This window comes from Glycine max, chromosome 19 (assembly GCF_000004515.6).
Source record: "Glycine max cultivar Williams 82 chromosome 19, Glycine_max_v4.0, whole genome shotgun sequence".
NCBI classification, from domain to species: Eukaryota; Viridiplantae; Streptophyta; class Magnoliopsida; order Fabales; family Fabaceae; genus Glycine; species Glycine max.
In genome coordinates, this window is record NC_038255.2 from 6,088,445 (window position 1) to 6,160,533 (window position 72,089).

Below are 72,089 nucleotides of genomic sequence, written 5' to 3' on the forward strand. Positions count from 1 at the left end.
ACACGACGCAAGCTATGTTATTGAGACCAGATGGTCACCCCAATAGATATGGGTATTGGCCAAATGAGAACATGACACTATATAATGATTGTGTTCATTGGTGCTTACCAGGGGCAATAGACATATGGAGTGATTTTTTACTAGAAATGTTGAAAATGGAAGGTATGAGATCTACTAGTAAAAAGATGCTTCATTTACTGAAAAATTAGTAATTATATTTATAAATGCCATTCACATGTGAACATTGTGTCTTTTTTACCAATGCATATGAGAAATAAAAATTATATTTTGGATATTATTGTTTTTCGTCAAAATAACTCAAATAACCCGTAACCTCGACAAGGATTTAAAAGCCAAGGCCAATTTCACTCTCTCCAAACTTGATATCTTTTTTCTAGATTGTCGATTTCCAATGCAAACCTTTTTGCCATGGATAAATATAGTTAAACGTCCAAATACTATTCTACAAAGTGATATATTATTGGTTGCTAATGCATTCATAATAAAAAATATGTGAATGCATTAATAAACCCTGTAAATAAATTAGGGGGCTCATGACTCCCTTAGTCCCTTCTAAGCTCTGTCTCTGGTTATAATGTGCCTCGATGTCATTGAGATAAGGAAAAATTAAAATTTATGAAAAAAAAAAAAATATATATATATATATATATATAAGAATCGTCTTACAACAATGACTACTGTTTGTTGTGATATTTAACAAAGTCCACAATTTGACCTATATAAAGTCTAGAACGTGGTTAAAGTCAAAAGGAACACTTTGAAACAAAACAATATTGTTATGCATGCTCCAAATATATCAAACCATCGTGTGCCAAATAAGATGACGAATAGGACATAACTTTTTTCATCTTAAAATAGAGTTGAACGGGATATATAGTTAGTGAGCAGAAATAATCATGTCATGCATTACAGCAAATCCAATAAGACCTCTTAAATTTTAAGAGGTGTTTTTTTTTTTTTTACTTTAAATAAAAAAAAGCCATATATTAACAAAAAAGGCTTTAATTTGTTAATATATGTGATTTTTTAATTAAATATATGTGATCAACTTTTTTACTCAAAAAATTAATGACAAATAAGTTTTTAAATACATCTAAAGCTTAAGTTTTAATTATTTTATCAATCGACATCCATAAATCAAGATTTGCCACATGCTAATAAGGTTGAAAGGAAAAGGTGATGTATATCTTCTTCAGAAGAGGAAAAAATTAAACATATCAAGATAGGTCTGAGCATCGGTCGGATTTGGTTTCAGGCCAAAAATGGCTGATCCGACCAAAATCGACCACTTTTAATTTCTATCCGTTACCGACCGTGGGAGCTTTTGGGTTTGTCGGATGCGTTGTGTCGGGTGTTCAAGCAAGGATGAAGTCAAAGAGTGCAAAAGCATGTCGCGGAGATGAAACCAGATCAACACCGAGCAACCATGACTACATGAGTTTCGAACAGAACAAAACATAAAACTACAATGCAGATGAGTAAAGAAGAAAGTCGTAATGTGCGATTCTTAAAGATTAGTGGATGGAATGGAAAGCAATATAATCAGTGCAGTGGTATGAAATTTGAACAAGACAATATGGAGTTACCCTTTCTCTTTGTGGCTTTTTGAAATGATTAAAAATTTAACACACTTCTGTGCATATTGAAATGCAGTCTACTTCATTCATCTTTAAATCATGTCACACATATAAATTATCTTTCTCATGTATTAGACTGTAGGGTTCGGGTATACACCAAAAAAAATTATTCCACCCGAACCCACCTAATGTTAATCGTTCTTACATTTTAAATTTATCGCACCCGCAACTCGATTGGGCACGGGTTTTTCTTCAAAGATGGAATGACATTTTAAATTTATCTTGCTTTCTAATGTACATTATATAGTCACCAACACATGTTTTTCTTCTTCGGATAGCACGGGTCTCGGTCGGGCTTCAATTTTTGTTCACCCCTATACCAAGGTACCCTAGGCTATTATCATCCTATAAGCTTAATAGGAAATGAAGGATGGCCTACATATAGGAGGTGAAATTTGAAACAGCTAGCTTTGTCCAAGGCACAACAAAAAAATTTTAAGGCTCAACTCCATTAACCTCATAATTGTGTACATGTTGATTTCATTTCAATTTTAGAAGGAATTACTCCGTTCAAAAATGGAAATTACTTTCTTTTGTGTTTATTTTGGTTTCCCTCACTCTATATTACCACATAAACCATCATCACTTTCTTTTTACAAAATGCCCTCGTAGACTATGACAACTTGGCTCAGGTAGGATCGGTCCAAAAATAAAAACAACTAAAACTTAAATTTTAAGCATACCAACAAAAATTGTTTGCTACTAAATTTTATAGAGCAAAAAAGTCATACATATACATACATATATATATATATATATATATATATATATATACAAAAATGTCACACATATTAAAAAAAAAACTCATCATATATTTCTTTTACTTAATGTTTAATGTCATTTTCATCTTTTATATTTTATCATCTTTATGTTAAGTTTCAAAATTTTCGTTTTGTTCTTTATATTTTTTAAAGAATTTTGTTTTGGATTTTTTTAAACAAAAATCCTCTCAATATTTATTTTTTAGGTCTCATCATTGTGCTCACCTTGAACTCCTTGAACTCAGGTAGACAAATGGTGGTCATGTATCATTTCCTATTTGTTTCACTCTCGTCAAATTGTACTTAATTTGTTCCTCTACACTTCCTTCCAAACTTTGCCAACTTCAGGTGACATTCTCCCAACCCACCATTTGGTCATTATTTGGATTTCACAGGCCTTGAAAATATTTATTTCAAATTTTTATCTGCTTTTATGCAATTATGCCGCCAATATAGGACAAAACCAGCTTTAGAATCTCAAGAATAATCCATAGGTAATATATATTTTATCTAATTAAATGGACTTCTGATGGACCTTTGCACTCAACAATGACAGACTCATCGCAAGAAACACATCCGTTATGTCATTCATTTTGAAAAGTAAAATACTGAATGACCATCTCTTTTGTAGGGCATGTTTTAACCGTGCATGTTCAAAGTGATTATTTATATATGTTCTCAATGTAGGTCAAAACTTAGCACAATTTGATTAATCATAAGAAAAAATGTCAAATCATTAAAAAAAAACTTAAACAGGTTTATAGATGTTCTTTGTATTGTTTTTCATTTAAGATTAAAGTTTCATCTAGTAATATGCTTAATCCTTAACAGCAACCTTTATTTCATGTATTACCAAAATGAAATTCTAATTCTAATTAAAGAACCAGACAATTGTATATAAGTTTTGTCCATCAAGGTAATATTTAATTAATGGTGGATGCAGCATTAATTATTTGATAGGTAAATAAGGCCAAAAGCATTTTGTTTTTGTTTGTGTTGTGACATATATAATCATTTGTGTTTTACAATTGTATGTATTCTATGAAAAAATACAGGTAAAAAAAATCATTTGAAGAACACCATATACAATATTAAACGTAGTCCTTGCTTTGAGTAGAGACTGGTTAATAAACCAGTATTAAGATACACAATACTTGAACATGAGATCTATTTGCATACAGGGAAAAACATAACATTAATATATCATTTTTTTCCTTTTCTATGGTTTAGCATATTTTATTACTCAGGTTTAGTTGTTTATGAATCAGCCGTCACCGAATCATTGACCTTGTATATACAAACTTAAAATGTGCGCAAGCAAGCACATGGACCATTCATCATTGATTATGCAAATATAGGATCGGAACAGAAGCAGATTATAACTCAATTTAGAAAAGAAGTATTTTCCCCTTTCACTAGCTACTAAACTATTGAAGATGATCATGTGTGCGAAAAAAGTTGAATGAGAATTTTGTCTTTTGCTTTGTTTCTTTTCCCTGAATTGAAGCTATGTCCGGCCACTTGAGATTTCTTTTGGTGACTTTTTTTTTTCGAATTGTACATTTGAGAATATAATATATTATGAATTGTACGTGATCCATGTTTTATCAAAGCTGGAACATATCATGAATTAATGAAGGTGATTTATCAATAACAACATGGTAAAACTTGAGAATTTTTGGTTTAAAACTCAACTTCCACTTGAATCGTTAGTCCTAACCAATATCAGATCAAAATAAAATTTACACTTAGATAAGTTGTTCACAGCTAAGGTTTTGGTTCGAATTTAGTGTGGTAAAATCATATGTCAATAAATCATGATCTAATGGTTTATATAATTAAAAAATCAAAACTTTTTTTGTTTGAATCAAGGTATTCCAAACCGAAAATCAAGAACTAATCCCCCGAGATACTAAGATTTATTTAAGGGATTGACCTCTTCCAAAAGATATTTTTCCATACACATAATTCAGGAATCGAATCCATGACTACATGTTTAAGGAATAATGTTATATATCAATCATGTCACACCATGTTGATAAATAATCAAAACCTTTGTATCTAAAGAAGCTTTCAAAAGTCTTACTAGTCCAATAGATATTTTTTCATACCCACGATTTAGGGATCAAATCCACGATCACATACTTAAAGTACAATATTATATATCAATCATGTCACACTATGTTAGTAAACAATTAAAACCTTTGTATCTTGAGAAGCTTTCGAAAGACCTACTAGGTTTATATCCAAATAGGCATGCCCCTAGCTTTCAAATTATTTTACCACACCAAATACAACACAACATTAGTTAGATTAGGTGTAGCAAGGCGCATCATTCTTCTTCTTCTTCTTTTTTTATAGGCAGGTGCATGCACTACTAAAAAATAAGTTTTAACATCGTCCTATTAACATCGTTATTTGAAAATCGATGTCGTTAAGCACTTACAATATCGGTTTTCAAATAACCAATGTTAAAACTGAATTCAGTGCGATTTTAACGTCGGTTATTTAAAAATCGATGTTGTAAGTGTTTAACGATATCGATTTTCAAGTAACCGATGTTAAAATAATTCATTTTTAATATCGGTTATTTGAAAATCGATGTTGTAAGTGCTTAACAACATCGGTTTTCAAATAACCGATGTTAAAATCACACTAACTTCAGCTTTAACATCAGTTATTTGAAAAACGATGTTGTAAGTGCTTAACGACATCGGTTTTCAAATAACCGATGTTAATATAAACTCTTTTTCTTTAATTATTTATATATTTTTAAAAAAATCATATATTGAGTTATTAATTATATTTTAATTTTAAAAATATAATAATTAATAAACAATAACAAATTCAAAATGTAAGCATTTAAAAGTTAAACTAAATTTTTAAAATAAATTCTATAATTTTAATTTTATTATTTCATGATTATCATTTAAATATAACACACATTTATATAAATTATTGCATATTAGTTCATTTGAAAATTAAAAAAATACATTTTTAATAATAGAGTTTAACTTTTATAGAATTTTTATAAAATGTTGGTAAAAACAATTATATCGTAAAAAAATTAAAATTTATTATTAATATATTTTATTTAATTATTATAAAAATAAAAATAAATTAGTTTTTTTCTTCTTAAAAAGGTCATAGTTTTCAATACTTTTAGTTTCTTTGGTTTTTCTGAGTTCTCGACTTTGGAATTGATATATAAATTTAATTTTCTTTCAAACATTTTAAATTAAATTTAATTATTTATTCCTTTTAAATTATAAATCTCAATACATTACATAAAATTAAAAATAAAAAAAATACTTTATAATTTTATTTAAATATAACAATTTGTAGAGTGCCTGGAAAATTATGCTAGTGTGACTATAATTAGTCTTAATTAAATTTGGACTAGGGGTCAGTCCTTTTTTCTCTTATTAATCTATTCCTTCTACCGTAACTTATGGAAAATAAATAAATAGGATAAAAATAAGCTATTCTTATCTAACTGATGCTATCCCTTTGCATCGCTTACTTAAATTTTGAAATATATATATATATATGAAGGTGAACAATTTAAATTATAACATGAAGTTTTTTTCATTGATAACTTCTTATAAAAAAAAATTAAAATTCAATTTAAAATATAAATTAAAAGGAATAAATGATTAAAAAGATAAAACATACAAATGAAAATAATAAAATAAACACCATTTTAGATGAGTGAGAGAAAGGTTTTTGTTATTTATAGATATAATGTATGAAATGTATATATAGAGAAAAGATCAAAAAAATACTAAAAATGTTTAATTGAGAAAATAAATAAATTGAAAACTTTATCATCCTTTTATATTATGATTATATTTTTTTATTGATATGAAACTCAACGAGTATTATAATATTTTAATTATAATATATAAATATATTAATGTTTATTAATTTATGTATACTTGTACGTTTTTAACTGAAACATAATTTGGTTTAAAAAATATAAAAAAAGAACATTTAATTCAATTGATTAAAAAATTAATAATATCAAAACCCTAAATTGTTGGCTCTATAAATTATTATATCCTTAAATTAATAAACGCAATGCAAGCGGCGAACAGTGCTTTGATAGATAATTGATGTTTATGAAGAGTGAGTAAGTGAGTGAGTGAGTGAGGCGAAGGTTGTTTCATTTCATTGTTGGCAGAACAAAAAGTTATTTGTATTATTTTGCTTGCGAGAGTGTTTGAGAGCGGAACCTTGATTGAACATGTTGCGTTTCATTTAAAAGCGGTGTCGTTTCTCTCTCTTTCTCTTCTCTTCTGTGTTGCGCCCACAAATATTCCAAAACCCCCTCCATCTCGCAAGCACCGAACAAACCCAATTCGCGTGGGCAGAATCCGGTGACGATGGCGATGGCAACGGCGGCGACTCCATCGTGGCAGCCTCAGGAGCAAGGGTTCAAGGAGATCTACAGCCTACTTGAGCAGTAGATTTCGCATTCCTCTTCCACCGATAAGGTTCATATTTGGCAACACCTTCAGCACTACTTGCATCTCCCTAACTTCAACAATTAGCTTGTCTTCATCTTCTCCCGTGCCGTGGTGGCTCTATAAGAAGCCAAATTTTCAATAAATTATTATATCCTTCATAGCATTTGTTTCTACATTTATTGACTAGTAAATCATTCTTCACTTTCCTGCTTCACTTGTCCATGCAGATATGCTTTCTTTCTAACTTTAGTTTAGGCCACCACCACATATCAAAAATTGATGCTTCTGCTTCATCTACTTTCTTCATTTTGTGTAGTTACTTAGGAACTGTAGCTTTTTCAATTGTGAATGCTTTTTTTTTTGTTCCTATCATTCAAGTATCATCAATGATATGTTCACGGGTATGTTTTCTACTTTCTTTACTCTCTTTTTTAAGTTCTTTTGACATTTTCCAATGCAATTGTTTAGTGTTTTGTTGAGAGGCCTAATTCTAAAAGCATAAGGAGAGGCAAGTTATTATCAAATAGTTTATTAGATGTTCCTTCATATTGTGGTTGTGACATAATGTGCCTTGTTTCATGGCTTACAATGATTAAGCTTTTTAAAAATTAAAATGATTGGTCTTAAATCTTAATAATTAATATTTATATGATTGCAACTAATTGAGTTCCCAATGGTCCTGCTTGTATTATATGTGAGTTCATATTTCATAATTTTTTACATTGTCTGATGCACAAGTATATGCCAGGCACAATATTGGTGGTTACTATGCCCTGATATGCCAGGCACAATATAGTTTATTTTTAGCTATAATTTTTTTTTTATTTCATGAAGAGTTTTGGATTATTTGTGAAGAAACTGTGCTTTAATACCTTATCTCTAATGTGATTAGCCAATTCTTTACTTCGTAGCATATTTGGTGCTTTTTCATGCATCAAGTTTGGCATCATTTTTTCATCCTATATTTGTTTTTTTCTATTTCTATGCCATATTTTTAAAGATGAGTGACAATGGTGAAGAAGCTGGAGAAAATTGTCAAGTTCCCCGTTTGAATGAAAGGATTCTTTCATCATTGTCAAGGAGATCAGTAACTGCCCATCCTTGGCATGGTCTAGAAATTGGTAACTTTGTTAATATTATTACTTGTTCATATAGTATAGTTAAGATTTAAATCATATTTCAAAACTACTTAATTTTCATATACAGGACCTGAGGCTCCTCAGATCTTCTGTTTTGGAAGAATAGTTGTTGCCTCATTGTGCCATCTATTACTATTTATATGTTAAAGATGAAGTTATATATTATTTTTAGCATTTATTTTACCGAGTGTCTATTTTGCAAGCAGTCATTCCACTAGTGTCATATTGTACTAGGTGCTACTGAATCTTTTTGTAACTTCAGTCTCCAATAACTTAACTTCTCGATCGTCATACAACAATTTCATGATGACACCACACCTGTATAATTCCATTCTTGATTTGCAATTAGTTTTCTGGTAAAGGGGTGTTTCTGCTTGTTCAATGGTTGTAGGTTGTGGAGATCACTAAAGGAAGCAAGGTTAAGTATGAACCTAACACAAAGACTAGATTGAATAAGGTACAAACCAATTGCCTGGTTACTGGAATGGAAGCCCCTACTGCTGTAGCTTGAAACAGATTTCCCATATGCTTTTTTTCCCCATACCCATCCATCTTTATGCTTACGATTTCCAAATAATTCACAGGTTGATCGGGTTTTGTATTCATCAGTTGTTTATCCACATAACTATGGTTTTATCCCTCACACACTGTGTGAAGACAATGATCCAATTGACATAATTCATTCTAAGACTAAAAGAATGAGCACATGGAGGTAGCAGTTAATGATTTTTTACCTGCAAGCGTTGCTATTGATGCCATTCAGTACTCAATGTAAGTAAACTCATTTTTGAGCTACTTTAATACCTTATCTCTAATGTGATTGTAAAGTTCAAATTTGTCATTCATTTTCTCTTTAAGATTACTCTTGTTTTCTGGTATTTTTTCTTTTAGGTAGAAGCAAACAAAATTGTGGAAGGTTAAAGACTGTTATGCAAAGGTTTTATTTGTGATTGAAATTTTTTGCTTTAATTGATATTTAATTTAATTGCTCTGTAATGGTGAAGTACCTATATGATTAATTCCATTTTCCCTATTATGAGAAATTGAGAAATTCATCATATATAGACTCATTGTGACTACTTATTCTATTTGTTTCTTATAGAAATTATTAGGTGGATATTATTTTTTTATTGGAGCCTTATTTTTTATTATCAACTATTTGAGTCCTATTTAACAGATTAAGCTCCAGTTTTCCTTGTAAAACAGAGGTGCAATTGGACTAATTTAACTGGACTTGTATGCATCACCATATATATAGAGAGAGAGAGAGAATTGTCTTTGGTTCTTAATTAATGATCACATTTTATATGACTATGCAATGAGATAAAATACAAGTTACCCTTAGCATTAATGTTTAATTTGAAAAGAAAAATATATATTTTTTGGATTAAATAATACTTATTTTGTTTTTCAATTTGCAATCTCTTGGGTTATATATTGAATAAATCTTCCTTGGATTAAGTAGTATTGTGAAATGTTTTAGAATTAGTATACCAGAGTTTAACTTCGTTGGCAAGATCAAATGATAGTGTGTAGTCCCAAAAAAATAATACTATTAAAAACTACGAAGGAATAAAATAAAAGCTACACCAGGTAAGATAGTTAAAAAATTAAAATTCGGCATAAAACTAAAAATCCTACCCTCCCTTTCCACAATGAGGCCAAATTTAACAAGTGCATCAGCCACCTGATTGCAATTATGTATATAAACTAAACTCTTAATTTTATCCAAAAAAAATTATTATAAATAATGAAAATGATTAAATCGATTCATTGATGAGCATGTGTGGATGCAGTTTGTGTTGACAATTAATGCGAGGGGTGTGACTATAACGTGCAGGGCTTATGCAATCGTGGGCTGCTATAGTGATGGGAATATTATCTGGGAGCATTCCATGGGTGACTATGATGATTTTGCATAAAAAGTCAACCTTGCTACAAAAGGTTAGGGTTTCTTTACTCAAGGCACACAAATTTTTCCACCCAAAATAACTTACAGTACTCATTTTATCTTTCTCTTTCATTTCACTTTCATCTTATCTTTTTTTTCATTTTTTTCCCATTTTTATCATATCATTTCTTAAATCTATTCCTACGTTTATCACTTAATTTACATGATAGAGACAATGTCTCATGCTTGCCAGAAGGACTTGAGAATATTGTGGACAATTGGCAACTTGTACAAGTTCACTCTGAGAGTTAGTTGTAATGGTGTTTGTTTCTCATTTTATTTTGTCACTGCTAGGCTAGTGTTAGTGGTCCTAGGATACTTTGGAGGCTCCTAAGAATTTTCTATTTTAACCTGGATTCTATTAAAATAGACTTGGTTTTTTTTAATTTTATTTTAATTTTTTCAATGTTTAAGAAAGTGTTGTTACATGCAGGTTGAAAGTCGTAGGAGATTTCATATCATCCGTTCCTAGGATCAAGATGGGTGAGTTGTCTCTGGATGTTTCATGAATTCTCTAGCTTTTGATCTGGCTATTTTTCTTTCATGGAAATATGACTTTATTCTTTAAATGTTTTATGCAGGTATCGTGTTGCAGAGGTTGAATGGATATAAGATATTTAGCCACCAAAAGGAACAAGTGAAAGAGAGACGATAAATTCACTAAAATTTTGTTATGAATGTGTTTGTAAGCTCATTGTTATGTTGGATAGAATGCTAGTTTATTTGACTATCTACATGCATATGCGATTTTTTTTTGGTGTATAATGGTGGTAATGGGGCTTGTACTTAAGATTCCATGCAAACTACTATAACTCCCACTGTTTGGCCGACCCTAGTGGTTTGAATAATGAGATCTTTAATTGTCGTTCAAGTTTATATTCTTTTATGCTTTAGTTTTAAATGTTAAGGCTTAACTACAAGTCTGATGACTCTTTAAATTGAATGCATTATAGTGTAGCAAACAAACATATAATGCAGCTGAAGATGCTCATTATAAATTTACATATCAACATCAGTTATTCAAAAAGCCGATGTTAACTGACACTAACAACATCGGTTATTTAAAAAACCAGTGTTAACGGACCACTAACAACATCGGTTATTTAAAAAACCGTTGTTAACTGGAACTAACAACATCGATTTTTTAAATAACCGATGTTGTTAGTGCCAGTTAACATCAATTTTTCAAATAACTGATATTGTTAGTGCCCGTTAACACCGATTTTTTAAATAACCGATGTTGTTAGTGCCAGTTAACATCGGTATTTTAAATAATCGATGTTGTTAGTGCCAGTTAACATCGGTTATTTAAATAATCGATGTTGATATATAAATTTATAACTTTCTTTTTTCAAAATTCTTATTATATAACATCGACTATTTAAATAATTGATGTTGTATTTATTAGTTAACATCGATTTTGAAAAACCGATGTTAACAATATTACTTTCAACATCGAGACTTTCAACATCGGTTAATAACCAATGTTAAAAGTCTTAAATAACCGATGTAAAAACCTTATTTTCTAGTAATGATGATTATTCATTTATATAAGTAGTGACAACCTACAAATTTTAAACTGATCGAGAGCAACACACACAATATACACATAATAAATGTAATATTAAGAAAAAATAAAATGAAATCTTTGAGGGGGAGTTTTCCCCTCAAGACAATAAGTATGTCTGTTTATATGTACTCAATAGATATTTGTTAGCGTTGGTGACATGAAGTCTTCGTGATGCAACCCAATTGATGAAAAAAATAATAATGAGAGAAAAATTGGGGGATTTGTTGTGGTAGCGGAGGTATGGACCCTTATTATCGGACTATTTTATGTTCATGGATTAGGGTTATTCGTATACATAAATATATTGTGTTTTGGTAGTTTTGCATCTGAGATGTTTTTGTAATCGCACATATTGCTTTTGCTCTCTATTTTGTTAGGTTCTTTGATATAGTAGATATATTTCACAGCTTATATGCCCGTGGTTTCTTCAATTTTGGTTTTTCACACAACTCTTGAGACATTCTTTTATTCCTTCTCATTAGCAATTATTTTCTAGCAATATTTTACGGCATTAATTACTACATGGAATCATCAATGTAGACAAGCTAAACTCATTTATCTCAGCCATGTACTCCCTCTAATTTTTAATAATTGTCGTTTTAGACTCTTCTAATTTTTTAAAAATAAAAACCGTTCAAGGCTTTCTCTATCTTCCCTATTTGTTAGAGACAACTTCCCATACTTTCTACTCATTTTCAGATCTCAGTTATCTCAAGCATTTGTTTTTCTGAGCATTTGTTTTTCTCTTTCTTTCTCCTCTTTCTTCTCCCTTTCACATTAATTAAACAATTTTACGTGATGTTTCACTCTTCCTTTACTGCTTATCTCTTCCTTTACTGCTTACTCCCTCTACTCTCTAGATACACTTTTTATTTTTCACCCTTCCTATTTCCCTTCCCTCTGTCGTTTGGGTTTTCTTTTTTCTCTCTCAAATAGTGTAAAATACAGTTTTTATTTTGCCTCCAAAGTTCTTCTTCTGAGTTTAATTTTTGGTTCCTCGTTGAATAATTAATGAGCTTTAAAATGAGAAGAAGAAGAAAGGTTTTTAGCAGCTCATGAAACAAAGTAGAGTTTTTGATGGAGAGAGAGATTTGTTTTCGTTAATTACACGTATATTAAATGAGAGAGGAGAGAGTTTTTTTTTTGTTTTCGGATTCCTCCTTCGGTAGTCGTTGCCTTGGAATTGTGCAGTGCATTTATTTTCATTATCACTCCTATAATTGGAATAATTGAATATTTTACTTATTTTAAGTCTTTAATGATTTCCTTAATTAATGTGCAAAAGTCTAAAACGACTCTTATTAATAAAAGGGAGTACAGATTAAACATTCCCAAGAATGTTAACAAATAATCTGGCATTATCTTTTGATTCCTATTAATAAAAAAAATCGTTCGCAGAAAGTGTTTTCCTCGTACCATTCATTCTGCTTAATTTCCTCTTACTCCTGTATGAGAAGCTTGCCATTTGATAATAGGCCAGAAAAACTGCATTTTCTTTTTTTCCATTGGTAGTTTTTAACATTTTTTATTAATCAGACTTAGCTTTTAATGACTAGGCCAGCTGTTAAAAAGGTCCAATATTGACTTTGTACGTACATATTTAAAGTGTTATGAAGCAATTGCTCATGGACCATTGTTTATATATGCAATTGTAGAAGCAACGGGAATGATAAAATATTATATGATATGTACCTACAATATTTAAGTTTAATGATGGCTCTATATTAAAGTAGAGATCAACCTCAAGCAAACAAAAATGGTTTAATTTATAGCCAAAAAAAAAACTATACTCAATCAGAATTCAAATCAAGTAGAAAATTTAAGAGAGGGGTTTGGTTTGAGAAGATATTTTATATTTTTATTCTCTATTTATTTACCTTTTCTTGTATAAATTTCAAAAAACAAGAAATAAAATATAAATAGAAGAACATTTTTTTTTATTTGAAACTAAAGAAAGCGTATATATGTTACTTTACACACTACATTAGCAAAGCTGCTTTCATTCCTATGCAGTATTTCCTTCCTCCTTTATTCCTTTCTCTTCTTTTTCTCTTTTTGAATCCCTTCCAAAATGAAGTTCCTACATATTTCTCTTCTATGTGGGAACAATAGCTCATAACAAACGATGTCAAAAATAACCATACTAGTATTCTTAACCTTACTTATGTTTACACTCACCACACTGTCTTGTTCTCTGTTTAGTTACAATTCACTCTTGAAAATTAATAAATATAAGCAATCATCCATTATTGCAATTGATGATTTAAGTGAGCCATAAAGCTTGCCCTCAACACCAGTGAAGAAGTGTGACATTTTCAGTGGGGAATGGGTGCCCAATCTAGAGGCACCATATTACACAAACACAACATGTTGGGAAATTCATGAGCATCAAAATTGCACGAAGTATGGGAGACCTGTGGTATGTGACTCAAAATCACCAAAGCCACAAAAGTGAAGGATTCTTTTGTTGATGACATAACTAAATTCAATTATTATAACTGAATTCAGTTGTCATAACTGAATTGGTGACTTGGCGCCAAAGGAAAATCGTTGTTCCTAGAGCTAGCAACTAATGTATATATATTCTTGATCATGTTATAGTGAAACAGAAGTTTTGCAGGACAAATTCAGAGAGTTCAAAGGAGATAGTGAGCTAGGAGATTGAAAGAGGTTTTTTTGGAAAGAAATCGAGAGAGATCAAAGCTAGATGCTGCTTGTATTGAACTTGAATTTCATGATCAATGTGATGATGATGAGCTGCTCTTTCCCGTGGATGTAGGCACATTGTTGAACCACGTAAAATCTTGTGTAGTTCTTGGTTTATTCTTTGTTGTGCTTGTTCTTGTTTTTTTTTTCTTTTTTGATCTAGTGCAGGTCTAACAAACTAAAAGAACCAACAAGTGGTGTCGTCTATGGGGACATCAAGATCAAGAAAGATGGGAACAACGAAGTACGATATTGAGAAGTTCTCAATGGAAAATGACTTCGGGTTATGGAGGATCAAGATGGAAGCAGTCTTTTTTCAACATGGCTGTGCAGAAGCTCTTAAAGGAGAAGAAAGGATGTCTAAATCTCTAAGCTCAAAGGAGAAATCAGAAATGATTGATAGAGCCAGAAGTGCAATCATTCTATGTCTTGGAGATAAAGCTTTAAGAGAAGTTGCAAGAGAAAAAACAACAGCCTCAATGTGGTTGAAACTGGAGTCCTTGTATATGACAAAGTCCCTTGCAAATCGACTATGCTTGAAGCAACAACTGTACACCTTCAAGATGACAGAATCAAGAACAATCACTGAACAATTGGCAGATTTTAACAAGATCCTTGATGTTTTGGAAAATATTGAAGTAAAGCTTGAAGAGGAAGATAAAGCTCTTTTGCTTTTGAATTCCTTACCAAAATCCTTTGAGCATTTCAAGGATGTAATCCTTTATGGCAAAGGTCAAGACATTTCCCTAGAAGAAGTTCAGACCTCAATAAGGACCAAGGAGATGCAAAAACAGCAAGATTCCAAATTTGAGGATAATGCTGAGTAAGGATGTTACCTTTGATGAGAGTAGAATGGCAATGCTGAGTAAGGATCAAAAGGACAACAAGTCAAGTAATGAGAGTACTAAATTTGAGGTGGAGCATTCAGAGGCATCAGATCATGGCAGTGAAGATACTATTGATCACACTGATCAAGCAGAAATTGGTGATAATGAAGATTTGGCTACTCAGCATGACTTGTCCAATTATCAATTAGTTAGAGATAGAGCTAAAAGGGTTATAAAGCCTACAAAGAGGTATAGCCATGCTGACATTATCTGCTATTTCTTGAATGTTGCTGAGGAGATTCAAAATTCAAAACCAAAGACCTTGAGGGAAGCAATTGAAAGTGAAGACAATCAGCTGTGGCTTCAGGCAATGAATGAAGAAATAGAATCCTTAAGAAAGAACAAGGCCTAGAAACTTGTGGATCAACCCAAGAAGCAGAAGGCTGTGGGACGTAAGTGGATTTTCAAGAAGAAAGAAGGTATTCCAGGGGTAGAAAGGCCTAGATACAAAGCAAGACTAGTAGCAAAAGGCTTTACATAGGTTGATGGAATTAATTACAATGAGATTTTTTCACCAATTGTGAAGCATTGTTCAATAAGAATCATGCTAGGTCTAGTCAATCAGTATGATTTGGAACTTGAACAGCTTGATGTTAAAATTGCTTTTCTTCATGGAAACCTGAAGGAAACCATTTATATGAACCAACCTGAAGGTTTTGAAGAAGGGGAGAACAAGGTGTGCTTGTTGAAAAAATCTTTGTATGGACTGAAGCAAAGACCTCGAATGTGGTATCAGAAGTTCGATGAGTTCTTTATTCAGGTATGGTTTCATCAGAAACAGTTATGACAGCTATGTATATATCCTGAAAAGGAAGAAAGTGTGTGTTCTCTACCTTCTCTTGTATGTGGATGACATCCTCATAGCAAGTGCTAACAAGGAAGAGATTAGACAACTCAAGGAAAGTTTGAACACAGAATTTGAGATGAAAGATCTAGGATCAGCTAGAAAGATACTCGGGATTGATATTCATAGGGATAGAGCAAAGGGTGAACTATTCTTGTCTCAAAGCAATTACCTCAAGAAAGTGGTGGAAAGGTTTAGGATGCATCAAAGCAAATCTGTCAGCACACCACTTGGTTATCATACAAAGCTATCTGTTATTCAAGCTCCAGAGACAGCTGAAGAAAGGTCTAAAATGAATCAAGCACCCTATGCCAGTGGTGTTGGAAGCATCATGTATGGAATTGTTTGCAGCAAACCTGACTTGGCTCATGCAGTAAGTATAATAAGCAGGTTCATGGGAGATTCCGGTAGTGCACACTGGGAGGCCTTAAAGTGGGCACTGATGTATCTTAATGGATCTTTGAAAGCTGGATTAAGGTACAAGAAGACAGCACTCGAGGCAACAATTACAGGCTATGTTGATGCAGATTTTGCAGGAAATGTAAACACGAGGAAGTCCTTAACTGGATATGTGTTTACCTTGTATGGAACTGCAATCAGTTGGAAAGCAAGTCAACAATCAATTGTTGCTCTTTCAACAACTAAAGCAGAATACATGACCCTAGTTGAAGGAGTTAAGGAAGCAATCTGGCTAAAAGGAATGGTAAATGAACTTGGAATAGCACAATCATATGTAACAATTCACTGTGACAGTCAAAGTGTTATCCATTTAGCAAATCACCAAATTTACCATGAGAGGACAAAGCATATAGATGTGAAACTACACTTCATCAGAGATGTGATTGATTCGGAGAAGGTGAAGGTGGAGAAGGTTTCAACAAAAGAAAACCTTGTTGACATGTTCACAAAGTCCCTATCTTGTGTCAAGTTCAAGCGCTGCCTGGACTTGATCAATTTTGAAGATGCCTAAAGCAGTTAGTAGAAGTGCAGCCCGAATCACAAGATAGACACTTGTTGATTTGGAGTCAAGGTGGAGATTTGTGGTACGTTACTCAAAATCACCAAAGCCACAAAGTGGAAGGTTTTTTGTTGATCATAACTAAATTCAGTTATTATAACTGAATTCAGTTGTCATAATTGAATTGGTGACTTGGCGCCAAAGAAAAATCTTTGTTCCTAGAGCTAGCAACTAGTGTATATATATTCTTGATCATGTTATAGTGAAACAGAATTTTTGTAGGAAAAATTCAGAGAGTTCAAAGGAGATAGGGAGTTAGGAGATTGAGAGAGGTTTTGTTAGAAAGAAACCGAAAGAGATCAAAGCCAGTTGTTGCTTGTATTGAATTTGAATTTCATGATAAATGTGATGATGATGAGCTGCTCTATCCCGTGAATGTAAGCACATTGCTGAACCACGTAAAATCTTGTGTAGTTCTTGGTTTGTTCTTTGTTGTGCTTGTTCTTGTTTTTTTTTTCTTTTTTGATCTAGTGCAAGTCTAATAGACTAAAAGAACCAACAAGACCTTATACTGATTTCATGAAGTGGAGATGGAAGCCAAAAGAGTGTGAACTCCCCATATTCAACCCTTTTCAGTCCCTAGAAATTATGAGAGGAAAATCTATGGCTTTTGTTGGAGCTCCATTGGCAGAAATCACATGCAGTCTATGATTTGTCTCCTATCAAGGGTAAGTCTGCTCTTTTACATTTTTTCATGATTGAGATTATAAAACTATGGTTCCACAATTATTACTAATTACTAATTTTCTTTAGTTTTAATTATTTTTCCATTTTTCTCCTTGATTTCATATATCAATGGTATAGTTGCGTTGTACCAAAAATAAGTTGTGTACGTAGTTGCTTACGTAATATGATATCTGATCACATAGCAAGCCTGCATCTGCATAAAATTCATGAAACACGGTCAACGAAAAAAAAAAGGTTAAAATTATAAGCCATAAGTTCATGCTTTTCTTAACTTCTGAGTTCCTATGGTAAAAGTTAGTGCCACGATCAAAAGCTCATGATGGCTCCTTCGATCAGAATATTTAACTTCTCTTTGTGATCCAATTTATGCATAGTGCTGCTCTGAAATTGATCACTTGATCCTTGTTGTTTGAAGTTCTTAAAAGTAGCCGTAATCTAGATAAAAATTAAAAAGTTAATTCAAAATTATTAGTTATAAATTGAATATTAAATTATAAGTATTTGATAAATTATGTGGTGAAATAATTGATAATCGACAAATTATAGAAATGTGCATGTGTATATGATTTCTTAAATATACTTAAATTTATTGTATAAATAAATTTTTTTTTGTAATTATGATTTTAGTTTTTGGGTTAATTTCAAATTTTCATAATTATTATTTAAAGATCAACTATATTAATCATATTTCTTTGGTTAATTATTTTATATTTTTTATTATTATAATCTTACATTATATTCTAAAATATTTCTAACTAAGTTTAAAATAAAATAAAAATAACATTCATTTCAGTATACTTCATATTTTTATTATGTTGATTGATATCATTGTATATTAATATATATTGTCATACTAATTAATCCACTATCATCATCTTTTTTTTGGTCAGGCCATTACCATCATCTAGTACAATGCTTAAATAATAAATTAAATAATGTAAATTGTGTAATAGTTAAAATAAATAGTGTAATATAAAAATAATTAAAAAATAAAATAAATTTAGAATGTAAATTTCAGTCTAATTCAATACTACAAAATTACTGCTAAGGATTGTTACTTATATGGTTACAATTTAGGCAATCCAAAAAGACGGTGACTAAAACGGGTTAGGAGGTCTGCAATTAACACGGCTTGCCAACAAAAATAAACCTATCATTTAGGTGAGAAACCAAAAAGGAGTATAATAAAACTCTACTGAATCGATCTGAAAGTAAGAAAAGGTAAAAAATAAAAGTTAATAAATAATTTAAGGATAAAAGGAAAATAAAACATTTGTATATATTTTTTAATGTAACTCAACTATTAGCAGAATTTTTACATCTACTTAATTAAAAATTTAAACTTAGCACCACTATCTTGTCGGGTTGAGGTGTATTTCCAACAAATAATTAACCAAAAATATTTGGAGCTTCGGTTGTTGATAATTTGACAAACACACATTTCAATCTTTTCACATATTTGAGTGTGTAAACATTTTTCCTTCTAGTAATGGTGATCTAAAGTATTAAATTTTAATCTTTTTTAACTTTCTAGGTGGAGTGGCCCATAGATGTATCGTACACAGATGATTTTTCCTTCAAGCGGCAGTACTCAAGCTACAACTTCACAATGGCTACTTTTTGGTCACCCTATCTAGTTAGATCCAAACAAGTGGATTCAAATGGTGGTCTTTACCATGTTTATCTTGATGAATTTGATGAAATAAGGACGAACCAAATTAATGAGTTTGATTATGTCATTATCATTGTTGGATGCCAATATTGTGCCTTAGAAAATGTCACTCAGCTAACCTGGCACCATGGCTATAAAAAGGCATTTTGGACTGCATTTAAAGCCATCATTAGTTTAGAAAACTTTAACGGAGTTACATTTCTTAGAACATTTGCACCATCTCATTTTGAGAATGGGGTGTGGGATAAAGGTGGGAATTGTGTGAGAACAAGGCCATTTAAGAGTAATGAAACAAGGTTAGAGGGCAACAATTTGGAGTAACATACAATACAATTGGAGGAGTTCAAAATTGATGAGAATAAAGCTACAAAGAAAGGTTTGAAATTCATGTTATTTGACTCTACACAGGCAATCTTATTGAGACCAGATGGTCACCCCAATAAATATGGACACTGGCCAAATGAGAATGTGACATTATATAATGATTGTGTACACTGGTGCTTGCCCGGGCCAATAGACACCTGGAGTGATTTCCTACTAGAAATATTAAAAATGAAAGGTATGAGATATACAAGAGAGATTTCATTTACAAACAAATTGATTATTAGATTTATAAATTCGTTCACAAGTTTAACATCATGTCTTTTGTCCTAATTTTAAACTTTGAGACTTTGTTTCACGAATTCAAACTGATCACTCTACTTATAAGTAATGTTGGGAGACCCTTCTTATATTATCATTTTAAAAACAATTAAGAGAAAAATAGTGTACACTACCACCACGCATGATTTAGTTGCTTCTGGTTCTTTTTTCTTGTTATGTAGTTGGGCCTAGGCCTTTAATATGTTGGGTGCATTTGAATTCTACACCTCTCATTTTATGTGTGTGGACAAAAATAACTCATCCAAACTCATAGATGGTGGCGCGCAAAGGAAGGAGATGGAAGGTGATAGCACAACGTCATGAGATGAGTGCAGGGTTTGTGCAAGGAGGATGAGGTCGCAGCCATCACGAAAGGAGGTGGTCGCAGCCATCGCGGAAGGAGGTGTCGTCACGACATGAGTATACTTATGAGGGAGGTGCCTTCCAGGATTTTAGGTCTGTGATTAGTTTGAGGAAAGTATTAGGATATTTTAGTCTTTTCAAATATTTTTGGAGGTACAGAATACAATATTGGAGGTGCATGATTTAAATCCCTATGTTTTATTGGTGATCTCTGACAGTCGGACTAAGTTTTTATTGGGCTGAACTTCAAGATTTTAACAGTACAAAGAGAATAATACAAGTCAACAAAGTATATGTGAATTATGACTTATTGTTTCTTCTTTTGGGTTATTAATTATTATAGATACCTTTTAAAAACGGTGATGGCAGTCAAAAAAATAAATGTGAGAGAAAAATTAAGAATATAATGCTTTTGTTTTTATTAAAATTATTATTTAATTTTTATTATCATTTTTTCTTTATTTTTATGATTAATGAGAAAAAATAATTTTTTTTTAAAAAAAGTAAGGATATACTCTGATGTAGTTGATAAAATAATAATTAATATTAACTTAAAAATTTTAAATAATAAATAAAAATATTTTTTTTTCAAGAAAACCCGACGTTAAAGTAGTGTTTGTTAGTCATGTGTAGTAGTGGGTCACATTTTTTTGCTTACATTTCATTTTTTTTTTAACTATTAGCATTATTCTAGAACAAATAAATCAATAGAAACATAAATCAAAAGAAGATAAAAAATAACAACAATAATAATTTATCATCTATAACTATTCTTCTATAGAGTTGAATAGATAGACATTTCTTAATATAAAATTTTACACCATCAATTAATTAAAAATTATCATTAATATAAATTTTAATCTAAATTATAAAATTCTAAAAATCAATAAAATTATTATATATAATAATTTATAATTAAATAACAATATAAAAGTTTAGACTGAGTTGATTGAACAAAAAAATACGTAAATTATTATAAATCTTCTAGTATCTATATTTTATTCCTACCAATCAACTAAAAAGTACATATTTTCTCCTAGTCATAATATAACAATTATGAAGTCGAGTTTTAAAAACATGAAAGGGAATTTTTGGTAAATAAAAAAAAAGGATTAAGAAAGTAAAATACTCAAATATTAACAAAATAAAAAGATACTGTTGAATAAAAAGTTTTAAAAATCACTATAATTAATTAAGTTGTAAATAGAAATAAACTAAATATAATCTAATAAAAAAATAAACTAAATATCTAAAAAAAAGATTCTCTCCATGTCTTCAAAATTTTAAGTAAATCAAAAATATTTATAAAGATAATTGTTATACTATTTTAAGAAATTTATAATGTTAATGTTTACCAAAAATAATAAATTATGTCTTTCATTATAAATATTAAAGTAATAAATTTATTATATTTTTTAATCTACAATCAATTTGATATTACCATTTTCGTCGTCATATACTAAATTAAATATATAAAATGTTTTTTTAGTCTAACTTTTTAGTTGGAAACCGAATATATACCCAGAATCCCATGTCATCAAATAACTGACTTTGTTTTTGAAGCCTGAATTTGGAAAATCCTTACCATCCATTTATTAAATGCATTCATTTCCATTGACAAATATATATAGAGAAAGACCCTTTTTCCCATTCTCTGGAGGAATTGCACTGCTCAATAACAAAAGAGGGGTCAAAAACTTTTCACAAATTACTCCTTCACAAGGTTTGTTAATTTCTCTTCCTTCCTTCTAATGAGTAGTTGTCACTTTGTCCTTTTCTTCTTCAATTCTTCTTCTTCTTATTTTTCTTCATATGTATTTTTATTTTTATTTTTTTGTTCACTTAGTGGAGAACTATAAAGATATATAGAATTCTAATTCCAAAGCAGAATCAAACAACAAGCAAGTGATGGGTCTGGGAAGATTGATGGTGACTCTGAAATCTAAGATAAGGTCTTTGAAGATTATGAAGAAGCCTGATTATGATAAGGTGGAGAAGAGTGAGAGCATGAGAATGGAGATTAGGAGCAGGAAGGCCAGAAAGCTCATTGAAGAGACCCTCAAAGTGGCTGATTCACCAAAGTCCAAAGCTTTTGCTTTCTGATATATATATATAAATATATGCTTCATTTGTACTCAGATTATTTAGTATCATTATTATTTGTTCAATGTTTTCTCTTCAATTTTGGTTCATGCACCATATGTAGTTTCAATGACATGTATGTTTATCTTTGTTCTTGAGGTCTCTGTCTCTGCTCCTTTCCATCAACCACATCCACCAAAAACCAAGTTTGAGTAACATTTGTGGTGAATATACTTCTGGAATTAGCATATCCTGGGAAGAACATCTGTGGATTTTGCTCAGGCCATTTTTTGATATAAGAATTTTTTTTTTTCTTCCACAAAGTATCTATTAATTTTATCGATAACTAATTTTCATTAAAAAAAATTAATTGAGAATCTTTAATAAAAATTTTCCTTTAATTTTAATTATTTTTTATTTACAATGACTCAAATATTTTGTACAATAATAATAAATAAAATTACAGATTACAGATATATTTCATTTATATTTTTTTTACATTAACTATTAATATTTTGGTATTTTTTTCATTTTTCTCTTACGGCTACCAAAATCAATTGAAAAATACGGATAATTTTTTTAATTATCCTAATACTATACAAGTCTTAATTAAATTTATTTTCTATTCAAACTCCAACTAAATAGACACGAGAGAAATAATTCCTGGAATAAATAATGTTTTTTTCCAGATTTTAATATCAAAATATGTGATGAATATAGTACAACACCAAATAAGATTAACCTGAAACCGAATCCACTGCATTTATGAAAAAACTGAAGATAGTGAATTTATATACAACGGCCTACAGTAACTCACATTTATTTTGATATTTTATCTACAAACAGAAAACTGTTAAAGATAATAATTGTATTAAATGGAAAAATAATATTTCAAATATATTAAATATTTCTTTAGAAGAGATATATTAAATGTTAGATTTATATTAATTTTTTAATTTTTAATTTTTTTAATAAATATTCTTAAGATACTTATCCAAATGCCATATTTAAAAATTTTAAAGACTGAAATTTTATGCTAATTATTTTAAATTGAACTGTGTCATGGTTGTACCACATCATTTTTTTTGTTATGAATATTTTTCACTAGCAAATCTGTGAGCCAAAACTTCCACTTGATGATATATTTTATTTTTTGCTGGTAGTTGGTATACTTTTTATAATTAACTTTTATTTGTTTTCTTATCATTTTAATCAGTCATTATTAGTGAATATTTAAAGAAACTAGTTAGGAGAATATTTAATATAGCTTATTAAATAATTTTAATTACATTATAAACATTTTTATAAAAAGAAGTCATTGAAAATAGAATCAAAATTAATTAAAATATATTTTATAGATTTATTATTGAATAGGATAAAAAATAGTTAAAATTTTATTTATATTTAAATTTAAAAAAAGATAAATAATCCAATTCGTCCTTTAAAGTTCAAGATGTTGAAGAATTGATGATGAAAAATTCAAAATTTAATTTGAATGTGTAAAACGTGTGACAAATTAGTCTATAAATAATTTAATGATAAATTAATTCTTAAACTTTATAACTTGATGTCAAATTGGTCTAAAAAATATAATTTATTGTCAAATTAGTCTTTGAACATTATAACTTAATGATAAAATGATCTTACAAATTTAATAACATGATTAATTTGTCACACTTTTTGTATATTCAGGAGCTAAAATTATATTTTTATCCTTTAAGAATCAATTTATCATTGCATCATATTTTGGAGTACGAATTTGATTATTTACTAAAAAAAATATTGCTTATAATTTAGTTCGGAAGAAGTAATTTTTATTTTGAAAAATTAAGAGTAATTTGTTCATTTTCAAATTTCTCTTCTAATAATTTATGATAAAATCTTATTAAGAAATGTCTTTTGAAAACTTACTAAATAATTAAATAAAAATTATTTAAAATTACAATAAAATACATTATTAATAATAAATATAATACATTTTATTAAAAAAAGTTACTTTTAATTTCTTAAAAGTATTCAGACATGGACCAACATTCTTAATTATACAAAGCAACATATTTTTTGTGGTGCATTATAAAGTAAGTTATATTAATTATAGGTGTAAGCAGAGTTAGTGCAGTGGATAACCTAGTCAGTGGCAGAATAAAGTTGAGCAATAGTGTGATGTGACAATTGGCTGCACGTGAAACTATAGATGTGGGGTTGACGATAGAAGACAAAGAAGGATAAAGGCATGAAATATGCATTGTTTGCATATGAAAATGAAACATCAAAGTGGGCACCAAGATACTTCTGAATGAAAAAACGACTTAGCAGAATTGTTTCCTTCAAAAAAACCAAGTCCAGATTCGTACACTCCCCACATCTTAATCGCAGCTTAATTTGCCCAAGAAATCTTTATTCGTGACAGAACAAATCTTTAGATCCTTGGATTTGGATGATTTGTAATTTTCTAAATATAATATGTTTTGCTAAGAAACTCACTGTTCAATTGTTTGGCATGACACTTGCAATATTAGCCAGTTCAGTGAAATACACCTATAGTTAAAAGAACAAAAACCCGGCTTTTTTTTTATTAAAAGGGGTAACTTTTTTTCAAAATTAGCCAATGGAGGTAGATTTTGAAAAACAAAAATACTCATTTAGAGTAAGTGGTAAATGGAATCATGAATTTGTAAGCAGAAGTTGTAAACCGATCTTCGATTCGACTTCTGAATGAGATACAAAACACTTTCGAAATTATCAAATTCAGAAGTCAGAGTAGGATTTACGACTTCTATGTATAAAATTGTGGTTCCATTTATGATTTATACATAAATAAATATATTTTTTCAAAATCTATCTCTTTGATAATTTTGAAAAAAAAAATTACCATCCTTTGGTTAAAAAGCCGAAAAATGCTGGTAAATACGAATGGATTGCACGAATCAATTCAACCAAAACTGAATATGAAACATTTCCTAACTTTGGTCAAATTAGTTACTTTTTATTCCATTTTTTAGTTTAATATCTACCCAAACAAGTGCAAACAGCTTGTTATGTCATAGAGAGAGAGAGAAAAAAAAATCAAAATATATGAATTGACATTAATCATAAAAAAATATATATTTACAGTACGTTTATTAACTATTCTAATAATTATTTTTTTTAAAAAAAATTGTTATGATTTATTTTGGAAGGCAATTTTTGTTATGATATATGTTTGATGAGATGAGAATAGAAAAACTTCTTATATTTAAAAGCACATAAAAATTAAATTTTTTAAATTAAAATTCAAAGTAAAATTTTAATAAATAAAATAGTTTCTTTTAATTTTAAAAAAATAATGTGTCAAACACTTCTTTAAAATGTCAAATGAAGAGTTAAAACTTAAAATTACTCTTACATTGTCAAGACAAGTTAACCCTAGCATGTGCATTCTAGAACCTAAAGGCACGCCAAGGCGGCAAAGCCAAAAACCAAGGGGATTATCCTAGATTGTGTCCTCTCACTTTCTTTCTTTCTTTCTCGTAGTCGTAGGGCCACAGAAACAACCTGAAAGCGACAAAAACGATGCGCATTGAAAGCAAAACAATCAACAATTAACCCGACATAGAAACACCAATAAGGAACAGCAGAAAGAATATACAGAACGGTAATCTATCTAACACAGATTTATCATCCCCCAAAAACCTCAAATAAAATCAAGCATTGATGAGGGTGGGAAAAAGTGATAAAAAAAAAAATCGTTGTGATAAAAATATGTGAATATGGGACTTGGGAGTTTTTTTTCTTTGTATAAATATCACTACTTTATGTTCAATATGACAGTGGAGCAAACGAAACACATTAATGTTCTGTTTTTTTGAGAGTGGAGGCCAGGGACCCAGCTAGAGTAGGTTCATGAAACCTTGAAAATTTCTTCGATTGGAATAAGATACAAAAAAACTAGACAAACAACACTTGGTACAATGAATCTTCTGAATTCAATACGACCACAATTTTCAGATTGCTCCGAATTCATAATACACAAGTGATGAGTGATGAACAGTCGATCTCAATTCATCAACAGACAAAATAAAGTGCTTAAATTGAATGGGGGGAATAATTGAACAAGAAACAGTTATTAATACTGATTTTGTGTTTATTTTTTCGTAACGCACCTTCTATTCTCAGAAAGATTTGACCTGAGTATGTACAATAAATATTCGACATCTTAAATTATTAGCCTAGTGGAATTTTCCAATTGCCACGGTTTAAAGGCGTTTTGAAGACAATTGATACATTATTGTATTTTGGTAAAGATATTTGATAGATATGATAATTGTTATACAATGCACACACGACAATAAATGTGCATGCCTTGTGCTTGTTTCATGGTCATGTGCACTTGCAATTCAACATAATTATTAGAATCCTAGAGTGAAATCCGGTTGAACTATTTTCAGATCAGATCAAATCAAATCTAATTTGTTAGAAATTTTTTAGAAAATGTTTTTTTAAATTAAAAGAAATGTTTAGAAAAGCTGTAATAATTGTCATCTATCTATAAAAAAACTAACTACTAATCTACTACCCAAATGCCAGAAAGTTGCTCGCTATGTAAAAGTATGAGTTATTATACCCTTCATATGCAAAGAGGCTATTTCCAAGTTTAAATCCACAATCAACTAATCACAAAGGCACAGTTTTACCATTACGCCATACTTATAATAAAATTGTCCAAGATAATGCCACATGTTAACTTAGCAAGGCTTTGTTTCCCAATCAAAACCTCAACATTTTCTTAGTTTTATTGATGAGAATTAAGAATGCAACTGACTACAGTTTCGCTTTAAGATTTGCGCAGCATGAGAAGCTCCCCAAAATCACAATGAATGGGGACATACTAGGGACTCCAAAGAGTTGCATTGGATAAGAGATGTACACTAATACAAGTGATTACTACGATAATGCATCCGAAGTTCCTTGCAGTGAGTGCATATCCATGGCCGTAGAGGAGGGTCCATGCAATAGGAATGGATCTTTCGAATGTGGCAAACATCGCAACTCTCAAGGAGATCCTCTGGTTCCCGACCACGGCAAACTACACAAGCATTTGACTGTGCAGACTGTAGAAGCAAAAGACAAACCACTAAGTGACACAAATCATATTAAAATGTGTATACACTTGCAGTCAAAATATGGACCATAATGAATTATTCGAACATGTTCTCAAAAGTACAAAGTTTTAAGGAAGCAAACCAATCCAATATAGAGATGCCCTACCACAGCAACATGCCAACAGTTCTTAACAGAATTATTTATTGATTTTGGGCATGATATGCAAATTAGAAGATACTTTTCTTATAACCTCAAGATTGAACGGTAACACATGCTCTCAATACAACCCTTCTCCATGGAAAGAAGTACAATGGAGCCACAAAAGAAGGGCATATTTAGGGAAAGTATCATAAAAATGGTAATTTACAAAATAAAAGCAACCCGTTATGTGATCATTCAGAAATATTTTCTTCGGGGCTTTTGGTGGGTGCATTATCATCATATTTAATCACGCTAATCAACCATTAAATTTTATGGATCATGGGAATCATAACCTTCCTAATAATGGGCAATTCAGCAAAAATATTATTTAACAGAAATCCAACATTACAAAATCATGGATATCATAAGGCTGGCCGTGAGAATATTGATTTATTACACAAACAAGAACCCTTAACAGGCAAGGAAAATCTATTAAAATGATCTAAATGTTGGGTGGGAAAAGGCCACACATAAAGCATTCTAGTAAAACAAAAGTTGCCGGCTCATGTGTTATTATCTTTTTTGGCCGGATAAAGATCTTTTCACTTCCACCATATGGTTGTAGCAAACCAATTAAACAGCCAAATATATATGAACCGTCCAAGTTAAGCAAAGAACAAATGAAAGGCATTAAATTCATCTAGATCACTCAATGACAGGCTTTCAGCGAATAACACTATTTTTAAAGATGTCTGGATTGCATGGAATGTAAACATGCCAAAACTGTAATTATATAATCACCAATCTAGCAAACACTTATTCAAAATTTTACCTTCAAAACAAATATACTTCACAGTCAGCCCTGTGTCTATGTCTGGCCACTTATTTCCTCTTCTCTCTCTAAATAGTTTTTTAATAGTCTCTCTAATAGTTTTAAGAACAAATTCCCTCTTTAAATAACTCCAAGGTAAATGTAAACACCCTGAACTCCACAAGCAGAACGACTATTTTTAGAATTGAACCCATGACCACTAGGTCATAACGTAGCAATCTTACCATTGAGTTAAGGCTCGTCCTCTATTTGATTTCAACTAATATGAAAACAACACCCTATGTAGCACAACAACCAATATAGTTTAATGGATAAGCATACCTCAAAGATATTATCTGGTAAATTTTGATCCACGGGGATAAAAATAACTGAGGCTGAATTGTCACATGGGATTGTCTGGGAGTATATTTTTTGATCAGCGGTGGCTGCATGCTCAACTTTCTTAATCATCATAAAACTTGCCTTGCACAAAGGGCATGTTGATGTTTTTCTCATTGAAGTCTACAAATATTGAAAAGCAATAATGAGAATGAAAGAAACATCCAAATGACATTAGAGACTAACGCTAATGAGCTATACAAGACAAACAAGATTAAAGTAATACATCCAAAACTTTAAATAGGACCTTTTGGAAACACCATCAAGTCAAAGGAGTGCATCAATAACAGACTGGAAAAAATTTATAAATATATTTGAACAAGGGGTTTCACTAAGAAAATAAGGCACAACAAAGTCAATTAGGAGGAGCCTCGAACTCCCAATGAGAAATCAGAAGCCAAATTAATATTGGTTGAAAGAAAGCTAGATCGCATTGTTTTGGTTAGGATTAAAAAACTAGAGAACAACTTTGAAATCTAGTCAAAAGAAAATAGCATGCTACTGAGAAGATTATAATTATCACTAAATAGGCTTTATTCGTAACAGTGACAGATAAAAGAAAACACATACCGTATGATCAGCCCAATTCTGGATGCATGGAAAACAAAATCGATGTCCACATGGCAGAATCCCCCGTGTTGAGCTGAATTCTGTGAGACATATTACACATGACATCTCTGTTGAAGTAGGTAAACCAGCAACATTATCAGCCTGATCACCATCTGTGAACTTTTCATCATCACTGGAACATAAATCAATTGATGTTTGTGGCACAGGTAGGGGATCTTCAATAAATGAAGTTGAATTTCTAGGTTTAGATATATGACTTGAATCTTTGATCTGTTCAATATCATTTGAACCACCAATGATAGTTCTACTTTGATTACTTAATCCTGCGTTAGGTCCTTCACTATTTTGTAGAATAATGTTATTATTGACACCAACAGAAAGGCTAGAGGTAGCTTCGGCATCAGTTTGTTGGCTATCCATTCTAAAAAGGTGGTCATCTGTGGTTAAATCCAAAATCGAAGGACCCAACACTACTTTGTCAACAAGATCACTCGCAAGTCTTCTTCCTTTACGAGAAGGTCTAGCCACAGTAGTGTTTTCCTTACCATTGCAAATATGCCTTTTTCCCCTCCTTGACAGTCTAGATGAATATGAACTTGACTCCTCATGCTTAAAAGTGGGTGATGCCGAGAAAAGAAAAAAATTTAACGAGCATTCAAATGAACAAAAACAATTTCAGAATTAATTTTACTTGGTCTGCTATTAATAATATAACATGGTGTGCATCAAGGATTATAAAGCCTGTATAAGGATATGCTTGAAACAACCTTCACTATCATTTTATAATTGTACTTATAACACAAGCAATACATTTAACCATAATGCTATGTTCAAGAGTATAGCACATGCAAGTACTTTATAAAGCAGCAGCAATGAGAAAACAATCAGCTAGTCAATATTGCTACAGAATACAGATGTTGCATTATCTGCCAGCATAAAAGTAATCTCTAATGTCCATGCATGTGACTATGACACATCCTTTTATTTTATTGCGCATTTTGTAGAAAACAAACTACATATGTTGCACGCAGCAAACAGACAGATTGAAGTTTGTAGACAGATAAGTGATACTGGCTACAAATTTTAAAATAACCCTTTGATGCCAAAATATCAGAAAAGTCACAAACCAAACAACTTTGACTATGAATCAAATCTATAGAAGAAAACAATCACATCTCCATCACAGAACCATTAGTGGTAACTACCCAGAAGTATTTTTTAATTTATTAAGCATTACAAAGAAATGTAATTAGAAACCACCATCAGAAATACATAAAGATATAAATGGAACACCTAGGTGTGTAAATGACATATTGAGTTGATGGTTGATTATAAACTGTTAAGATGGGTGTCAATGACTACACATATCACTTTGTGAAAGTTGTGCCCCATTCATATAATGAGGCAACATACTTATGAATCAGAACATGCTTTGAAACACTTAGAATGTGCATCATAAAGATTGAAAGCTGCCAAGAGGAGAACAGAGAGAGTAGAGAGCCTATTTTACCTTTTTCATTAAACAAGAATCTTCCAAAACATAAGTTCCAGAGGCTCCAGAACTGAAGTCGGAATTTTTCCTTTCAGACCCAGTAGCATGTAACTTGTCACCGACCAATTTTTTCTTTGTCAGGCTACTGGCTCGAACAAGGGGAACTTCCAGTAGCAATGGCCCTACTTCATGTCCACTGAAAATAATGATAATAAGTTAACTTAAGAACAAATACTCTCCAAATTTTACTTCATGCCATATTAAAAGGAAGAGAAGAACCAGTAACATAATAAACTCCCACATAGCTAAGTAATTGCACCCAAGATTTTTCAAACAAAATAATCAGCTACCAGTTACTAAGATCAATGTTGCCAAACTTGAGAAACTAGAAGCAAACATCAGCAAACTCTAGAGTCTACAACAAAGACGCCCATCATATAACAAAAAATATCCAGAAGATAGTGTATCTAAACAGTTAATGACCAACTTTCCCAAAAGTTGTAGCATAGCACTAGTGCCATGTTAAGTGTCACCGTAACTTTCCTTGAGGTTTAAGCTGTTGGGTTGAGATTTAGGCATACGAGTGGCTTCATATCTCAAACAGTAAATTTCAATCTAAGCCATAAAACAATTCAAAGCAACACTTGCCACATCAAATGGATCAGTTCATGCTTTTCCATCTCTCACTTTAATTCCACAAGCATGATATGAAGATAGTGAAATTGGATGATGACTGAAACACAGTCAATTATCATGTGTTCTTTTCTTTCAAAAAGCCATAACTCTGTAAAATCCATTACACTCTGGTATAATTCTGCAATAAGTATGGGAAAGAAAACAGACTCACCTTTGCAAGGTATAAGAATCTTCTGGAACACGCCTTCCTTCCTTTATGCAGTCCTCAACCCATCGGTGGTTAACTACATGTATTCTAAACTTCAGCGCAATATCATATTTCTTTCCTTCAAATTTCCAACACACCTGACCACTCACACACAATAAACAAATAATCAACAAACAGTTCAACAATAAAAGCTTACAATAACATGTTTACTAATTCCCTAAATCTCTTCTTGCGTTTAAACTGACCCTCACATTCGTTTCCCTTTAACCACAGAGAAATAGAAAATAAATCTTACTAAACAACCAAATCGGGACATAACCTAAATCTCTCTCTCTCTCTCTCTCACACACACACACGCATGCACGAACACAAAATTCACCAGATGCATTATTGTTTTCCACATTGAACACCAGAATCCTGCATTGAATTAAGCTCTCTCTCTGTCTCACACACACACACACATAAAGCTCACCAGATGCATAAGATCTCTACATTGCACGCCAAAATCCACCATGGAATTTTATTTTTTAAATCGGCAAACAAATTAATTTATTGTAGGGTACCAGTAGTACCATAGTTTAATTACAAACAAAGATCGTCGGAGGTTCACTAATATTAGTATCCAATGATTGAATATTAATATTCCTTAAGCTCTGACCCAACACCTACAACTACCATTAGCTTAATAAATGCCACCCTTCCTCCCATTAATAACCTCTGCACCGCTCAACATATATCTCATGGCAACTAGCAATAGAACTTGCCATTATACCAAGCCAAGTTGCTGGTCTTCCATGCAGCCTTCACGTATCCCCTTTCCCTTCCCTCTATCTTTATGTATCAAGCCTCAAGCCTTCCAACCTCCGCTGCCTTGCTACTTCAGTTCCTTAATTCTTGATACAGTCTCCAGGACAAACACACCATTGGTCCAAAGAATAACCAAATGATGCATCTAAATTTTTTAACCACGCCCATATATAAAAGAGTGTTTCTTGTATAACTCTATTTTTATCAAAAGGTTCTCCCCTCATGGAATTAAGCTCTCTCCATCTATCTATCTATCTATCTATCTTAATTAAGCTATCTCTCTCTCTCTCTAAATTAAGCTCCTCTCTCTCCCTCTATTTTTCCCTCTCACACATATCTCTCTCTCAAATTAAGAGCTCACTCTCTCTCTCTCTCTCTCTCTCTCACACACACACACACACACACCCCAAAAACAACTCACCAGATGAGTTATAGATTTCGACATAGCACCAACGTAATTGCCGCCAGCCTGTGAAATCAGCTTGATGAGATTGAATCGCTCGGAGCCATGGTAGCCGCTCACCGTAGCCACCACTCGTTCCATGCCTTGAACCGGAGAATCTGCAACTTCCGTTAAAAATAAATAAATAAATAAATAAACGGAATCAGATTCGAGGATCTAAAACAAAAGCGAAACTAAAATTAGCAGCAGTCACATCGAACGAAAACCTAGCAAGGAGGTTATCCTCAGAATGATTCAATTCAAGAAGTGATTAGATAAAAGGTACAATAGAGGAATTGTAATCACTTTCTTGATGAGCTAAACATTCCGAATCGAATTGAAACCCTAAGAGAGAGAAGAGAGACCGTGAGATTGATGAGGAAGTTCAAATTGTTCTTCTGCTTCCATGGCACTTTCACAGTGCTGAGTGAGAGAGAGCGTTTGGCGGTAAATGAAAATTGAATTGAATTTCGAAAGGAAGATGAAACACGACGAGGGAGTTTTATTTATATAGGTGTGGTTATCGGGTCGGGTCAAACTTACTCAGCATGATATGGCCCAAATATTAACAGATCAGTATAATAGCTTCATAATAACATTTGGGCAATTGCTTCCTGCACCCCTATAGAGTTTTACCTGCACCTCCATAATTTCTAATATTTCAACATTACCCTTCTTCCTCAAACAGATCACATTCACCCCACTGTACCTCTGTACCTCCATAATTCTTTTTGTTGGTTTTGTGTTGGCAATTGCTTTTGTCTATTACTTTATCGTGTCTATCATTGTACGTCACTTTTTCTATATGGATATATTTTGAAACACGGAGTTTGTAACAAAAAATTTTTTTTTATGTATTTTTGTTAATCCAAAACAACTTAAATATGATTTTGATTCCTATAAGTTAACATTTTTTTATTTTTGGTCTTTGTAAGTTTATTTTTCTAATTTTAGTCTCTGTAAGTTTGCATTTTTTAATTTTGGTCCCTGTAAGATATTTTTTCATTCATAGTCCTTATAAGGCATTTTTCCAATTTTAGTTTATGTAAGCACGAACTTATGGGAACTATAAAAAAAATTATAATCTTAAAGGAACTAAAATTGAAAATCCACAAACTTTTACAAGGACTAAAAATGAAAAAAAAAAAACTTAACAAGAACAAAATTTGGAAAAGCGTTAACTTACAAGAAGGACTAAAATTAGAAAAATGAACTTAAAGGGACAAAAAATTAAAAAGCATTAACTTACAGGATCAAAACATATTAAAGTCATCCAAAACTTGATTTTGCATATGCTAAATTAAGTAGTCTAAAACAATTATTTTGCTTATTACTTAACCCAAATAATACAAAAGAAGTTTTGAATTTACATTTCTAGAAACATATACAAATGAATATATTATAAACATCATCAGCTAGCCTTACACATTTGTCAATATGTAACAATACAACTTCAATATGGAATGCATGTCTAAAATAACAACAAAGAGATTACCTTCAATGACATTAATGGTTGCTTACAATCAAATTTGTAAATGCATTGTTGGAAGGGTGATGGTTGTCTTTGTTAGAGATAGGGGGAGTAGCATGAACAACATGTAGATTAAAGCTTGAAGCTTGGAGAAAAGCTTGAAGATGTTTTGTCTTTTACATGCCCAACTCCCTTAAGTGACATTTGTATTGGTTATATTGAATGTTGCATCTTAGTTCATATCATATCTTTTGTGCATCATGCATCATCATGAGTAAGTGAGAAGAAAAATTTCTAAGTTAGAAAAGTTTCTTCAAAAGGAAAAATTCTCTGTTTTAATCGATTATAGTCTTATCGTAATCAATTACACAAATTGTCTAAAGCTTGCAAAATTATGTCTCATATTGGTTTAATCGATTACACTTACATAGTTGTTTTTGAGTCAATGACTAATTTATTCAAGAGTCTCTGTTTTAATCAATTACCATGTGATATAATTGATTATTTCTCTTTTTATAAGTAGTTCAGAAGTTAAAAAGAATACTTTAATCGATTATTTTGAGTATCTAACCAATTACATTGTTCTTGAGTTGTTTCCAGGTGTTTGGAAGAAAACTTTAATCGATTAAAAAGATAATCTAATAGAATACTTCATTGAATTAATTGATTATCTCTTGTAGATTTAATCAATTGCAGGCGGTTATAACTATTTTCTCTATAAATGATTAGCTTGTGTTCTCTTATAAACAATCTCAAAATCTTGAAAATAACACAATAAGCCTATAAATGAGCTAAAGATCACATGTTGTTATTAGTTAAAGAAAGAAGAGAAGAAAAGTGCTTAGAAGAAATAACTCACACCTTTAAATCTTTTGATTGTGAAGATCTTTTGTAATAAGTGAGTTGTGTCACTTTCTTGAGTTCAAGAAGAACACCTCTTTAGTCAAGCAAGGTTTTGCGGAAAGGATTGATAAGGTTGTGTCTATCTTTACTCTTGGTTTTTGTGTATGGTTTTACACACCTTTTTGTTTGTGCATGAATCGCTTAGGGCATGCTATAATAGGTGTTTCTAGTTTGGACTAAGAGTAGGATTTTCTTAGGTTTTTATTCACAAAGGATCCTAGCGTTGGGTGCCTGAGTCTCTCTTTCCAGGGTGGAAACTTTACATTGGTTGTGATTGCTTGTAAGGATTCTTTATGCATAGTGAAAATCTAATTTTGGTTTTGGATTAGATAACCGGATTAACTTCTCTAGTGATAGAGAGTGAAGTAAACCAGTATAAAAAGGTTGTGTATTTCTTCTCTTGATCTGGTCTTTATCTCTCATTCAAGTATTAATCAGTTTTAAAAAGGTTCAAGATATATCTTTGTGAAAGAACGAACTCTAATAAAGGATCTTGTGAAAAGGGTGGATTGATTAAGTATTGATTGAGTTCAATTTATGAAAAGTTTTGTAATACAATCTGTACAAAGGAAGTTTTTTGTAACTCTGGTTTTAAAAGTTCGTTTTGTTTTGAAAACCAATTCACCCCCCATCTTAGTTTGTTGAGTACCATTATTTTTTTCAGTCTTACCTTCGTTAATGGTTTTTTTAGGGTTGCATACCATTAATGGATGTTGATGGGGTAGGTGCAAAAAGAAAACAAATAAGAAAGGAGGCCAGGGGAAGAATAGTGTAATACCATACGAGCACATCGTAACGAGAGATAGGGGATATAAGGAAGAGGGAACCTCGACGGTTGCATAGAGATTGATCGCAAGAAATTTGAAAGGATGGGATTCAGGGTGGTTCTTTCTACCCCAGGAACACATACGAGAAGGGTTCGTAGAAGTGAAAGAGAAAAAGGGGAGAGAATAAGTGCAAAGGGATAAAGAGGGAACAACAACAATGTTTGACTAGAATGACAACAAAGGGTTATGCATGTGATGATTGATGGTGTCAATGGAGGATTCAATTTAAATTAAATTACATATGCATTAGTTTATCACTTTCATTAGAACTGAAAACCTCTCCTTTTCTTTCGTGTCTTTTGGTGGAAATCACTACCATGTGTTCAATGATAAGCGCACAAGAGGTGGTGGTTGCAACCAACATGGCCATCGACCATCGCTGATCCTCCTCATAGAAAACATTTATCTGTCGTATCGAAGAAACCTCAAAACCTTGTATCCCTCTCCTTAGCAACCCATGTGTGCGACGACAACATCATTGCGACCTTTACATAAAATATCGTTAAAGAAAAAAAAAGAATTCCAAAGCAAGCAAACAAGTAACTAACAATGGTGACTCATAATAGCGACATGAAGTCAAAGGTTTAGAAGAGTTAGATAAGAGGAGGAATATTTTCTATTGGGATAATGCTTTTCTATTATCTAATAATCTAGTGTTTTGTGACCGCGCTACATCCTTATAATCTCTATTGTTAATTATTTCAATGTTTTATCCAAAAGTGCAAAAAAACTTCCACACCGTGCATGGTCTAAGTCACTTTGGCACACTAGACTTCATCATTTTACAAGTATATTTATGCAAACTAATACATAATTTTTTACACTACAAAATCAAATGGATGGTTTTTTATGTTGTTTGTGAGGAATGGGTTAAGTTGTGTTAGGGCTTTGGCTTGGGTTGGGCTTTAGTGAAAAAGACCCATTCTCTTTTTCCTCCCTCTTTTAGGAGTAACCATTTGCCCCAGAGAGCCACTCTCATTTCTTCTCTAAAACCTTAAGTTCCTCATTCTCACATTTTATCTAAAAGCTCTCTCATTGTCTCATGTTCTCCTTCATCCATTCTTAAGAATGAGGCTTGATCTTCTTTTTAAGACAAGATGATCTTTTCTCTTTTTTGGAGCTTTTGACTCATTATTGGATGGTTTCAATGGGATTATGTTGTTGTTGTTGTTGAAGAAAAGCCTATTTTGTTGTGATCAATGTTTCACCCTTCTTTCCTCTCCTTGGGAACCTAAGCTTGAATATTTAAAGGTAAGAGAATCTTTAGCTTTTTTCTATGCTTTGTTGTTATGAGTTGATCCAAGGGATGAAAATGGGTGATGGGTGAAATTAGAGGGGGTTTGAAGTTGAATGAATGATTTTGATTTGTTGAGTTATGGATTTTGGTTTGCTCTTGAGTTTTGCCTCTTTTCATAATCTTGGAAATTTATGGATTTGAGTATCTGTGATTGAACGAGGATATGATGATTACGTGTTTGGATTATGAAATTATGTGTTTAAAATCAATTAGAAACATGTAGGAATCAATCTTAGACCTCATTATTTGTGTAGTTGGTGTTTGGGGGAGATGGAACCCCAAATTATGCAAAAAAATCACAAAATTGTGATTTGTTGTCAGGGCTTTGCATTAAACATGGAAATTTTCTCACTAAGTGCAAGTTTTATGAGAAAAGAGAAGTATTTGGAACCTCCACAGTAAGTGTGGGAAATTCCAATGCTAAGCGCAAATTTTTCCTAGAGAAGTGGAGTCTTAGGACCCTTTATGTTAAGCATGGAAAGGTACACACTAAACATGGGATAGGTAGAGATCTCTTTGGCTTCTATACTAATGGTATGTTTGTCATCGACAATAGATTTAATTGTGTGTAGGCGAAGATAGGGTGGGTCGATTTGGTAAAGTGTGTTTACAAGAGAAATAAATTTAAATCAAGTGGGTCCCAACTTGCAAATTCACCGGTCTTCACAATTGGTGAAAAACAAAGGGGAGATCCAAAGTTGGGTAATAAATGTCTCTTTTACCCCTTTTTTTGTTTTGTTTCATGATTATAGTGGCTTGGATATTGCATCTACATGGTTTCTAGTCAAAAATCAAAATTGATTCTTCACATTACGTAATCGATTAAAAGTTTTTTTTACTTAAAACATAATAAATTATTAACAATATAATCGACTATTTGTGGTGAATAATCTCTAAATAGATTAGTTTAGTCGATTATTTAGTGAATATAATTGATTAAAAAAGGTCAAATGTCAATCTCTCTCTTTTGAAAATGAGCATTTCCCATATATTATACTCTACCCATTTTTTATATTCATCATAGCTTTCACTTGTTGTAGTACTTTGCTTTAATTTTTGTAAGTAAACACACAAAATTTCTCTAGTGTGTGCTTTTCTATCTTTGTGTGCTTGTCCGATTCTTTTTCTTTTTTTTTACTAAATGTTGTAAAACCCGATTTCACCATGAGGGATTTGTTCAATTGTTCAGTTTTTGGTTTCATGATGAATGTCTCTTGGTTCTTGAAAAAAATATTAATTTTTCTAGTTATACAATTATGAACTTGTGCCAACAATATTTGTTGTTTTTGCTTGTTTTATTTTCTTGAGCATTTGTAGTTTTGGTGAATGTGTGTCCATTTTTTTAGCTTCTTTATTTCAATTGTTGATTTTTTGTTTAAGTCATTCTTTTTGACACCTTTTCTACAATTAATTAAAATTTAGGCTCATTAAATAAGATATAAGATTAAGATTTTGTGATTTTTAATAAATTTATTCCAATGAAAAATATGTGTTTAAAAGTGTCTTATAACATTTCTAACTCAACATTTCTTGTTTTTACTCTCTCAAATCTTAAATAAATCCCACTATTACACATCAATTTTTTTGTACCTTACAACTTTATCAAATCACCTAGAAAAAAGTTACTAAATAAACCCCACAAATTATCTCTCAACCTTACATTTCATCTCCCTATAATTTATTATTAAAAGTACACACATATTGGCCGACATAAAATATTTAAACATTAATGCTTAAATAAGCTCATGATGCTTCACAAGCTCTAATTAATCATTATCCCTCTATTGCATATTATCTATTATGCGTTGAAACATAAGAAGGTCATTTGATATAAACACATTTATTGAAGGTTTTTCATAGAAAGTGTGTTGCTAACTAATATTTCTCTTCTTTGTTTATGTCTTTAAGAGTTTTGTGCTGAAATTTGTATGTCAAATGTTGTAGGGGTTTAAACTAAAAAATATAGGGAGCATTACTAGTATTAAGGTTGGTTCTATGAGTACAAGAAAATTCAAGGGAGGGAGAAATAACAAAAGTTGTTATTCAAGATACCATTGAAGAAGGCTTATGATTTTGGAAGAAATTGAGAATTTTGCTAGGTTAAATTCTTTTGAGTTCCAAAGTGGAAGGATCCTTTAATGACAAAAGCAAACAAGGTGAAGGTATATATATTCTACCTTTTATGACCATTCTTCTAAGTGTTCAAGCAAGTTTTTTGTTTCAATTAAAAATTTGCTTTTAATCAACATTTATATACTAATTCAGTGTATGAATTACGTACACAATTCGATATAAATATTGATTAAAAGCAATTTTTAATTGAAACAAGAAACTAGCGTGAAATCTAAGAAGAATTGCCCAAACAGATAGAATATATACCTTTATCTTGTTTGCTTTTGTCATTGATGGATTCTTCCCCTTTAGAATTCAAAAGCATGTAACCTAAACAAAATTCTCAATTTCTTTCGAAATCTTGAGTCTTCTTTAATAGTATCTTGAATAACATCTTTGTTGTTTCTCTCTCACTTGGATTTTCCTGTACTCATGAACAACCTACATGCCACTAATGCTCCCTATATTGAGTTCAAACCTTAAAACATTTGACATATACAAATTTCAGCACAAAACTCTTCAAGTTGGTTGGTGTTGAACATACAACTATTCAACCAACTATTGATTACTTCACATACTCTTTCGCTATCATCCATAATAAGGATGACAATCCTATTGTGTTTTCAACTTACTTGAAAGATGCCAAGGAGAGATTGTTCTTGACAACAAAGGCAACAAAGAAAATGGGAGTTCCAATGGGGTTCAAATTAATTGAGGGGTAAGACATATCCACATAGAGTGAATTGACTAAGTCTTTGGGGGTGTGCATCTCCAATTCACAATGTCATTTAGGACACACATGATTGATTCAATGATTGCTTGACACTTTTGCTTGACAAGATTGCCAATGTACTTGGTTAAGTTGTTCTTGCTACCCACAATATTGAACCAAGTACTTAAGATGTACAATCAAGCTATTCATTTTCTTATGATTTATTATAATTTATATTTATAAATTTTTAGACCATCAACTAATCAACAATCATCTTTAATATATTTTCATCAAACTTATCATACATGGCTATCTGTAATTGAATGACAAAATAATTTATAATTGAAGAAAACTCAGCTACCATCCCAATTTCAAGTGACTGATATGATGTGATAATGTTGTGTAGGGGAATTGACTACGACAAAAACATATGAATTAAGGGTTTGAAAGGTGAACTTAAAAGCTAGAATTTGCATAACTATATGGAATGTCAGAGGCACTTTCTTTTGGCTTGAGCGATGCAAGGTTTTAGGTTAGCAAGTATATGCCATTTGCGCCACTAGATATGGTTATGCATTGCCTTATGAGAAGGACTAAAGAGAATAGAGGACTCTTGGCTGCTTCAGGTTTTTGATAAGAAATTAATGAGGTATGCTAAGATTTTTATTTAATTAATATCTTAACTTGTGACATATGAAATATTTACTTTGATGTTATGCTATAATGCTAACAATGGTAATTTCTCTATGAACATAAAGGAGTTGGGAAGAAGACTAAAAACTGTAGTGTTCTAAATTTGTCAAGAAGTAGGATTTATTGAATTTTTGTACAAATTAGAGAGTTTTGTAATGTGATGGAATTGTGAGTTTAATGAAATAAAAATTTGCTTTGTTTTGGTATTTTTGTTGGGAATGCAACTGAGTTTTTGTGTTGAGAAATGAGTGTGTGCATAAGTTCAAAAAGTGTAAAGTTAAGTTGAAAAAAAAAAGAAAATTAAATAATTTATAGACTAAAATAATTTCTTAGTCTTTGAACTTTAAAGCTTTTTTGTCTTTAATCCTTATTTTTTTTATTGAATTTTGTCTTTTGTTAATTTTTCCTTAACATAATTAGTCTTGTTGTTAATATTCCTTCAAATTAAACATGTACATATCATTTATAACTGTTTATCATTGGTGTACACATTTCTTTTCTTAAATTATCATTTAATATATATAGTTGTTTTTATTTTCTTCATAAACATTTAAGATGTAACTGCTGTCATTTTTCCTAAAAAAAACTGCTACTACTACTTTTTTCTAACTGCCTTTTCTTTTTTATTTTTTAAAAGATACCTCTTTTTCTACTAGTTTATCATAAGAATAAAAAAAATAAGAAAAATAACTTTGCAATACTTTTCTAGGAACCCACAAAGTTCTAGGATATTTCTTAAAATGTTTTAGTAAATATATGAATCTCATATTCTTATTGTGACATACTATAGCAGATTGAAAACAAAAAAGAGCCTAAAAAATGAAACTGAAGCTCTGTGAAAGCATATATTTTTTCATACTTTTATGGACGACCAAGCGTGTATAGTGTGATGGTTAATTTTGACTAAAAAAAGCTGGAGTTTAATTCAGGTTTAAAATTAAGAAATTCAAGTTCTATATTTTAATTAGATGGGTTTAAGCCAATTCAATTAGTTTGACTATTTTTTCATCTATACTCTCATTTTCAAGAAAGTATTTACAGAATTTTTAAATAAGATGTGTTTAAGAACTATTTTCTCTCTTATTAATCTAAATGATTTTTCCTACATTTTTTAATATATTTTTTGTGTGTTAATTTTAAGTGGGGCAATTTTAAATGTTTCATTACTAGTAAGTTTCAAACAAATTCATCCCATTTGTTTATTTTGTTTTACTTCACTTTTTTCATTAATGAGAAAAGAAGCCCACAAAAATCATACCAAATATTAGTCAACTAATAACTATGGTTGTGATATTGTTATATTGAAATAAATAATATTTTTTTATTGATCAACATTAATTGTTAGTTTTTATTAATAAAAATATTTAAATTCATGATTTTTTTTTCTTCTTCACAACCAATTCAATCTTATAACCACGATAATCTTTCTTTCTTTTAAAATATTTTTTTTCTTTCTACAATTATCACTTTAGATTGTGTCATGCTTTTTGTGACAATCAATGTCAGTGTTGGATATCCAAATAAAAATTCGATTTCAATTAAAATAAATAAACAAAGCAAAATACCATAAACCCTACACCTAAGTTTTCCATTTAAATTTCTATTAGAAGAAATGCTAAACACACTTCCTAACAACATACCTTATTATTATTAAGTAAAATTGAAACCAGACCTACTTTAAAAAAACCTATTAGATAAAAAGTGAAAGCGATATTATTTAATGAACCAAAAACAAGGACACATATATTTTAATATCTTTTCATAAATCTAATTTTCAAACATTTCCAAAAGGTTAGGTTGAAACAATCATGTGAAGACACTAACTTAAAAAGTAATCCAAGGTTGATTTTGACGGATTTGAAATTTGAAAATAGATTCTATGTATCTTTGGGATGAGTTTATGTTTTTTTTTTAAAGGTAAACGAGTTTAAGTTATCTTTCAAGTCATCCCAGTCTGAATCAATATTTAATATTCTCTTACAAAGTATAAAGTTATTCAAGCAATTAGTGATAATTTTCTTATTGAATAGATAATATTTTGTATAACATAATATTGTATTTATTACAATATTACTTATTTTAAAATATTATTTATAAAATTATTTTAATTTAAGTTTTATGTTTCTTTTATTCTACAATTTAACTATACATAATATTAAGATTGATATATCACATTAAGAAGTCAGGTTGACCTGATCTTGTCTCAAGTTTTAATTGGATCATATTCAACTTTAACTAAATGACCATATCTAAATTTCAAGTAGAAACAACAATGCACCTATCCCAACCTCTCCCTTGCTCACCCATACTCATCTTACTATAATTCTATCCATATGATTAACAAATTAAAAGTAAGGAAATCTACCTTTTAAGCATGACAACGGGACGAGTTGAAGACGAGAATAAAAGTGATGGTTTAAAATTTGAATACTCATTTTCATTCATGTATGATTTTATCTGGTTCGGGTATACCACAAATAACCCATCACACCCTTTTTTTATACTTTAAGTTTTAATTTATTGGTATATTTTGAAATAAATTATATATTAAGTTATTAATTATATTTTAATTAAAAAATATATAAAAATAATAAATAACAAAGATATTAAAGACAAATAATTTAAAATTAAATTATATTTTAGTTAAATGTATAATTTTAAGTTTGTTATTTAATTATTATTATAATTTAAATTATTTAACTATCAAAATAATTAATTTATATTTAAAAAATATAAAAAATTATAACAACAAAATCTAATATATTATAAATGTATGTATATGTTGTAACAAAAAATTATATAAAGATGTCACAGGGGCATGCATGAGTAATGGATGGTTAGATATCCATTCCCATCTCTATCTTTATTTAAGTTTTTTTGACTAATACCCATATTTGTATCCGGTCAAAGTAAGTATTTATCGTCAAAGTCGAAACAAGTTCAAGTATATACCAGTTGGCTCAAGTTTCTTTGCCATGATTGTAATGACTGTTTCTACCTAACTCTCTGGAAAACAATTTTTTTAAAGCATTTTCTGAAGTTCTCCCAGAAAAAAAATATTTGAACCTCAAACTGAACTAATCCAACACAACTTTACACTTCATATTATGAAGCTAAATGAGACCAAACAAAAGAAAAATAGAGTTCACATTTAGTTGCGCAGAACAGTTTAATCCCCATTTTGCTGTTTAATTTAAAAGCAATGACATCTACTTTTAGCATCTCCTCATGGTTGTTTCAACCTAACTTTTTGGAAAACTATTTTTTTCAAACAATTTCTGAAGTTTACCCAGAAAAATATAGTTGAACCCCAAACTTAACTAATTCAATACTGCCTTACTCAGCATTTTTTTTTTTTAAAAAAAACATCCTTACACTTCATATTATGAAACTAAAATGTAACCCAACAAAAGAAAGAGGGTTTCATTTAATTGCACAAAAAAGTTTAAGCTCCATTCTTGTGGTTTTCGAAGGGAGAAATAAAAAAATGAATTTGCAAAATGACATTCAGCATCATTTGGAAGGATCGAAGTTGAAAAATGTTAGTAGCACATTTTTTAACACTTCATTATTGGTTAAAATTGATTGAATATAAAAAAATTGTGTAGGTTATCCTCCTTATTTAAAAAACCTTCTAACGATTATACAGTTTTCAATAACTAAGAGAGTGTTGCTAAAACTCCTCGTTATAAAATGAATTTGAAATGAAAATTTGACGCTTCCAATGATTTAAACCAGAGCTGATAGACTAAAGCATTGATTTATAGGCAAATGAATAGATAAACTAATGGTACACCTATTTATCCCTAATGCAACTATTTGTACAAGTATAGGAGCTTCTCGGTACCTCTATTACATCATATCTCTAATCCTAATCAACTTTCCTACAAAACTGTATGCAGTTTTAAAGTTCCGAAAATTAGATGGACTGATTGATGATTTGTTTGAATGAATGCTCGAGCATTTGTGCTGCTTCTATACACAACTAGCCGAAAGTAAATCCTTGTAATTCAAAGCTTGCACTTAAAAGGTATAGAGCTACGAGTCGTCTTCGTCTTGGAACTCATCAGGTATAATCAATTTCTCAACGGCAGCCTGTTTTAAAAAGAAAAAGAAGCTTCAAATCACATAGGAAGAATAAATAATGGCAACAACAATATGTTGTGTACTGTAGTGATCATACAAATTAACTAAGCATTCACCAAACCAATAAGAGAGTGGAAAGATCAGTTATTTGTAAATATTGTTATCGAGTTTAGAGCCAAAGGATTGTTGTAATGCTGTTATAAACCAATCACCTTAATGGTAGCAGCATCTGTTACAGATGGTTTCAAATCCAAAGCAACACCATAATGAAACATTGCTCTCTCATGCATGTGACGCCTTCTATAGATATTGCCCATCAAAGCATAGACACTACTTTCACGAGGTTGTGCCTCTTTCAGCTCCTCTAGGACATCCAAAGCCTCGTCAAATCTTTCTAAGCTTACGAGTATGCTGGCTTTTTGATACATGGGAAGTGGATTTTTCTTATCTTCCAAAATAGCCTTCTCCATTATGGCCAATGCTTCCCCGCTTCTCTGACAAATCACAGAAGCATAATTTCAGAATCCTGGATAAAGAAACACGAGCTAAAGACAAATGCAATTGTAGTTTGTACATTGTACCAGTACAACCAGTGAGGCAAGAGATTATTAACCTTTAAAGCATGCAAAGCAGTTCCAAGGTATGACAATATGACAGAAGATCGTGGGTTGATTTGGTAGGCCATATGGAAATGATGTTCAGAGAACTCATACTTCTCTTGGCGAAGATATAGCATTCCAAGTCCATACCATGCATTATAGTGCCTTGAATCAACCCTGAGTGCACTATGGTAGCACTTAATCCCATTTTCAAAATCTTCTAGTGCAACATACCTGCAAAGAACAGTGTGAGTTGCTGAAAACATGCGTGGACACATGTGTATCACAAACGAAAGAGTAATGTTCATACTCATGTCCGCATAGGGTGTGTGCATATGCAAATCTGGGATTCAGTTGAACAGCCCGTTGAAAATTCTTCAGTGCCGTTTCATGATCTTTCTGTAGACTGTAGCAATTACCCATGGCACACCTGCCACAGTATTCAACAGAAAAGATAAAACCAGGATAAGTGACAATAATTAAAATAGAACAGCAAAATACAAGTGGGGGGTGGGGGGGGTTCAACTCTCAAGCTTTCAACTTTCCAAAGTAACATTCCTTGGTGATTGAACAGCAAGATAATATAATCATCAGCCTCACAACCAAATCTAGTAAACCATAATATACACAAAACATTCAGTTTGGCTCAGTGAGGGTGCACACGTACACAGGAAATGATGCAGTTTTAACCCATTTGGAAAGACAGTAGTATGCAAAAAATGACTTCTAAAGAAATTTCAGTCCAAAAAATTGAAAATTGTTACACAAAGAATTACAATAAAGTTCAATGTAACACTACCAAGATTGAGGAGCTAAGCGATCAGTTGAAATCAATTCCTGTGCCAGGTAACTTAGCTTCATATCTTCCTTTAAATGCTGCACCAGTTATAAGTCAGTTCGTCATGTAGTAAACATCCAAGTAATCATTTAAAATTTTAAACTTTAAGTGGAGGGAAGAAGCTAAAGAAATACAAAGATATTCTAGGTGCCACATATCAAACCCAGGATTCCTTCGTAAATTTGTAGACAACAACCATCAACAAAGGAATCATTTTACATAAATACAATGTAGCTATGTAGCATCATAGAAATCATGGCCTCAAACATATTCTAGGTGTAACATTAGCCTAGAAGCCCAAAGCAAGAGCATCAAAATTCAAAACATGTTGATTAAGGCAATATCTTTTATCAAGAGATTTTAATAGTCGGATAGACAAAATGTGCAAGTCTGAAGTGCAACAAAAAAAGAAATATAAATGATTTGCTTTAAACAAAGAAAATATGTCAACTTACATAAAGGACTGTTGAGTGTATATCCATTCCTTCCAAACTATAAGGTGTAATCTGACGAGCATGACTAAAGGCACGATCAGCTTCTAAATAATCAACTAGCTCAAAGTATGCTTTCCCAACCTTCATTAAAACATGTTCAAGTAAGGAGATTTCAAAGGAGTTGAATTGATGAAACCAAATCCAAACAGTATGTACAAGGAGTAGTTTCTGTACAAGGAGGCATTGATTGGCCAAATTCTATTATAGTTTTTTTAGATGGAACAATTTAATAGGGGAATTCATTTTTTCAAGGAAGTGATAAAATAACTTGTTTGGATAGAGTATTTAAAAGGAGATTTAATTTTTGGTATTTTATGAATCATTTTAATTGACTAATACAGTGAGATTTCAAATTCTCTCAAAAAATAGAGAATTTGAAATTCTTTTTTCGCTCAACACTCACGACTACGGGTGACCAAAATTTTTACGGACGATATCGACATAAGTTGTTTTTCACTGACGTTGGCCGAGGTTTTTTCGGTCAGAATTTTTTTGTATGATGTCAACCAAAGCTATTTTTTGTCGATATCGGCTAAGATTTTTTTTAGATGATGTTGGTTATGGTTATTTTCTCACTGACGTCAATCATGAGAAATTTTTGCTAATTTCGGCTAAGGATTTTTTTGGCCGTTGTCATCCAGGTTTTTTTAGTTGATGTTGACCAATGATTTTTTTGGCCAACGTTGGTTAGATTTTTTCTATTGACATCGGTCATGACTAACTTTTGAGCAAACACCTGTTAGGGTTTTTCAACCGACGTCAACTAGGTTTTTCCAGCCAACATCAGCCAAAGCTATTTTTTAGTCAATATCGGTTAAGGTTATTTTTTAGCCGATGTTAGCTAGGGTGTTTTGGCTGATGCCAACTAGATTTTCTTAGCCAACGATGGTTAGGATTTTTTTGCTGACATTGACTAGGGTTTTCTGGTTGAAATCAGCCAAAGCTATTTCTTAACCATATTAGCTAGGTTTTTTGATTGATGTTGTCTAGGGTTTTTTCTGCTAACACCAGCTAAGTATTTTTAACCGACATCGGACATGATTATTTTTAGTCGACATCGACTAGGTTCTTACAGTCGACATCCATTAGAGTTTTTTCCGTCGACATCAGTCAGAGCTATTTTTTAGCCAACATCAGCCACGGCTATTTTTTAGCCGATGTTGGGTAAGATTTTTTGTCCAACATTGATCAGGACTATTTTTTTAGACAACTTCGACTAGGAATTTTTCGGCCAACGTTGACTAATGATATTTTTCGGCCAACATCGGGTAGGTTCTATTGGTCAACATCAACCAACCTATTTTTTAGCCGATATTGGGTAGATTTTTTTGTCAAGGTCTGCTAGGATTTTTTAGGCCGACGTTAGCTAAAAATAGCCTTGGTCAATGTCGTTCAAAAAGACCCTAGCCGGTGTCGGCCAAACAAACCCTAGCCGACGTTGGTAAAAAAATCTAGCCAACATCGGCTGAAAAATAGAATCAACCAACGTTGGCAAAAAAATAGCCCCGGCTAACGTCAGCTAACAAATATTCCCGGTATACGTTGACAAAAAAATCCTATTTGATGTCGATTGAAAAATAGCCTTGGTTGATGTCGGTTTAAAAACATCACTGGTTGTGGTCAGGCAAAACAACCCTAGTTAAAATTATCAATATTTTATATTTATAAATTATTAAAAATTAAAAATATTTTTTAATTAATATTTTAAAATTAGATTGTGTTTATTTTCTATAAAGTTTAATATTAAAATTTCATCTATTTAAAATATAAAATTGAAATTTTGCATATGGAGGAAATTGAATTGCCCTATCCAAACAAAGAATTTAAAATAGAAGAAATTTGAATTGAATTATCCAAACAAAGCATTTGAAAAATGAAGGAAATTAAAATCAAAGCAATTCAAATTCTAGGCATTTCAAATTCCTTGAAATTTTGAAATTCTTGATCCAAACACAAGGTAAGGCAGTTATGTTTGTATTAATTGGACAGTTATGTTTAATGGTGAGTTTTAATATGTGGTGTGACAGTAGGAAGCAGTTAAGATAGTTTGTTGGTACTTAACATAAACAAAATTGAAAATTCAAGGAAAATGATACAAACTTTGTTATATATATATATATATATAGGCTCCAGGATTTATAATATCTTCATACTTATCATATGCGCCAATACATGCTATTTTGTAAGCCCCTCCAAAAAAAATAATTGGACACATGTGTCCAAGTCAGACATGTGCCTGGCATATATAAACTACAGCAAATTGTTATGTTTGCTTCATAGGTCATAGTTTCATATCTCCTTGTTCTCTCCCACCAACTGACTTATAATCAAAGAGCAACTGTCCAAAAAGATTACCTATTGTCTATCAGGTGGAGGAAGCCTAGTAACAATTTATATATTTACAGAACCCCCACACAAGAGTCTTCCAGGCTTGAAGCCTGAGCAAGGCACAAGCAAAATATACATTTGTGCTGACTGCTGAGATTTAATTTAGGCTCTGAAATTTAATTTAACAGTTTCTTTCGTTCTTTGTTTTTATTTCTGTATTTATAATCTCGTCAAAAGTTGAAAAAGTTGTGATTTTCTTTACATCTTATATTCATTGGATTAAGTCACAAATGTAAAAGATTGGTTATTAACTCATTAGTTATTAGTTATAAAGTGGATACAAGACAGTGAGATTAATTATGATTTGAGTTTAGAACCTCAAACAACAAGACTTCATATACAGAAAAATACTATTTTTATTAGTGAGGAAAGTGGGGAAGTGTAACTAAGGGGCAAACTAGATATCCCTCAAACGAAGTGGGAAAAAATTAAGTACAACAAAAAACAAAATTTCTATGTGCACATAACAAAATATTGGAATTAAAAATCATGATTCATGAGCATGAATGCAGTATATCTCTATATCAAAATATATGTATGAAGAATCCCAATGAAAGACCAGAGAAAGCATGCCAAACTACCAAAGTTACCTGAGAAAGAACCCAGCCAGTGTTGTAATGCTTCTGTGGAAGTTTCAGATAGGTATCTAGTGCATCCTGCTCTACCATAAACAGATATTAGGAAACATATGCAACTGGGGACAAGGTATTTATCTCATTTTATTTTTCCAATTTCAAATCCCTAATTACAATACATTAAAAATATAAATATTATCAGGATTTTCCCCAGAAAAAAAAATTAATTAATACCTGGCACCTATATAAGCAGGAAAGTCTATAGCCTTCACCAAGAACTCTTAGAAGGGTTAATATTTCTGAAGCGCCAGTGATGACCTTAAAACCACTTGTAACTTGCCCACCAATTTGAAAAGTTGCTGCTTCTTGCTCATAAGATTTGGCTTCAATGACAGGAGATGAACAAGAATTTATAGATGTACTATTTAAAGAAGAATCATCCGGAACATCATTACGAATCCCTAAAATTAAAGAAATGAAAAATCATTAAGTATTTGAAACTAGGAGTGAAGGAAACTTTTAGGCAATAACCACCTTAAGAAAAAAAATGAATTAACCATAATCATCAACTGATATGCAAACCTCTAGGTTAATATAGTTCAGCATATTATGTTGACACCTAGCAATGGATTAATATTTCAATCTGGCTCACCAATTTAAATAAGCAGACATTAAAGGAGCTAGCCAGACCATCTATGATATGAATTTTCCTTTTGATATCTTTAGAAAGGATATAGCATAGAAGAAAATTGACAAGAAATCCAATATCATGAGCTGGGGGAATGCAACTTGTACAAGTGAATGACTGAACTAACATTGCAATAAAACTATTTGCGAAGGGAAACACTTCCATATAAAAGAATGAAGTTATACAATAAAGTAGTGAGATATATAAACATTCATCACCTTCATCAATGTTTTCATTGGCCCATGACTGCCCTTTCCGAATTGCCATGGTACGAAATGCCATATGGTTTAGCTTTGAACCTCCCTTGTAAGAGTTATTAGTTCCATTTCCAGATACAACAGTTGAATTAGCATTTGTGTTTACACTTGAGTCACTAGAGAGTCGTGATGTACGTCGAGGACCAGAATCAGAAAATAATCTACCTGAAATCTGTAACAATATATATTTAGGGAACAAATGAATGGTAAAACGATGTGTTTTATAATCCGGAAAAGTCAAGCACTCAGCCCAGAGTATATATTATTACAATTATGCAAAACACTCCTCAAAAACAAAAGTTACTCAACAGAATAAATGGTCAACTAATTCACATGTCATAATATGCAAAATATATTCAACTGTTCATCTTACGATGTATAGCACTAAGCAAAAACCCCCAAAGAACAGAATGCAAAATAAACTATAGCTAAGCTGAGATGCCAAGGGTATGCAGAAAATTGAGTAACAATATTGCAACCATATAAGCGAGAATCAATGGTAATTGGTTAACATGAATTAAAAAGGTAAACTTAGATACCCATAACATCATAATTAGATGTAAACATAATTGACGTGCCATTCCCATAACGAAAGGCTCACACAGCTTAATGCTTGATTGAAGATTGGCAGTTTTGATGTTAGCAATCTGTATTAATCAATATCACTACTGCCAAAAGAAGAAAATATATCCAACACTGCCATGATTCACTCAAATCAATCAATCTCCATATACAGAGAAAATCCCAGAAAGTTAACATGTTTATTTATTGACACAAATAGAGGTTGATCGACAGAACCAACCTTTCGTAACTTTCCCTCACCCACAAACTTTCTTCGAGGGGCTTGAATAGGAGAGTTTACTGTTGACTTAGGGGAACTGTCAGCACCAAGTGTAGTAAGATTTTGGTCATTTGGCAGCACGTTCCTACACAATGGGGGTGGAGCAACACTTGACAACTTCAAAATGAGAAAACATGTCATTCATTTGAAAAAGGAAAATGGACATCAAACTCATGTAATTGACCAAGGAACCTGCATTATCAATTTATCATTTAAGGAAAAATGGGATGGCTATATATATTATTGTTGGAGAAAAAAAACCAAGTCCCACATCGGCTAGAGATAGGACCAAGATAAAGCATATAAGTTGGGGGCAACCCTCACCCGATGAGATAGCTTTTAGGGTTGAATTAGGGTGTGTTTGGTTTAGAGGATGGAAATAGAAGAGAAATTTTTTAATTAAAGTAGAATGTAAAAGGTGTGGGTCCCACAAAAAAAGTACAAAATTTCTCTCCAATATGCTTTCTTTCCTCTCTACCAAACACACCATTAAGCATAAACAAAATAGCTTTTAGGGTTGAGTTAGGGTGTGAGTGTGAGGGGATATTTTGGGAAAAACTCAAGTCTTACATCAGCTAGAGATAGTGCCAAGATAAAGTATATAAGTGGGGGTTAATCCTCACTCTATGAGCTACCTTTTAGGGTTCAGTTATGTCCACACACACACACACACACACACACACATATATATATATATCCTGCTGGTTGAATTGAAAATTGTGGAAACTATATTTGGATAAATAGTGTAGCTTTCCACAAAATTTTAATAAACATTAATAGGCATACACAATATAAAACTACAGTCACCTGTGCAACCATTGGAGAAGGGGTGTTATAAAATGACATGTTAGATGAACCACTATTAATAGGTTGACCAGCAGCTCCTCCTAAAATAGATGCTCCATGATGATATACAGCAGTATCCTTGAGACCTTGCATTTGTTTGAGTTGCCTTGGACTCGCTTCTTCAGACATACAAGGTCTTGCAGCAACTTCATTAGTATGTTCAGATGACATATGTGAGTTTGGAGAGGTTGAACAATTGAGGTATTGCTTTTGTATGCAAAAAGCTGCTGCTTCACCAAAAACTACAGTTGCTTCTTCAGCAGCACCTAGATATTTAAAAAACAGTGTAATGATAACATTGATGAATGAGCATAAGAAAATAATATATAGATTTACATTAGAAAAATGAAACAGTCATTTCAAAATCTAATTTTGCATTGGTTTCCGGGTAAACATATGCTTTCTATTGAGTCAGATGACAGATTCAGTATTAGGTACAGCCATAAGCACTTAAGTAAGAAAAACAAATGTATTTTCTAATGCTCATTACTGTTATGTTTTTTCATCTATCATGTGTGCAAACCACAATAAACTATGTTCGATGCTCTGTTACCAAAACATCATGTTATAACAATAAGTGCACCATTACCATACCATACAGTTTAAAATGTTTGCTTAGTTTTTAGCAACCAGCCATTTAAACTACTAGGTTTTGCCAGTTACTTAATCATGTATGTTCGGTGTACATTTGGAATTAAGTGAAATCATCTCATATTACCTAATATACACAATTCCTCATATGCAGCCCACATTAGAGGATCCATTGAGAGTGCCTGCTTGAAATGTTGTATGGCATTTTTCCTTCTGTCAGTGCATCTGAAAAGGCAGAAAATTATTAAAGGGAATATAGAAGGATGAATATAGATAAGAAAATAGCACAAACTAATTAGAGGTTAAAGTTTTAAAGTTTAGGTTGCTTAGCAAAAATAGTTTGTATAGAGCTGGTTATAAAATTCAAGGGTTGAAATCACACCTTATTGTCTACTTAAAATGTGTAACACTCAACAATTAGGGAGGGTGTTGCATAGACAAAAAACAGAGAAGGATGAGGGTTCAAAGATGGATGCATGGGAAAATACAGCCAATTAGGGATTCTTTAAATTCTAAAAAGGGGGACGGAAATTTCAACATTTCCCCTAGCACCCCCCCAAAAAAATTGATGCTGTTTAGTAGGGCAAAAAATGGGGGTTTCCAAAAAAACCCCATTATAGTGTCACTATAGTATTGCAATGACCACTATTTTGGTCGTGACTGCAGCCACTATGGTCACTATTTGAAAATACACCACTATTCAAACTTTGTAGTGGTTCATGGCTGCTCTGAACTGCTATAGCATGTGTAAAGTTGGTACCACTTATATTAATAAATATGTTCTAGGGAAGGTCATATAACTATAATTCTTAGCCTCTTGTACATTCCACTAAGAAGTGAGAAGAGGCAAACTAATTTGGTGTCGGTCATTGTTAAATATTTGCATGTATGTCCTTTCAAAAAAAAAAATTGCAAGGTCATTGATGAGAAGACAGTTCAACTACCTGTAAATGAGCCCTAATAGATAATGACCAGTTGCACCATTTGGAACCTACATAGTAAGGAAAATAAAATTAACAAAATCATTCATCTTCTTCCAAAAAATGCACCAACAAACTATAATAAAAACAGCTTGAAACAGAGGGGATGTCAGAACTTATGCGATAAGTGAACCAATAATAGCAAACTAGACTAGAAATAAAGCAGAATAAGAATGATAACAAATTTAAAATTGTTTGGGAAATAAAATATGGACACCTATATAATCATTACTCTAAAATACATACTAAACTGTGTTTTATACCTCTGCACCGGGCTCATCGGCATGACATAATGCATCTTCAGCTTCACTAAGAAGATCCATATGAAAGCATGATAACGCAAACAAGTACCGAGATTGAGCCGTTTGGGCTCCTTCAAGCAATAAAGCAAAAAAATAATGAGAGAGTCAACTGTCAAGCGATATAATAAGAGGAGGCACTGCTACAAAATAATAGCAACCAAAGGAAATAAAGCATTCTATTAAAAGCTAATTAAAGAGGTAGAAAAGGAAGTGCGATGTTCAAAAAAAAAAATACGACATAACTAAATAAGGTAAAAAAATACCCTTTAAGATATGGTATGCACAATAAGCTTGATTGCTCTGCAAATAACAGCCAGCTAACAATTGCAAATTTGTCTGTATAAAACAAACATTATTATCAACCACTGACTAAGAAAGTATAAAAGATGTCCTTTAGCAAGTGACATTGACTTAAAAATAGCCAAATACAGGGTGCAAACCAATTTCATGAATAAATAGTGTTAAGGGTAGAAAATTGTTGATTAGGCACATTCCAATACAAGTATCATAGACACATTCAAAACACATGTATCTTAGGTACAAGAACAATAAATAAGGAGGATACATTGTACATATTAAGTCAGAAAGATAACACAAAAATGTATAACAATAATAAATAAAAAGTTAATAATAAAACATATCACAGTAGTGAAGCTTAAATATGGACATTTTCTCTCTAACAGATCTGCATGATTCACATTTGTCGTAAATGAATATAATTAATGTCAGGTTGCGTTATGTCTTGAACAACAAGAGCAACCATTGAAAGTTGAACCTTCTGACTGAATAATTGCCTACTCAGACTTGGCAATTGAGGAGTTGTGAATCGTCTGACTGAGATCTATCGGTCAACGGTCGATGTCCCACCCATGACTGATCTAAACTAGCAAAACCAACATGATGTTTACGGTCTACAAAACCCTTCTGCAAAGATGCTAGAAGCCCACGAAGAATTGTGTGCCCCAGGCCTTGGTGGCCAGTATAGCGGCCTCTAAAACCTTCCTGCGAAACTAGCAAAGGCAAAATCGGCACCACTCCCAAAAATGGCGGGAACAGTTGACGAAGGACACACTCATTAAATAGGCATCACCAACCTAGGTCACACCAAGTCACATATGATAGAGCTCACTGGACTCTTGAGTTCATACCAAACTTTATAACTTTCACTGTTACGGCACAAACAAACTCAAATTTTGGAAGCTGGAAAAATCACCATCCACAGTTTATCACTTCAAAACAAAAGAAAGCTAGCAAACACACGCAAGGAAACTCCAAACCTCAATTCACTCACTCACACAATTAACGCAACACGAAAACAAAACGGAATTCCAAATCTCTCAAAGCAAAAAACACTCCATCGAGAAACTTCAACAGAGTAATCGAATCAAACAGCTACCGATAACCTAACCAGAAGCCATCGATCACAAAGGTAATACAGCGAAAGAGCGCGCCGAGAAACGTAAATTAAAAAAATAAAAAGGAAAAACAATTTAAATTCCTCTAGCTCGTAGGTTTAAGTAACTAATTTTCTTCGCCGGATAGGTTTGCACGAATTTCTGAGGAACCAAACAGATATTAAAAAAAAATCAATTTTCAATTTTCAATGTGAGTGTTGAAAAAGAGAGAAGAAGAAATAATAAAAAAAAAAAACACCTCGGAGGGAAACTGAGCACAGAGTCGCTGCGAGATGAAGATGGCGTTGGAGTGCATGAAATGGCGAAGACTCTTTTGAACGCAATCTACGAGTATTGCTTCCATGGCTCTCTCGCTCGTAACGTTCGATTTTTGTTTTTGTTTTCTTTCACTCTCAGATAAAAACAGGACCTGAACGAAACACAAGAAAGTGAGTGTGGGGTTTTTTTGGTTTCATTCAGTCTTTTTTTGTTAATTAAATTTTTAGTCCACAAAATTATGAAGGTTTTGAATTTTTATCCCTAAACTATTTTTTTTGGTTTTTAAATAATTTTCTGATATTACAAATAATAATCTATGTTAATGGTTGAGCTGTTTATTGATGTGGTCGAGAATATCATTATAGATTATTGAGAGGATAAATTATTATTTCGAGTTGCAAATCTCCCCATGAAGATTATTGTATGCTTATGGGTCTTTGGAATTTTATGATTTAATAATTATTCTTTTCTTTTCTTTCATTTTAATAGCATAATATTTTAATTATTTATCTAAATATAATAAAACTTAAGACAAATATGTGATATATAGATGACATTCTAATTGTTTCATGAGACTTCATCACTTAACAGAAGACATTAATGATATAAACTATTATAATTACAACAAATTCTTTAGGGGTCAAATGTTTTTAAAAAATAGTTTAGGGATCAAAAATTCAAAATTCCATAATTTGATAATTAAAAATTAAATGATTAAATTATTCATTTGATACATATAATTTCACAATTCTTATATTTTAGTCTTTATAGTTTGAAAGTGATTTTTTTAGTTTCTATAATTTACATTTTAATTCTCTTTTGGTCCTTGTAGTTTAAAAGTTATCTTTTTAGTTCTTATAGTATATATTTCAATTCTCTTTTAGTCCCTATAGTTTAAAAGTGATATTTTTAATCTCTATAATTTGTATTTTAATTATCTTTTAGTCATTACTAAAAAAATATATAAAAATAATTACTTATAAATTAGTTATAAATTATAAATTATTTTTTATTACAAATTATCTTGCGATAAATTAGTTACGAATTACTTGATAATATTTTTGTAGTTAATTGTAATTGATAATATTACTCATATTTTGATGATAAGGACTAAAAGAGAATTAAAATATAAAGTATAAGAATTAAAAAAATCACTTTTAAACTATATGGACTAAAAAAGAATTAAAATGTAAATTATAAGGACTAAGGGATTAAAAGAAAATTAAAATATAAACTATAGGAACTAAAAAAATCACTGAGGACTAAAAAGTATAAATGATAAAACTATAGAGACCAAATTAATAATTAAACCGAATTTAATTAATCTTTTTTTTTTAAAACATTATCAATGAAAGAAGCGAATAGACATACTATCTTTTTCAATAGTCATTAATTAATTTAAATTTGAAAAAATGAGAGCTGGGGCGAGAAGGGGAGTGGACGGTGGGAGAGGGGATTCTTGGCGGTGGGAGAATGGAGGTGGTGCTTTTCACACAAAGGTGCAATCTGATGATGGGTGGAATCTTGTGCAATATCGTAAGAGGTGGGATGGGGGGAGAGGCTCTGGTTATACCAAACCAGATATTTATCAATCCAGGGATCAAAGGAGTAAGGAGCAACTCCAATCAACAACGATTTACATCACCAATTTTGCGGAGGAGATGAATGCGAAGCACTTGTTCAACAGTCTCAGGAGCTATGGTGACTTGCAAGAGGTGGTGATTCCGGCAAGGAGAAATAGGATGGGTAAAAGATTCGGTTTTGCTCGTTTTTGCCGGATTCAAGAGCCGGAACGATTCGCCATGAAGCTGGACAATATTTTCATTGGAGGGGATAAGCTTTTTGCAAATCTTCCTCGATATCAAAGAGATCAAGCGAAGAAGATGCCCGGGGATCCAATATCGAAGGAGAGTGAGCCGGTGGTACGGAAGTCAACTCAGGTGTGGAAACCGAAAGTCATTGGCCAAGCTAGTAAAATTACAAACGGATCCATGCATGACCAAATGGGTGGCGAGCTGAAGTATGAGGCAAAGGTGGAGGATATGAAGCGTCTAAGTAAAGCTATGGTCGGAGTTGTGATACATCCGGGCCAATCTTATCTTATACAAGAACAGTTTGCTATGCAAGGGGTGTTTAAAATTTTAGTTACTCCCTTAGGAGCTAACATGGTTCTCTTAGAAGGTAGTGTCGATGACGAGGACTTCCAAGGCTACATAGAGGAAGCGAAAGGGTGGCTACAACAATGGTTCAAAGAAATCAAGCCGTGGAATGCGTCGATCGTAGACGAGGAGAGATTGGTTTGGGTGAGATGTTACGGGGTTCCAAGCCACGTATGGGATTCCGATTTCTTCTCTTTTTTAACGAAGGATATTGGCGTTTTTGTAAACTCTGATGACAACACCATGAAGAGAAAGACAATGGATGTAGCTCGATTAATGGTGCGCACAGTCAAAAAAGAGGCAATTCATATGATCCGTAAGGTGTGTATCAATGGCGTCCCTTTTTCCATTAAGATGGTGGAGGATTGGTTTGGTACAATACAATGGAGTAGTTTACAGGATCAAAGTAAGCGCGAGTTATATAATAATGAAAATTCTTCTAGTGACGATGAAGTGTGGCCGGAGAGTTCGCCGGAAGATGATTTGGTGGAGGAGGATGATGAAGCTGGCAGTTATGGAAATAATTCAGCATTAAATGAGGCATTAATTGGAATATCAATTTCAAATTCAAATGAAGGCAATAATGAGTTGGTAAGTAAAAGTGGTAATCAGGAATTAGGGGAGGATTACGTGGAGGAGATAAAAGACCACTCAAAGGATAATTTATTGTGTTGGAACTCTGCTGGAGATTTTATGAAACAATTAGAGAGTCAACAAGTGGGGGAATATTCAGCAAATTCGCATGTGAGTGCAACACGTGGATCAGGGGGGTGTAAAGAGAGTTTTTGTGAAGAAAGCCCAGGAAATTCATTAAGTTCGTTTGGCCCAATTGTGTCTTAGAATCATTTGGGTCCAGTTTTTAATAATAACTCAGGCCCATTAGTGGAAAGACTCTCTTCAATCCAAAGAAACAATCTCTCTTCTCAGATCCCACGCGTGAAACAGAGAAAACTTTCCAAATGTGGCTTTCTCTCAAAACCGGGTCGGGCATCACGTTCCAACAGGGTCAATCACGATTTGAAATCAATTTCTCAGCAATCCTCCATGAACGAAGCTCCTGTAAAGTCGCGCACAGCAACAGAGCAAGCCTCAACGCATTTTTCTGGTGGCTCTTACTTGTGCAGTGGGTCGTTGTCAAGCGCTGATATGCGTTTATGTAACAACAAGTTCTGGGTTTTACAGAGCAAATTAGTGGCGCAGAGGGTTTGGGAAGAGGCACGTAACATAGGGGTGGAAGGCACGGAGAAGGACGAGGTGTACATTCAACAGATTAATTTATGTGAGAGCAGAGATGCAGTTGCAAAGCAGCAGAGGGTGAACAACAATGGTGTCTCATGAATATTATGTCTTTGAACATGAGAGGGTTGGGAGACAATTCAAAGAGAAAGAGGTTGGCCAAAATCATCAATTCAGGTAATTTTGATCTTGTTTGTCTCCAAGAAACTAAGAGAGAATTTATTGAAGATTATGTTGTTGAAAATATGTGGGGTAACCAGTTAATTGATTGGATAGCTTTGCCTTCGTCTGGTTTGTCGGGTGGTTTGTTAATGATGTGGAAAAGGGGATTATGGGTGGTTAAGTCTAATTTTTCTGATCATGGCTTCATAGGTGTTTGTGTTGAGTTTAAGTCGAAATTATTCTTCTTCGTTAATGTTTATGCTCCATGTAATACTGCTGGTAGAAGAGTATTGTGGGAGACTTTATATAATCTCAAATATGGTAGCTCTGCGGGAGAGTGGTGTCTGGTGGGGGATTTCAATGCGGTATCTAATAGGGAGGAAAGGACGGGCAGAAGCGAAAAGTGGGGGTATATTGATATGGTGGATTTTAATGCTTTTGTGAATGAAATGAATCTTATTGATCCTCCTTTGCATGGGAATAAATTTACTTATTTCTGCTCTGATGGTATTGCTGCTAGTAGACTGGACAGGTTTCTTGTTTCGGATGGCATCATGAATCTATGGCAAGTAAAGGGGCAGAGGGTTGGTAAACGAGACATTTCTGATCATTGTCCCATATGGTTGGAATGTTCTAATCTTAATTGGGGTCCTAAGCCTTTTCGTTTTAATAACTGTTGGCTTGAACATGATGGTTTCAAGTCTTTTATTGTTGAGGAGTGGAAGAAGATTCAGATTACTGGAAGAAAGGCATATGTCATAAAGGAGAAGCTAAAAATTATTAGAGAGAGTTTGAAAAAGTGGAATAAGGAGGTGTTTGGGTGGCTAGACCTTAATATAGAAAATATAGTGGCTGATATGAATGAGTTGGACAGAGGCATAGAGGAGGGGTGTAATCTTAATGTGGTGGTGAAGAAGAAAGAAGCAAATGCATTATTTTGGCAACAACTAATGATGAAGGAGAGCTTGTTGAAACAGAAATCTAGGTTGCGTTGGATTAAAGAAGGAGATTCTAACACAAAATTCTTTCATTCTTGTCTTCAAGATAGGAGGAGAAAGAATCAAATCTTATCCTTACAAGTGGAGGGGCGTTGTGTGGAACAAGTTGGGGAAGTGAAGATGGAAGTGCGTCGATTTTTTGAGGAATGATTCAAGGAAGCTTCTTTTTCTAGACCGGTGTTGGGGGGGATAGAGTTTCAGACTTTGGGGTTGGAAGAAAATTCTTTCTTAGTGGCACCATTTTCTGAGGAGGAGATAAAGGATGTAGTGTGGAGTTGTGATGGTAATAAATGCCCTGGTCCGGATGGTTTCAACTTGCGCTTTATAAAAGTATGTTGGGAGTTTGTCAAGGATGATATTGTTGAATTTTTACAAGAATTTCAGATCACAGGTGTGCTTCCTAAAGCTATTACGGCTTCCTTCTTGGCTTTGATTCCAAAGGTAAATAACCCCCATAATCTAAAGGAATATAAGCCCATTTGTCTGATTGGGTGTCTATATAAAATTCTCTCCAAGGTGTTGGCGTCTAGATTAAAGAAGGTAATAGCTAAACTTATATCTCCTTGTCAGTCAGCTTTCATTTCAGGAAGACAAATTTTAGATGGTGTCTTGATGATTAATGAGGTAGTTGATCTCGCCAAACGTAGAAAGGATGAATGTTTGTTGTTTAAGGTAGACTTTGAGAAGGCATATGACTCGGTTTCCTGGAGTTTTTTGACTTACATGTTGAACAGAATGGGTTTTGATAAGAGATGGATTGGGTGGATACAGGCGTGTGTTTTTTCTAGTTCTATGTCAGTCTTGGTTAATGGGAGCCCCACGGATGAATTCACAGCTCATAAAGGTTTAAGACAAGGAGATCCACTATCTCCATTTTTATTTCTCATTGTGGCACAAGGACTTTCTGGTTTGGTACAAAAGGCAATTCAGGTTGGAAATTTTGTTGGTTATCAGGTGGTAGATGGTTTAAACTTGTCTCTATTACAATTTGTTGATGACACAATTTTATTGGGTAAGGGGTCTTGGAAGAATTTGTGGAGCATCAAAACTATTTTCAGAAGCTTTGAGTTAGTATCTGGTCTTCAGGTCAATTTCCACAAAAGTAAGTTGATTGGTTTGAATATCAATGAAGGTTTTCTAGAGTCAGCATCAATCTTTCTCTCTTGTTGTATGACTTTAATACCTTTTAAGTTCATGGGTGTTCCGGTTGGTGCCAACCCGCGGCGAAGATCGACTTGGAAACCGGTGGTGGATTCTATAAGGGCTAAATTGTCTTGTTGGAGGGGACGTAATCTATCCATCGGAGGAAAGGTAACACTTATTAATTCGGTTCTCTCGAGTTTACCTCTATATCTTTTCTCCTTTTTCAAAGCTCCTAAAGTGGTTATTAAGGAACTAACACAAATTCAAAGAGATTTTTTGTGGGGATCACATGAGGAGGAAAGGAAGATTTGTTGGGTGTCATGGGAAGACATTTGCAAATCGAAGAAAGAGGGAGGGTTGGGTGTGAAGAATTTAGAGGTTTTCAACATATCTTTGCTTGCTAAATGGAAGTGGAGGTGTATTCATGATCATAATGCACTTTGGAGGGATTTGCTAGCTTTTAGATATGGTAATTTAATAGCAAAGCAAACTTGTAGTCTTGATCGATCATGGGGCACAAAAGATTCAATATGGTGGAGGGATTTGATGTTGTTGGAGAAAGATTTGTCACAAAACCAGAATTTTTTTCAAAGAGCAGTGAGTTGTGATGTAGGAGATGGACAATCAATTCTATTTTGGTATAATAAATGGTTAGGGTCCGAGCCGTTGAAGGATGCTTTTCCGGAGCTGTTTGCAATTTCATCTCAGCAGTTGGTGTCTGTAGGAAACGCAGGTTCATGGAGGAGAGACCAATGGACGTGGGGCTTGACTTGGAAGAGACAGTTAAATCCGAATGAGGAAGAGTCGCTTCACTCTTTGGAGACCATTCTGGTTGATGTGCATCTAGTGGCAGAATCTCATGACAGGTGGAAGTGGTCCTTACACAACTCCAAATTATTCACTGTAAGTTCTTGCTATTCTTTTGCCATGTCTTTGGTAAATCAAACACAAATGAATAGCAATATACTGGATATACTATCTATAGTTTGGAAAGTTCCTGTGCCATCCAAAGTAGCTTTGTTTTGTTGGCGGTTACTATTGGATCGATTGCCAACCAAGGATAATTTAATTAGAAGGAATGTGGTCATTAATAATAGTAGGTGCTCTCTATGTGATTCTTGTGATGAAAATGTTGTACACTTATTCTTTCACTGTGATTTTTCTAATTGTATTTGGAAAGAAGTTTTGAGCTGGATTGGGTTTGTCGATGTTATAGCAGTGGGGGGAGTTCAACATTTTTGGGAATATGATAGGCTCCTCAAATACAACACTAGCAGCAATAAGGTGCCCTTTATGTTTTGGTTGGCTACTTTGTGGATCATTTGGCAGGTGCGCAATAATAGCATCTTCAAGGCGGAGGAAAAAGTCATTCCCAAGACTATCAATCAAATTAAGCACATATGTTGGGCCTGGTTCATGGGAAAGGTAGGAGGGGTAGGTGGATCGAATATTTCAGATTGGTGGAATTCACCTTTTCTATGTAGTAAAGTTTGAAACTATCTCATCTGAGACATTCTTGTAATGGGTTGGAGTACTCCTAGTGCTCCCATCATTATAATATAAATTCATATTTCTTATAAAAAAAAAATCTTTTTTTTTTGTTTGGGTTCAAATTGAGAGCGGCACGTGTGCACATCTCGTTTTTTGAAATTCGGTCACGTGACATGGCATCGCCCAATGCGGTGCGTTTCGTGGAATGATGCGCCGTTGGTATCACTTTCAAGTGTCAACCGTGAAAAGTGCGTGTTAGACGGATAGCGGTGGCTGGAGAAAATTCTCTAAGAAGATTCCTAATCATCAATGAGAAACCAAAAGAAAAGAAAAGAATATAAATAAATAATAAACCTGGTCCCCAAACCACAATGCCACAAAGGAGAGTTTGATAAGGTTGAAAATCAAAATGAAATATATCATTAATACAAGAATTATTTATGTTTTTAGTCCCTCAATTTTTTAAACTTTCAATTTTTGTTCTTAAATAAAAAATTCACTGATCGATCCCAAAAAACAGCCAGAAAAATGATTGAGGAAGATGTTAAAAATCTATAATTTCTACTCCCCTAAATAACCTAGCATCAATTCACAATCAATTAATAAGTGGAACGCAGAAAGCTTGAACCCAAATCTCCTTCTTCTCTAATCAGATTCAATAGTGTCACTGCAAATCCCCAAATATCCTTTTATTTATATTTTATCATTACCAATAAGACTTCTATTATGTTTTTCAATATTTTTTTAACATTATTTAGTCATCAATTATTAATAAATTTAAGTCATTAAAAATATAGAAAAGTTTAATTTGTGAACTTTTAGTCATTGAAAGAGGGGAAAAAAAGTAATCTTTAATTATTATTTATTTTTATTATAAATTATTCTGTTATTATTACATGAATTTTTTTTTTTTTTACATCACCCCTTATGAGTGGTTTAATAGCCTTTTTATATGTTCATAATTTCCTTTTCACAATATAAAATTATTATTTTTTTGTAATTAAATCAATTTTTCCTGTGACTATTTTTTGTGACTATTATATACCCACAAGGATCAACCTAAGGGAGTTTGGGTATTATGTACAGTGTTTTAGATTTAACTCTGTCGCTATTATTGTACACACACAAAAAAGAAGTTATACAATATAACTCGAACTTGTATTTTTTTTTGTGTGAAAATTTTATGCACGTACATTTGTCTATTAATTTTGCAATTTTCTTGTGAATTACTCTATGATTTTGGTAAAAATATGATTATTTTCTTAAATTTATTAAAAATATTCACAGCTGAATGATTTATAGTTGAGTTTACCAACTTATGTTGCATGACAAAAAGAATCAATTGATATTATGATAAATAATGGAGCATGCATCTAACATACAACTAATTTCCTGATATAAGCAACATAGTTGGAGCTACAGAGTCAAATCCTCGACAACTTCATAACATAATCAGGTAGAAGTACATTCCACGGTAAAATAATCAGAACAACTTCAGCATTTAATGAATCATTTTCATCCGGAACTTGTAAATGATCACTCACATTGTTTTACCTATAGACATGTTTGAGGCAATGATCCTGCAGTCAAATACCTCAACAACAAGAATAAACTCATGAAGTGGTACTGATCTAAAGTTTTCTCCTTCATTTGTTTATCTTTTGGAAGAATTTTGTTAAATAAAAATATTTTAATGAAGAAAATGGATGGACAAATATTGTCATTTTACTATATCAAATTTTTATTGGTTTGATGAATATTTAGATGGTCAAACACAAGAAGAAAATGAAATGGAGAAAATGTATAAACATGACAAACTTTTCACAGTAGCATCTTCATATAGTCATTGCATGAGAACGACAATATTAAAACCATATACACGTTAAGCATCATTTAAAGTTGTCTTAAATATTGATAAGCAAACTTTAAAAGACATGTAACATTCATAAAATCACATGAATAGACAAATTTCAAACTTAAGTTCAGGGAACACCAAGTTTCAAAACAAAATTCAAATCAAGGACAAAGCAAAAATCCACACTAAATAACCAAAATATTTCTTTAACAAAACATGTCTAAAACCAAGTAGATCATCCTTTTTTAGTCTTAAAAGTCTTCTTCCTTATCTTATGTGTAAACGACACACGATATATGTCACCGACTCAATAATTATTGTGAAAAAGATTCAATTTTAATTTTTTTTTAAAACTCCTATTAATTTACTTTATAAGAAAGTGTGTAATTTTTTTGCAAATCAATTCTCAATTCACAGTCTAAAGTCAAATAAATTTTCTAGCACAAAGCATAATACATGATGGATAATACATACAAATAACATGGAAAACATAAATAGAGTATTGTGCCTTATGGCACTCCAAATTATAAGTAAGAAATCCGACTATCTCAAAATAAATATACATGGCCATCAAAATATATCTCAACAGGTAACACATCAAAAGAGGGAGGTAAATCTAATATATCAACCCATTCTCTGTTCATCCAACACATGAAAATCTGACAAAATTATCAATACAATGACAAAGTCCTTTATGCCTCTGTTGCGTCCTACAAAGATGTCCAAAATCCTAATGTAGAACCTCACAGAGAACTGATGCATCTCCAATATCTGTTCCCACGAAATTTTCGCGGTCATCATAGTCAATCACATACACAAACAACACAAGGGTAAACTTATAAAAATTCTCATAAAAATTAATTATGACACATAACAACATTCAATTCAAATTAGGATCCAACAACATTTTTGCTTAGATTCCTCTTGTGTGGATTAGACATGCTAATTATAAGTATGTCCGCCACCTTTACATGCCGGGCCTTTCCACGAGATACTAAGCATAATCAACACCTTATTCTCAAGGTCTTATATAACAAGAATCCCTCAGGATTTTTCAACGACTGTCTTTCTCAAACCTTCGACATTACTAAGTACATAAAATAATTTACACTACTATGGTTTCTCAAAGGCAAATATAGAATTTATTTTAATTATCTACGTCACTTAAAGATTTAAAAATTTAAATGCTTAAGTTTGGTAAATACATCTTATTATTTCAAATAATAAGAAACTTAGTAAAAATTAAATTAAATTCATTCTTACTAAGAAATCCTAAATCAAGTTACTTTTTACTATTAACACTTTTGACATTTCAATTTTTATTCATGGTAATTTCAATAAATCTTTATACTTATTTTTCTATAACTAATTAAAGTGTATGATTACAACTAATCAAAATCTTAGTTTTGAGTTACTAAACGTGGGTTTAAGCATGAGGTTACTAACATAGCTAAACTTCAATTAGTAGTGTCATCATCAATATTTATACTGCACGAGTCTTGTTGTAGATCATGGGGGTTGTCTTAACTTGTATAGATATATACATTCGATTTAGTTATTTATTTTTAATTTTCTATTATCTAAAACAAAGAAAACGAATTATACTTAATCATAAGAAACCAGAGGTCACTTACCGGCCACTATGTACAAGTTGCTGACAGCATTTAAAATCTTTTCTTAGAGATTTTAGTTCCTTTAAATATATTATTTTCCACTAACTTCAAGCTTATTCTCTTAAGTCTTAACTTGCAAGTTGCAACTAACGACTAAGTTTCAGTCAATATACAGGACGTAAAATAGTCCTATAAGATTCATTCTTACTCTCCACACGTTGATTCTTTTATCACTACTTGTTCTAAAAGATTTCATCGTTCAAAGCTTAGGCATCATAGTTCATAGGGTATTCAAATTCAAATCGATTCAAAATCAAAATCAAAATCCGCTCAAAAAAGACTGAAAACTCAATCAAATCGATTTTTGTAAGATTTGTTTTGGATGATTTTTATCTTTAACCTATTGATTCGGTTCAATTTATGGTTAGTGTTTTTAAAACCGATCAAAATTAAATCAAACTATAATAAGTATACTAACACTTATATTATTTTAATATTATACATTTTTTTATATGTATCACGTGAGTTTCACAATATTTTATAATATTATATATATAAAATTTATACAATTCATGTTATTTTTTTTATATAACTTTTTAAAGATATTTTTTGTTTAAAATAAATAAAAGTTTACATTTTATTATAGAAGGTTTGACTTATTAATAAGTTTCATTAATTGTTATTAATTATTTTTTAATATAATTTTATTTAAAATATGAAAAAATATATAAAATTTAATAAAATAATATTTATTTTAAAATAATCACGTATGATTTTAATTTTGATTTGAATGATTTTTTGATAAAAAATTAAATCAAACCAAACCGTAAATATCTCTAATAGTTAGAGATAATTTATAACTTAACAATAATTATATTTTTTTAACATCAACCAACAAACCATAATAGGAACCCACACCAAGGCATTTTTCATGATGTCTAACAAGATAATAATATAACATCGTTAAGTCATCAGAGAATAACCAATTTCACAATGACAACTCAAAGTAGCAACAAATTTCAGATCCAAAAGCAAGACAACAAGTAGTTCAACCTTCTCATAGTTAAAACAGAGAAGTAAGACTAAATACTAAAAACTTAGTGAACAACATAACTCGCTATATATTATTCTAAATTCAAACAACATAACTCGCTATATATTATTCTAAATTCAAACAACATCCAAATGGAAATAATGGATGTCACATAAATGATATCCATATGTTTGCATTTAGATCACATTTAAGATAACCCTCCTACTCTACAACACTAAGTGCTCGCCTAAGTTCACAACCAAAACAAACTAACCTCACTTAAACTTGGCTTGCTAAGATACACGATCAAATTAAACTAGAAATGATCACAATATCTTTTCTTACCAAGGTCACAACCGAAAGCATTTACTTCACCAACCCTTCCTCGAACCAACAATCCAAACACGACGAACATGGCGTTTTTACCTAACCCTCCATCACCAATGCCTCTTTAACATAACAACACGAAAAAACTCTAAACTATCAGCCACACCAGTTTCAGAACTATCTTTAAGCCTTTGACACACCAACAATGAGACGACAACGAACTCATCGTCTTTGGGTACCCCTCTTGGCTTCTTTCCCAGCTGATACACCCATAATCTCTTCATTTAGGAATTTCAACTATTTAATGTATATTAATGAAGAACATTTATGATTATTCATCTATTCAAATTATAATTATCATGAAACGTATACAATTAAATAAAACTATATATTATTATTATAATACCCGAAACAAATGAATCTCGATGGATCACATGACAAAGTGATCCACTCTAGAAGCACTCATATTGAACCCATCTTGTACATTAAGGGGTGACTGTCCCTTTCAATCAACGTGATTCCGTCACTAATCCAAAGTTCATATTTTGGATATGTATTTGATTTAAATATTTAGAAATAAAATTTTATCACTCATAATAATTATATTACTTATTAAGCATAATTGTCTTGTAAAGAATACACATCAGAACACTACGTACGTTAAGCACAGTAAATTATGAAGTTTGTGACTGAGATGAAATGTAATCTTTCTACCATTGTTTTGGTGCCTTAAACTTAACATGTCATCGATTAAGTGCACGGTACACCAAATGATCACATGCAAATTTAAGCGGCCAACACATTTTTTTTCACCTGACGCCCATTTTTCTAATCAATCATAGCATCCAAGCATATAGGCCACAGACAAAGTATATCATTTTTCTCGTGAAACCATCAAGCAAAACAAGGAACGTTACCAAGAACAAAAAGTACATATAATTTTATTTTATTCTCAAAATTCAAATTTGCTTAGCTGACTTTCAACTTTTTTTTAATTGGTTTGTGAATCACATGGGCTAATGTGGTGGAAGACTTTTGGAGTTTCCAACATATCTTTGCTTTAAGGGTAAGGTTGCTTATGGAGCTAATTTTATTGTTCTCTGTACCAAAAAATATTGCAATCCTAATCTTTTTAACTCTTGACATTATAAAAAAAACAATTTACTACATGTATTTTCATGGTTTTAAAAATTATATCAGACCGGTTGGTTGATCGATGATTGAATTAGAGATAGATCATATCACTAGTTTAGCGAACTTAAAAAAATTAATAGAACAAAAAAGCGATTAAGAAAATAACTTTAAGTTCTCGGGATAGTTAACCATTGGGAAAATTTTATTTTGTACGAGTAAACGTAAAATTATTGAATATGATATATAAATATGTATGTTAAGATATGATTATATTTATAATATTATATGACATATTTTCTCAGAGGAGGTTGAAGAGCTCTTTTAAGAAAATAAATATCACTCTTCATAAAGTTTGTATCACCTCCAATTTATTTATTTTCTTAAAAACTTAAGAAATGGAGGAAATAAAAAAAATAAAGAAAAGAAAAGAGAGAGGATCCTTTCCTACTTTCCTAGGTTTGAAAGAATGAGAAAAAGGCAAAGTACATTGTCAGATATCAAGGGCTCAATTAATAGGGAATGGAATTCACTCAGTTAAAACTTACAATTTATGTTTAATTTGTTGAGCACTTTTTTTTATACTATGTACAGACTAAAATTTTAGTATTTTCTTAATTAAGTAAACACTTCATTTTTCTTATTATAAATTTTAATTGTTTATATTTGAAAGAAATTGTTTTCCTTGAATAATTCATTAAATACCATTCGCTTATATACAAGATTACAAGCTAAAAATATATAAGCTAAAGATATGGCTAAAGATAAATCTAATAGAATGACTAAAGATAAATCTAATAGATATAACAACTACAAAACTAAAGATAAACCTAATAGCTAAAGATATGACTAAAGATAAATCTAATAGATATAACAACTATATAAAATCAGAATATATTATCATATATTCTAACACACCCCCGCAGTCGAAGCGGGAGGTTGACGGACAATGAGACTGTCTCGAAAATCCTCAAATAACACCAAAGGAAGTCCTTTGGTAAATATGTCTGCAATCTGATAACGAGACAGAACATGTAAAACTCGAACTTGACCATGAGCAACCTTTTCACAAACAAAATGTATATCCATCTCAATGTGTTAAGTGAGTTGATGTTGAATTGGATTACCCACAAGATATATCGCATTTACATTACCACAATAAACCAATGTAGCCTTCTGGATCGGACAATGAAGCTCCAAAAGCATATTTCGCAACCAACATGACTCTGAAACTACATTGGCAACCCCTCGATATTCAGTCTTTGCACTAGACCTAGACAAAGTAGTTTGTCGTTTAGCTAACCAAGAGATAAAATTATCACCAAGAAATACACAATACCCAGAAGTAGACCGTCTCGTATCCGGGCATCCACCCCAATCAACATCCGTATAAGAAACAAGATTAGATGTATATGATGGATAAAGATTAAGACCATGGTCTATAGTACCCTGAATGTAGCGCAACATGCGCTTGAGAGCGTGCATGTGCTCATCCTTTGGGTCATGCATGAATAAGCACACATGTTGCACTGCATATGTAATGTTAGGTCTGATAAAAGTAAGGTATTGTAGAGCCCCAGCAAGGCTCCTGTAGAGAGTTGGATCCTCAAATGGAGTGCTTGATGTGGCACTAAGCTTTGGTTTAGTATCAACATGGGTAGGTGATAACTTACAAGAAGACATGCCAGCTCGATCAATAATCTCCATGGCATATTTCTTTTGAGATAAAAACAAACCACCTGCATGATGAGTTACAACAATGCCCAAAAAATAACTTAACTGTCCCAAGTCCTTCATAGCAAATTCCAAGCTAAGAAGGATAATAATGGACTTACGAAGCTCATAAGAGGAAGCAGTCAAAATGATGTCATCCACACATAACAAAATATAAGCCATAGAAGTACCTTGTCGATAGATGAAAAGAGAATGATCTGAAGTGCTATGAGAGAACCCGAGTGTATGAACAAAATCAGCAAATCTCTTATACCAAGCCCGCGGTGCCTGTTTAAGCTCGTATAGAGACTTCTTTAACAGAAAAACATGATTAGGTTTTTGCGGGTCCCTAAAACCCATAGGCTGATGCATGTAGACAGTCTCATTAAGTTCACCATGTAAGAAGGCATTTTTGACGTCAAGTTGATGAATGTGCCATGCCTTAGACAAAGCCAGACTCAAAATTGTGCAAATAGTTGCTGGTTTGACCACCTGACTAAATGTGTCACCACAATCTACACCAACCTGTTGAGTTTTGCCATCACCTAGAAGACGAGCTTTATGCCTCTCAAAAGAACCAACAAATTTTTCTTTATGAGCAAAAATCCACAATGACCGAATTACATTAACATCAGGTGGATGGGGCACTAACTCCCATGTCTTATTTTTTCCATTCTCGTACTCTTATGTCATTTGATATTGTTCACACTGATCTTTGGACATCACCTGTTTTGAGTTCCTCAGGGCACCGATATTATATCTTGTTGTTAGATGATTATTCTAAATTTTTGTGAACTTTTCCTTTGTCAAAAAAATCAAATGCATATTCCACATTCATAAATTTTAGAACTTTCATCCGAACTCAATTCGAATGGGAAGTAGAAAATATACAATGTGATAATGGTAAAGAGTTTGATAATAAGCCTTTTTGGGATTTTTGTAAAGTGAATGGTATTTCTTTCCGATTGTCTTGTCCTCATACTTCTCCTCAAAATAGGAAAGCCGAAAAGACAATTTG

At 32.0% G+C, this 72,089-nt stretch overlaps 5 protein-coding genes and 2 pseudogenes across 9 annotated transcripts in view; 5 read left to right on the plus strand and 2 right to left on the minus strand.

The window, feature by feature from the left end:
- LOC100816626 (protein trichome birefringence-like 19) overlaps window positions 1-242 on the plus strand; it is a 2,946-nt gene extending 2,704 nt beyond the window's left edge. The window contains exon 2 of the mRNA XM_003554925.5: window positions 1-242. This exon is cut by the window's left edge and continues 589 nt beyond it. Coding sequence (XP_003554973.1) covers window positions 1-209 — 209 coding nt within the window. The 3' untranslated portion in view covers window positions 210-242.
- Window positions 243-6,746: 6,504 nt separating this feature from the next.
- LOC100816104 (soluble inorganic pyrophosphatase 1-like) lies at window positions 6,747-8,775 on the plus strand. 2 transcript variants are annotated; one of them, XM_041012850.1, is made up of 4 exons: window positions 6,747-8,009; window positions 8,095-8,132; window positions 8,419-8,484; window positions 8,612-8,775. In XM_041012850.1, the coding sequence occupies exons 1-4, from the start codon at window positions 7,889-7,891 to the stop codon at window positions 8,741-8,743; spliced, it is 357 nt and encodes a 118-aa protein (XP_040868784.1). In that variant the 5' UTR covers window positions 6,747-7,888; the 3' UTR covers window positions 8,744-8,775. The 2 variants fall into 2 exon arrangements, 1 of the variants encoding a protein (XP_040868784.1); XR_001386532.3 differs by lacking the exons at window positions 8,095-8,132; window positions 8,612-8,775 and having other exon boundaries at window positions 7,904-8,009; window positions 8,419-8,480.
- A 4,844-nt stretch (window positions 8,776-13,619) lies between these two features.
- Window positions 13,620-19,963, plus strand: LOC100815567 (protein trichome birefringence-like 19; annotated as a pseudogene).
- Window positions 19,964-21,904: 1,941 nt separating this feature from the next.
- Window positions 21,905-22,607, plus strand: LOC100527519 (uncharacterized). Its single transcript, XM_006603897.4, has 2 exons — window positions 21,905-22,090; window positions 22,256-22,607. Exons 1-2 carry the CDS (start codon window positions 21,967-21,969, stop codon window positions 22,468-22,470), a joined length of 339 nt encoding a protein of 112 aa, XP_006603960.1. The 5' UTR covers window positions 21,905-21,966; the 3' UTR covers window positions 22,471-22,607.
- A 4,580-nt stretch (window positions 22,608-27,187) lies between these two features.
- LOC100815034 (uncharacterized) lies at window positions 27,188-33,538 on the minus strand. Of its 2 annotated transcripts, none has more exons than XM_006603896.3 (7): window positions 33,403-33,538; window positions 33,017-33,156; window positions 31,792-31,925; window positions 30,963-31,140; window positions 29,453-30,061; window positions 28,826-29,005; window positions 27,188-27,539 (listed from the first exon to the last, which is right to left on the minus strand). In XM_006603896.3, the coding sequence occupies exons 1-7, from the start codon at window positions 33,443-33,445 to the stop codon at window positions 27,357-27,359; spliced, it is 1,467 nt and encodes a 488-aa protein (XP_006603959.1). In that variant the 5' UTR covers window positions 33,446-33,538; the 3' UTR covers window positions 27,188-27,356. The 2 variants fall into 2 exon arrangements, with proteins under 2 accessions (XP_006603959.1, XP_014627684.1); XM_014772198.3 differs by having other exon boundaries at window positions 33,344-33,482.
- Window positions 33,539-37,871: 4,333 nt separating this feature from the next.
- On the plus strand, window positions 37,872-41,153 carry LOC100814502 (proline dehydrogenase 2, mitochondrial-like; annotated as a pseudogene).
- A 3,643-nt stretch (window positions 41,154-44,796) lies between these two features.
- Window positions 44,797-56,397, minus strand: LOC100813971 (cell division cycle protein 27 homolog B). 3 transcript variants are annotated; one of them, XM_006603894.4, is made up of 16 exons: window positions 56,191-56,394; window positions 54,801-54,873; window positions 54,499-54,608; window positions 54,200-54,246; window positions 53,383-53,480; window positions 52,626-52,930; window positions 51,780-51,935; window positions 50,939-51,149; window positions 50,267-50,415; window positions 50,048-50,113; window positions 47,031-47,150; window positions 46,537-46,613; window positions 46,048-46,167; window positions 45,752-45,971; window positions 45,351-45,632; window positions 44,797-45,147 (listed from the first exon to the last, which is right to left on the minus strand). In XM_006603894.4, exons 1-16 carry the CDS (start codon window positions 56,293-56,295, stop codon window positions 45,091-45,093), a joined length of 2,196 nt encoding a protein of 731 aa, XP_006603957.1. In that variant the 5' UTR covers window positions 56,296-56,394; the 3' UTR covers window positions 44,797-45,090. The 3 variants fall into 3 exon arrangements, with proteins under 3 accessions (XP_006603957.1, XP_003554969.1, XP_006603958.1); XM_003554921.5 differs by having other exon boundaries at window positions 50,267-50,493; window positions 56,191-56,393; XM_006603895.4 differs by lacking the exon at window positions 44,797-45,147 and having other exon boundaries at window positions 45,522-45,664; window positions 50,267-50,493; window positions 56,191-56,397.
- Between the last annotated feature and the right edge of the window lie 15,692 nt (window positions 56,398-72,089).

Excerpts from the sequence above, each read along its gene's own strand:
- LOC100527519 (XM_006603897.4), top strand. The coding sequence starts at position 21,967 with ATGCATTCATTTCCATTGACAAATATATATAGAGAAAGACCCTTTTTC. Across the intron at positions 22,091-22,255 it reads ACAAATTACTCCTTCACAAG|AATCAAACAACAAGCAAGTG; the intron begins GTTTGTTAATTT and ends ATTCCAAAGCAG.
- LOC100815034 (XM_006603896.3), bottom strand. The coding sequence starts at position 33,445 with ATGGAAGCAGAAGAACAATTTGAACTTCCTCATCAATCTCACG. Across the intron at positions 31,926-33,016 it reads CGAAATCTATAACTCATCTG|GTGTGTTGGAAATTTGAAGG; the intron begins GTGAGTTGTTTT and ends GTGAGTGGTCAG. Across the intron at positions 30,062-30,962 it reads ATTCTTGTTTAATGAAAAAG|CATGAGGAGTCAAGTTCATA; the intron begins GTAAAATAGGCT and ends CCCACTTTTAAG.
- LOC100813971 (XM_003554921.5), bottom strand. The coding sequence starts at position 56,295 with ATGGAAGCAATACTCGTAGATTGCGTTCAAAAGAGTCTTCGCCATTTC. Across the intron at positions 46,168-46,536 it reads CGCTTAGCTCCTCAATCTTG|GTGTGCCATGGGTAATTGCT; the intron begins GTAGTGTTACAT and ends ATACTGTGGCAG. Across the intron at positions 45,148-45,350 it reads CAGATGCTGCTACCATTAAG|GCTGCCGTTGAGAAATTGAT; the intron begins GTGATTGGTTTA and ends TTTTTAAAACAG.
- LOC100816104 (XM_041012850.1), top strand. The coding sequence starts at position 7,889 with ATGAGTGACAATGGTGAAGAAGCTGGAGAAAATTGTCAAGTTCCCCGT. Across the intron at positions 8,133-8,418 it reads TCTTCTGTTTTGGAAGAATA|GTTGTGGAGATCACTAAAGG; the intron begins GTTGTTGCCTCA and ends CAATGGTTGTAG. Across the intron at positions 8,485-8,611 it reads CAAAGACTAGATTGAATAAG|GTTGATCGGGTTTTGTATTC; the intron begins GTACAAACCAAT and ends AATAATTCACAG.